Source organism: Pimephales promelas, chromosome 20 (assembly GCF_988280905.1).
Source record: "Pimephales promelas chromosome 20, fPimPro1.hap1.1, whole genome shotgun sequence".
In the NCBI taxonomy this organism is placed as follows: Eukaryota; Metazoa; Chordata; class Actinopteri; order Cypriniformes; family Leuciscidae; genus Pimephales; species Pimephales promelas.
In genome coordinates, this window is record NC_142788.1 from 29672372 (window position 1) to 29744460 (window position 72089).

At 37.3% G+C, this 72089-nt stretch overlaps 3 protein-coding genes across 3 annotated transcripts; 2 read left to right on the top strand and 1 right to left on the bottom strand.

Moving 5' to 3' along the window:
• The first annotated feature begins 6556 nt into the window (after positions 1-6556).
• On the top strand, positions 6557-29942 carry quoa (quattro a). The gene is made up of 25 exons (XM_089124195.1): positions 6557-6910; positions 9018-9215; positions 10692-11796; positions 11967-12131; positions 13334-13457; positions 13635-13728; positions 13804-13890; positions 13986-14102; positions 15050-15148; positions 15298-15449; positions 15608-15746; positions 17364-17486; positions 18475-18666; positions 20454-20754; positions 21488-21908; positions 22467-22716; positions 22803-22886; positions 23072-23296; positions 26017-26187; positions 26825-27002; positions 27153-27272; positions 27378-27554; positions 27640-27839; positions 28679-28737; positions 29252-29942. The coding sequence occupies exons 1-24, from the start codon at positions 6557-6559 to the stop codon at positions 28724-28726; spliced, it is 5124 nt and encodes a 1707-aa protein (XP_088980321.1). The 3' UTR covers positions 28727-28737; positions 29252-29942.
• Positions 29943-31001: 1059 nt separating this feature from the next.
• On the top strand, positions 31002-41025 carry tgm2a (transglutaminase 2, C polypeptide A). Its single transcript, XM_039674412.2, has 13 exons — positions 31002-31011; positions 32051-32230; positions 33912-34139; positions 35858-35976; positions 36155-36283; positions 36573-36750; positions 37334-37463; positions 37751-37854; positions 37936-38178; positions 38511-38786; positions 39384-39544; positions 40021-40157; positions 40608-41025. The coding sequence occupies exons 1-13, from the start codon at positions 31002-31004 to the stop codon at positions 40753-40755; spliced, it is 2043 nt and encodes a 680-aa protein (XP_039530346.2). The 3' UTR covers positions 40756-41025.
• Positions 41026-53114: 12089 nt separating this feature from the next.
• On the bottom strand, positions 53115-63909 carry LOC120480994 (interferon-induced very large GTPase 1). Its single transcript, XM_089124560.1, has 2 exons — positions 60780-63909; positions 53115-57949 (listed from the first exon to the last, which is right to left on the bottom strand). The coding sequence occupies exons 1-2, from the start codon at positions 63204-63206 to the stop codon at positions 53273-53275; spliced, it is 7104 nt and encodes a 2367-aa protein (XP_088980686.1). The 5' UTR covers positions 63207-63909; the 3' UTR covers positions 53115-53272.
• Between the last annotated feature and the right edge of the window lie 8180 nt (positions 63910-72089).

Genomic DNA, 72089 nt, shown 5'->3' on the forward strand with positions numbered 1-72089 from the left:
ATAGGCTTCTATGTTATTGAAACTTGCCAGCCCAGAAAAGTTAGTCAAGACATCGTTAAAATACTCCGGGTGACTACAGTGGCTCAATGTTAAGTTTATCAAGCGAATTCACTCAGAGGTCCAGACAGAAGAAAATTAATAGTTTTTTGTTTTCTTTGCACACAAAAAGTATTCTCGTCGTGGGGTTGTTCACTTTAAAAAAAACAAACATTTGTTGATAATTTACTCACCCCCATGTCATCCAAGATGTCCATGTCTTTCTTTCTTCAGTCGAAAAGAAATTAAGGTTTTTGATGAAAATATTCCAGGATTTTTCTCCATATAATGGACTTCAATGGGAACCAAACAGTTCAGTCTGTTACAGTCTATGTAAATGAGCTTTGATAAGATTGGCTGACCTCTTTGCAACTAACACTTACACAACCATGATGAATTCGAATGAACGGCCCAGTTTACTTTGCGTTGAGAATGCTAAATATATCAAAAACAAAAAAATAAATAGTTAGATGGCAATCTAAAGTCTTTTCTATGATACACGTCATTTACGTAATAATTGTCGAATGTGAACGAACTCAACTTCATGATAGTGACGATTGACTTTCTGGCTGATTGGTCTGGACTCCCCGGTTACAGCCGAACTAACTTTAGCGCTGTTGTCAATTCACTTCAGTTTACATTCTTATGTAATGTGAATTTGTCACGAGGCCAAGGACAGTCAAACCAGCACGACCAGCCGCCTCGGGCCGCATAACTCTCGCTCTCGCCCGCGCGGATCGGGTTTCAGAGATGCGCTGTGGCATTCCCGGTTCCCCGGAGGAGTCCGTGCCGGAGAGAGAGGAAAGAGCATCAGTCAGTGTTTTCTCTGTAGGGTGAACCGATTCCTCGGCTGTCGACAACACCAAAACATCACAATAAAAAGGCCATGAAAAATCATTTAAAAGAACTCTTGTTGCCTGAGGTGAAGGAACCAAAGACTGTTTTTACTAACTGATTCCATCAAATTAATTTTAATTAAATTGCATTTACATTTCATAATATTCACTTCAAGTTGCAATAAAAACATACATTTACTAGCAAATTTAGTAAAAATACCCCTTGAAATGGCCAACAAAAAAAAAATACACAAACTTGCATTTTTTTATACCGTTTAAAATTTAGGGGTCAGTATATATATATATATATATATATGAAGAGTTCAGATGCAAAAGCCTCTAAATGCCATTTGAAATTTTCTTCTTGAATGATGATTCAGTGATTTCACTTAAATGGCAATGATGATTACCTATTAATTGTTATTTAAGTGAAATTACTGAACTTAAATATACAAGTTTGATAAAAAATCATCATTCAAGAAGAAAATTTCAAATGGCATTTAGAGGCTTTTGCATCTGAACTCTTCATATATATATATATATATATATATATATATATAAAGAATAAAAATGATCAGGCAAGGGTGCATTAAATTTACACTAAAATATGTATGAAGACTACACTAATATATATGAAGTCGCAAATCATCATATTAGAGTGATTTCTGAAGGATCATGTGAAGACTGGAGTAGTGATGCTGAAAAATTAAGCTTTGATCACAGAAAAATATAAATTAAACAATATTGTGCATGATGTTTTTCATTCAGATGGGGTTCATTTTGATATGCTTGTCAGTTCAAGATGACGACATCAGTATTTTTGTCGGCTTACCAGGAATAGAAAGACTGTACATTTTAAAGCTATAGTTTGCATTTTTATACATACAGTATCTTATAGCTAAAGACAAACTAATCACCTCACAATGTATGTGTTGTATCTGTTAAAAAGCTATTTGACAACTTCCAAATGTTCAAATATCAGATTTCAGTGTTGAGGTCAAAATACTGCTTGAGATACTTTACCACATTTACAATGACCATGAATTACAGACTGATGATTATGAAATATGGATCAATATGATTATTCCAATGTATTATTCAATATAATGAACGTCTCCCTATTATGCTTTATTGGATATCGCCTTTCATGTAGTCTGTGTCAGTCTGGTTTAGAGAGACTGAATCCTTTATCGAACCGTTTCAGACACTGTGAGAAAAAGGCTGATGCTGCAACGTATATTACGAGTGTTTTTTGACCTTGAACGCAGGGAAACCCAAAACAAAAGTAGGAGTCTATAAAGTAGCATTATAACAGCACTTTCATTCTTATACACATAATATAGACATTAAACACTATCTGATGTCAAGACCCTTCAATAATAATTCCCTGCTTGTGTCTAAACTCTCCGTATCAGTTAAATACACACACACACACACACACACACACACACACACACACACGCATCTGTCTCTCTCATTGAGTGGGTCGGGCCGGTTTAATGGCTGCTATCTTTAACTGCTATTTATCTAATGGATCTCTAGAGAACAGCAATTACTCACTCAGCATGGAGAGAAATTACGAGCTGAGCGTCTACAGTACTCTCTCTCTATGCGACTAACATTTGCATTTCTGTGTGTGTGTGTGTGTGTGTGTGTGGTTTATATGGCAGATTTTTGTTTCTTAAATGACAAATTGTGTTTGCATGTCTTGTGCAAGTAAGCAAAGGATTTCTGTTGGCTGCATGAGTAGCTGTGAGTTACGTAACGCTGTGTCTCTGTGTTCATCTCATGAGGTGTGTGACTGTGGTCAGCTGTTAACCAGCACTTGTTAACCGTTCGGCTGCTTTACGAGGTTATATGTCTCGCCGGATGTACATATGGTAACAACATTAAGTTTACTGCATTGAAACTTTTATAGTATTTATATTAAGGCTAACCTGTTAACTATTAACTTTTACAAAAATAAAGGTCTGTTAATTGTTTTTTGGTTTTTTTAATGGCAGTAAAGAACTCCCTTTTCATCAAGAATATTTTGGCTTTATGATTCATTGGAAATTTATGAGACCTTTTATGTGTTTTCATTTGAAGCTTCATTTGTTTCAAATTTTAATCTGGATCCAGAAAAGCAACTGAAAGTATGAAACAAGCTGCTGATACAACCGACATGATAAATACAAATACGATTTACTTATTTTTGAATGAATTCTATGATTCTATGAATTCTGATTCTATATATGATTCTATGAATTCTATGATTCTATATATGATTCTATGAATTCTATGATTCTATGAATTCTGATTCTATATATGATTCTATGAATTCTATGATTCTATAACACATTTTTTAGGCATTTACCATCGTGTTCTTTTAAAGTATCGTGTATAATCCACCATTTCATTATTGTGGCACGTTACTTTTAAAAGTACAAGGAAATTCCTGATAACAGGGACTCTCTCTCTCTGAACTGTGGACAGCCCCTTTTCAAAGACATAGCAGACAGACCGAGGAATCAGAGTCCTGCAGTGTTCAGTTTAGACAGACACACACAGAATGGATGGATTCGCTCAACAACATAAATCACTTACTTGCTTCAGAGGGACTTCAGAGATAGTTGACATGGAGGTTTAACTGGAGAGGCGCTGTCGTCTGGTCAGAATGGTACGGTAACGTTTTTTTGTTCTGTATTCAAACCTTCTGCACCCGACTTCATGTCATGAACTATGAATGATAATGCAAAGAGATCATTTATAAACTGGCGTTTCATTCTCCAAACCAATATGACACTTTGTGGCATTTTATAGAAAACCTTCATGGCATGTGTGGAAGTTTTAGAAAGACGCGAGAAAAGAGCAGTGAATCATAACGCATGACATTCCTCTGAGGAAAGTCAAGCGTCTCGTTCCCTTATGCATGCATCAGATGCTTGAATGCACTTTGTTGGCCTGGATAAACATGCAAACATTGGTAACACTTTACAATAAGATTCATTAGTTAACATTAGTTAATGTATTTACTAACATGCACTAACCATGAGCAATACATTTGTTACTGCATTTGTTCACCTTTGTTAATGAAAATACAGCTGTTCATTGTTTGTTCATGTTAGTTCATGGTGCATTAACTACTGTTAACAAGATTTTAACCAAGTATTAGTAAATGTTGAAAATAACATTAACAAAGATTAACAAATGCTATTCATTATTAGTTCATATTAACTAATGTAGTTAACTAATGTTAACTAACAAACCTTATTGTTAAGGTAACAACTAACCTAAATGTTTGGGTAACACTTTACAATAAGGTTTGTTAGTTAACATTAGTTAACTACATTAGTTAATATGAACTAATAATGAATAGCACATATACAGCATTTGTTAATAAGTGTTACCCAAACATTTTCTCCAACATGTGATAAAGGAACATAACAGAGTTACTTTTGTTATCTAATTCTCAATTAATAATTGTATCGACAAAATCTATGAAAAAAATAAAACATTTGGTGAAGGTTTTCCTTCGAAACGTATAAACCCTGAAAGTCAGTGCGAAGTTAAAATGGAAATTGTTCTTGTTTTAGTCTGTCACTAAAGCGTTGTTTTATTGTATTCTCCTGTGCTTTAAAAACAAATGTGACTGGATTTATTATAATTGGTGTAGAAACCATTTTTACTTACAAAGTGTTAAGTTTTCTTGTAAAAAAAAAAAAAAATGTCTAGGGTGCTACAGGATATTGTTTATATTTGAGTGTCTCTGCTTATGAGAGAGAAACCGGACACTAGTGTTCAAGAATCACTCCTGCATCCCAACATCAGTCATGTGATTTGATGGATGGCCGCTGAGGTCAGAGGAGATTCGAGGCCGCTGCGAGAATATTTCAGCAAGTCCTCAAACGTGGCGTCGGTTTCTCGCTCGACATAAATGCGGATCAGTCAGAAATATATCAGGCAAGACAGATCCAGTATCGCATACGTGTCCATTCTCACATCAGACACTTACTGACCCACACAAGATAAAACTCAAGAAATCAACCGAGCTGGATCAATCGGATAGAAGCAAGGAGCAATAGTATATTATTAATAATAATAATATTGATGATGAAGTAATCCATTCTCAAAGATATCTCATTTTTGTTAGAAATCATCATACCAATAAATACTGTAAAGTCACTCAAAAGCAACTGTAATTTGCGATCTCGGCAGAAATGTAAAGTTGATTTATTTTATAATGAAAGTTAAAAGTGCATTGTTCTTTTTTAATGGACATTCTGTCTATTCTAAGCAGTTTAGAGTCAGAGAAGTATTCTGATTGGCTGTCGCTGTTTTTATCATTCATCAGCTGGATCAATCCTTCTGAAAGTGATTCCAACAATATTGTTGCTCTGTGTTATATCTTTACAGTTGTGGTTTGAACTTTGCTATTCTCATAAAATTAGAATGATTATTAAAATTTTATAATTATAGATATGAATGGCAATAGAGAGCCTAAGTCCCTCCCCTTCCGGTCGACCACCATGGGACCTTATTTCGGAAAAATATTGTATGGTAGTCAATTATTTTGATCTCATTTGAATTGTGCCCTGAATTACACATATAATGTTTGTCAATTTAAAAGATACATTTTAAAGTAAAGAAAGTCGCAGTTTGATGTGAAACCGTTGAGGTATAAGACTACAAACTGCATAAACTACAAACCCCAAAGGCGCACATTTTCTCTCAATGAATGAAGCTAACTTTACTGAGGCTAACGTCTGTCATTGTTTCTATAGTCTTACGTTACAATCGTAATGTTACGCCGTCATACCTGAGTGTTTTGTACCAGACGAGCAGCGGATCTCGCTCGTTGTTTCGCTTCTGGGAGATGTAGTTCATTGAGCGATTTTCACATACAACTAAATGTTACTCTTTTGTTTTATGACAAACTGCGACGTTTTTGACTTTCAGAATTAGCTTTTAAATTGACAAACATCATATGTGTAATTCAGGGCACAGTTCAGACGGAATAAAAAGATAAGTTGTCTCTTGCCATTGACCACCACACATATTTTTTCCGAAATAAGGTCCCATGAGCCGGAAGCGGAGGGGCGGGACTTAGGCTCTCTATTAAAAATCCCCTATTATACCTTTTTAAATATTACCTTTCATACACTGTAATAAAGCTGTTTGTGAATGAAATTGCTGTTCTACTTTGATCCTTAACACTGTAGTGGTAGCAAAGACTTGAAGAGTTTGGTTGGTGTTGTTCATGTCGAGAAGACATGAACAACTGGTGTGAGAGAAAATTCACTTTGACGCACTTCTAAAGGACGCCATCGTTACGGTCACAAAAGACTGGGATATCTGACCAATCAGAGCAGAGGAAGCTCACAGAAAGGCGGGGTTTAGAAAGACTGAGTCTTTATTGAACCGTTTCGGACCGAAGCTGTAAAATTAAAGTGTTACAATGGATAAACCTATTATAGGAGACTCCAAAACAAAACTATGAACTTTTAAAATAGTATAATAGGGCCAAGTAAAAAATATTACATTTAAAATTCTCTTTTATACAGTAATAATTCATCTAATAATTGATCTGGACAGCAAATTGAGAGGTTGAGAGTTCCCCGTCTCTGGTTTCTCGAACAACTTTGGGCCCTTGCCCTTAAATGTACACCTCTATGGTGCATGCTTGAGCCCACTGGACACTAGGAATGTCCATTAACCCCGTTGAACCAGCAGAGCGTCTAAATCAAGATCCAGAGACTAAAGGGGAGGATTTGGGCCTGAGGATCAGAGAACTCAATCTGAAACTGAAAACTCCCTACAGACCGTCTCACACACCTGTCTGTCTGTCTGTCGGTGATACTCGCTTGATTGAAGTCTTGTGTTTTTTGGTTGTAAGTCGATCTGAAAATTCAGGAGAGAATATTTCTCAGGACAAATCTTCCCCTCCCTTCTGCAATTATCTGGAGGAGCTGAATGTTGTAGTTATCGAAACAGACTCGCCGCTTCATGTGAAGCCTTTTGGGTCGTGTCCCTCCCTGCCCTCACTATATTACGAGCGGGTAAACACTTGGTTAAAGGGTTAGTTCACCCAAAAATGAAAATTCTGTCAGTATTTACTCACCCTCATGTTGTTCAACCCTGTAAGACCTTCGGAACACAAATTAAGATATTTAAGATATTAAGATCACTCCTGCATACAGTCCATAGGCTTCTTGAGGGACTGCCTCTTGCTGGCATCGAAAAGTCATTAAAGACATCGTTAAAATAGTCCAAGTGACTACAGTGGCTCAATTTTAACTTTATCAAACGACGAGACCACTTTTGTGCGCAAAAACAAACAAAAATAACGACTTTATTTCAACTATTCACTTCCTTCTCCATGAGCCTGTAGTCAGTTAACGTAGTGTGATTGCGTAGAGCTACGTCACACGTAGGCTCACTATTGGCCGACGCTGGTCATGTGTGTGTGATGCGTGTAACAATAACAGAAGCTTACGCTATTAAACCAGTAACCTGACTCGCGCAGACGGAGAAATAAACGAATAGTTGAAATAAAGTCGTTATTTTTGTTGTTTTTTGCGCACAAAAAGTGTTCTCGTCGTTTGATAAAGTTAAAATTGAGCCACTGTAGTCACTTGGACTATTTTAACGATGTCTTTAAAGACTTTTCGATGCCAGCAAGAGGCAGTCCCTCAAGAAGCCTATGGACTGTATGCAGGAGCGATCTTAATATCTTAAATATCTTAATTTGTGTTGCGAAGATGAACGAAGGTCTTACGGGGTTGAACAACATGAGGGTGAGTAAATACTGACAGAATTTTCATTTTTGGGTGAACTATCCCTTTAAAGTGTTTGTTCGGGGGCGGTGCATGCACTTCAGTGTGATCTGAAAGTTTCATTCACAAAAATGTCCCTATGTGTAGAAAAACACATGCACTCGGAAGTCAGAAGTTTTAGTTCCGCCTCTGTTGAGTCTCAGCTAGCTCTGATCTCGCGCTTGCTAAGGCTGTGCGTAGATTATGGGTCAACATAAAGAATCTACGGCTCGGATCTCGCGTTTCAGAGACAACCGAAGATTTAGATTAGCGACGATTACACCCCTCCGTGGGAAGACGGTTTCCACCTCATTATACGGTGCCCGTCACCCCTCGGTGCCCTCAGGGGGCCGTTCTGCTAACCCGCCTTCAAGCCGGGGGCACAGAGGCTTCCAGCAAGTTTTTACCCGAGAGTTGCTCGCTCTGTATTGTAAAAAATTGTATATAAATAAAGGTGACTTGACTTGAGGACCAGATTCTAATAGAAGATGCTCGTGTTTGAACTGATTTGGTTTATGGTAATATTTACTAGGGCTGGGTATTGACACAAATTTCACAATTCGATTCGATTTCGATTCACAAACTTGCAATTCGATTCGATTTCGATTCTGATTCGATTCAATATCGATTATTTTGGACATCAGTTACAATAAATGGCAAATTTTCTCAAGGAAATTAAATCTCTTAACTAATGATGTAAACTATGGGAGTCTAGTTCTAGCTTACTAGGCTTCATTAGCCTAATATGAAGGTAATAATGAACATAAATGATAATACATTTACATTTTATTTATTTTTATAATAAGAAGATTATATGAAATATAAACATTTAAATGGTGGCTTGCCAGATTTATTCAAATATGCATTAAATATTGAAAAACATTAAGATTATAATGCATATGTAATATGGTGTGTATATTTAGCAAAATGCTCCTCTCTAGGGTTATTTTTTCTAGCTGACTACCAAGTTTATGTGGGTTTTCTGAGGTAAATATAACGATAACGATCATTTATGTTTTTGAATTTCTAAAGAAAATGGACATAATTTGAAATTTGAGACTTTGTTTCATATCAATAGTAACAAAGCACAAAGATTATTGTGATTTTTTTGGATGCGTGCAGCCGCGATACAATGATCCATTCATTCAAATGAAACAGGATGACTAATCGATTCTTGAGATTTAAGAATCGATATCGGTTCGTAAAAATGAGAATCGATTAATATCGAGAAATCGATATTTATTACCCAGCCCTAATATTTACATATACAGAATATTTTGTGTGTGTGTGTGTAACCAGCATGCACATTACATAAAAAATCGTACATGTGCTATGTATATGTGTCCCACAGAACCCAGAGTCCCTGGACTCGTATATCCAGAGCTGTCTGTCTGTCCTCTACCCACCGTTTGAGGTCACGGCCTCCACTGTCCTCAGCCAGCTCTTCCAGGTCATCGATGCTCGTTACCACGGAGACGCCCTCCAGTGTCTGACCGACTTCCTCATCCCTGCCAGGCATCTTCTGGAGAGAGTGCAGCAGTTGGCCTGTGTGAGTGTGGGGGGAAAATGTATATATATATATATAAGTGACCTTAGAAATTACAGTCGAACTAGTTACATACTAAAAACAGTGGCTAGATACAGGACCTACAGATTTTTTCTTCAAGTATGGGCAATGTAGAAACTTACAAAATAAACTCTTGTGAAGGGATCCTATTGTGTGTGTTTTGTTTTTCTTTTGTGTGTGTAATGTTACAAAGTTATTCTCTATATCAGTGTCAATGTTTCTGAACGTCAGTGTGTCTTGAGTTTTTATCCGGGAACGAACACGTCACAATATTCCTCATTTAAATAATTCATACGCAGAATAAAGGGGCGGGGCCTGGTTGAGTTAGTTAGTAGTGTGTTGAAACTGGCGGTTATGGAAAGGGGCGGGACATTTCCCAAAACACACTAAGTGCTTGACCAATCACAACACACTTATCCACCCGACCAATCAGAGCACAGTGTGCTTTTCAGAAGGAGGGGCTTCATAGAGACAGGAACTAAACAGAAATGTGCTTCTAACAAATGTCTGAAAGTTGTTAGAAGCACATAATCTGATATCATTCAGTCAGAGCTCAGCTAATACGAGAGGCTAATATCACTCCGATATCTTATTGAGATAAGTGACCGCCGTTTCATTCTCTCGAGTGCAGCATCTGGGGTCAATCAATGTCCGTCTGCTCAGATGTTCTCCGGCAGTGATTACAGGACATGTCTTTGATATCAAGAGCGTCGCTCCATGCTGTTCACATAATGCACTGTCCTTCAGTCTGCATCCACAGATATCATCTGAAGCCAGTGCCATGGGCTGCACTGCATAATTTTCAATTCATCATCACTATCTATATTAGTAAAAGAAGAAAGATCTTAATATAATTGGTTGTGATTATTTAATTCTTGGCCGTCAGCATTTAACATTGGAATGTGAACACTTGAAAAGGATTTAAAATGATTAAAGCACTTACATGCGACATGTGGAGGAATATCAGCTGCACTGATAAGTCTTATTGCTTCATTATTTAGAAATCGAATGTTGTTTTCAAAATGCATGGAAATGCAAGCGTTGCATTGGCGCTAAAACTACTGTAGATTTTGGGAGTAAAGAATATCTATCTATCTATCTATCTATCTATCTATCTATCTATCTATCTATCTATCTATCTATCTATCTATCTATCTATCTATCTATCTATCTATCTATCTATCTATCTATCTATCTATCTATCTATCTATCTATCTATCTATCTAAAGTCAGTTTAATGTACCTTAAATTTATTGTACTTAATTTAAGGCCGCAACTTTTTTATTGGTGACAAGGTTTTTATTTAAAAAAAGTTTTATGAGTTTATTTTAAATTCCTTTTAACTGCTTCCTTAGGATGCAGCATTCCAATTCGAATTCGAATTTGAATATGTTTGGCGCCTAATTTCAAATTTAAATTTTAAAATTCCAATTGGAACTCTCTGTGTGTCCCGAACAGGCTCCGTACTCTCAGAGGGTGTTCAGCTGTGCCGGGTGGCCTCTGTGTTTAAAGGATCGCATCGTGATCCAGCTTGCTCCCGTTAACCCTTTGCTGCTCAGACCGGGAGACTTTTACCTGCAGGTTGTGCCGTCCGCGAACCAGGCCGCCCGCATCGTAGTCCAGAGTCTTTTAGAGGTGGAAACCTCAATCCCCGAGACCTCTTACCCCAGCATCTTCACTGAAGCCTGGCTTCGGGAGCTCAACAGCGGGAGACATGGAACGCCTTTGGCTCGCTGCGTCCTCAAAACCGAGCAGGGCATAGTCAAAGTTCCCTGGGAAGAGGTGGCCAACCCTAAATTCAAGGACAATCGGAATATGGCCTCCTCGTCTCCGTCAAACCAACAGGAGTCTTTGAGTTCGTGCCGTCCACACACACCTACCCCTTCCAATTTCTCCGTGGAGACGAGGATTTGTCCTGCACGGGATGGTATTGCAGTGTCCTTGCGTTTGGTAGACAGCAGTAGTAGTTCAAGACACGCTGAAATGGAGCCGTCTGGGATGCGTCCGGTGGGATGGGTGTCTCCAAACACATGGGACAGCCGAAGCAAGAGCAGTGTGGTAAGCAATTGCAACGCTCTAATGGACCTTACCAAAGAAACCCAAGGATATCCACAGACTCCTCTGCTGAGGTCTCGGGACCGAACCGCTTGTGTGCGCACCGTGAGGTTTGCAGAGGAACCCTGTACGCCGTGCATGCAGAGGAAACACGGGCAAGGGACCAAAGCGCAAAAATGTCGGTTCACGGAAGAACCCATTAAACCCAAAGAAAGATCTGAGGAAACTCCAGATCAGGGCAGCTCTTCAAAAACAGATTGGTTAGGACATTGCTCCAGCGGAGGGCGTGAGGAACAAACCCAGAGCAATTCTCAGGACTGTTTTACTCCACCTGTGATTGGGACGTCTGAGAAATGCCACATTGTTGTCCAAGGACAGACAAGTGAGGTGGACAGAAGCAGCTACTTAGAGATGATCCCAAAGCTGCATGTGGTTCCAGGGAAGAAAACCACCACTTTTGGGCTCGTGTCTCCGAAGATGAACAGAAGACGATTCGTTGTGACTCAAGGTTTGGATTATGTCGGTTTCTTCTAGGCAAGAAAAAAGGAGGAAACGATCAAATATGTTCACTATGTTTAATTTAAAGACATGATATTACAGTCCTTATGATCATCATTTTAGAAGCAAAACAATCTCTTTGAACATGTTTTTAATGCATGTTGACTTATTCCTTTGAAGATCTCTCTCAGGACCCCAAAACTCTGAGCCCTCCTGTTACTGGACCGCGGGTAAATCATTCAGACGCCCCAGTGCAAGCTGAAACAGAGAGACCATCCAGATCATCAACTCCTACTTCACTTAAAGCGGATGGCCTTCTTCACTCAGGAACCGTGTGTCTAACTGGTAAAAAACACAAACATATATGCCTTGGATGTGAAACTTTTTTGAAATGTTGAACGATCTGACCGACTGATATACCGTAGATAAGTCGAATGATTTGGTGGTGGAATCATTAAAAATTAGTTCAAAATACTTAACTAATCAGTGATGCTTTGCATTAAATGCCATTATTTTCCAAATATTAGAATAAATCATCTTTGTAGAGAAAACATTTGATAAATATTTTTTATTTATAAATAATTGAAAAATTACTAATGTTTTGTCAATAATATTTTTTATAATAAATTGAGAAATTAATTAGCCTACATTTTAAATTAAAATAAAAAAATGTACATTTTTAAATTATACATTTAAGTGTACAAATAAATCATTTTAAACCAACAAACTGTATATTTTTATTTTTACATTTATAAATACGTAAATAAATAATTATGTGTGTAATAAATAATAGTTTTCAGTAATTATTTGAATGAAACCTAAAAAATGCATTTAAAAAGAAAATAAATATTAAATTATATTTTAATTAAAAAAATGAATAAATAAATGCGTTTATCATATATATATATATATATATATATATATATATATATATATATATATAGGCTGGGCAACGATTAATTGCGATTAATCGCATCCAAAATAAAAGTTTGTGTTTATATAATATATGTGTGTTTTGTGTGTATAACCATTTTGTATATATAAATACATACACATGCATGTATATATTTAAGAAAAATGTGTTATTAATATATCATATATTTATATATAATATTAATTATGTATAAATATATATAAAGTATATACATGCAAATATTTCTTAAATATATACATGCATGTGTGTGTATTTATATATACAAAATAATTATACACACTACACACACATATATTATGTAAACAAAAACTTTTATTTTGGATGCGATTAATCTTTGCCCAGCGCTAATATTCATATATATATATATATATATATATATATATATATATGAACTTTTAAATAAAAAAAATTGTATAATGTTTTATAGATGTTCATATAATGTTTATGTAATGTTCACAATGCAGGTTGTGATTTCTATTGGAATTGAATATTTTATATACTCAATATACAATGCAAATGAAAACCGATGATCTGAGAGTATAAACTGCAGTCATGAAAGCATTTCCACTGTCAGGCCAGCGCTGTCACATCTCACCTCGTCTGCCTCCTTCAGGTGGACTGGACCGCTCCGGTCGAGCAGTTCTGGAGATTTATGGAGATCATCAGGTCTGGACTTCTGCACACATCTCAAGCCAGGAGATCTGCAAACTCCTGCTGTACTTCCACTCCATCACCCGGTACAACAGCATGAAGAACTACATTCAATAGCAATGCAATTTTAAGCATTCAAATATTTCGTGGTACTTTGGAATATTGGGCAAAATAAATGTTTTCAGCATATATTAAAACTATCATTAAATTGCATGTATGCATTATATCAGCCAGCAGTTTGAATGCTACCTTGTGTTTTGTAGGAAAGAGAGGAGCGATGGAGGGATGACGCTGGTGTTTGATGCGCGGAAGAAGTCGCCGCATCCAGAGTTTGCCAAAGCTCTCCTGATGGTCCAGGTGGCTGTGTGTTTTTTAGCTTGAGAACATTTCTAAATAAATATTTCAGCACTAAATCTTGAGCGTTGTCCACAGGAACAGGATCCTCGTGCTGTGCACCGGGTTCTTCTGCTGGTGAAGAAGGACACTCTCCACAGTCATGAGAAAAGGCCCGGCGTTACGGTCAGAAGAGTTACACACACCTGGCTTCAGTGCTTCTCTTTATAATATAGTTGTGATTATTTCTAACAGACTTTGCTCTTCTCAACGCTCTGCAGGTGGAAACACTGACGTCATTTAAGGCTCTATATAAAATAGTGGACGTCAGTCAGATAACTGCGGCTCTACACGGGTCCTTACCGTACAATCACTGCGACTGGATACTAATACATCAGGTATATTATTGTGTAGCCAGTCTGATTCCTACCAGCATAATTGATAATGTATTAATTTAATAATAATATTTATGATTATTGTATTTTATTAGTATTTTATACATATAATATTATAATAGATAATATAAAATATTGAATATAATATTAATATGAAATTATATTTAAATTAATAATATATTAAAATTAATAATAATAATATTGCATTGTATTTACATTATCAGTTATAATTGTATAATAATATATTTAATATAATATTATAATTTAAATTATATTGTATTATTTTAAATTAAATAATATTTTAATATTTATCATATAATATTTAGATTATTTTTATATTTTAATTAATTTAATTTTAATTTATTGTTTTATATTTCAATTTTATAAATGTTTTATTATATCAATTGTAATATTTAAAATAATATTACAATTCATATTATTATATTAAATGATATTTAAAAAGTATATTGTAATATGCATTATATATTATTTTATTAATATCCATTATATATACATATATAATACAATATATTGATACATTATTTAAAAAAAATTAATAATTATTATTATTACAACTACTATTAAATTATATATTTATATTCATTATTATTTGCATATATAACATTATATTATATAATATAATATATTAAAATGATTATTATTATAATGTCAAATATAATAATAATATATTAACATTATTATATTAAAATACATTATATTTAAAAAAATATATGTATTATTTATGGTTATTAGTACGTATGAATTATTATGTAATATTATATTTATAATAGTATTATATTAAATTATGAAATTATTATAATATTATGATTGTATATTTATTAATGATTAACATTATTCTTTTTTTTAATATATATAAATTATCTATTTTACTTTAAAGTTTCTCTAACCTTTCATATCTGTACAAACATGCGCCACTTTTTATCCTACAGAAACTGTATCCATTCGTGTCAGACCTACAAGAGGCGTCCGCTCTGCTATCAGGAGCAATAAAGAAACTAGAAGGTGTTCATAAAATCGACACAGTGCAGGCAAGTGAAACATTTTTATCTGCTCTCGTCCTGTCATAAACTGACTGCATCCAAACAAAACGTGTCCACAAATAAAAGCATGCTGTTCTTACTTAAAGATCCTTACACAGACCTCTGTGAATGTGTACAAATTGTTGTGTGGAAATCAGGATGTGCATCAGTGCATCGAGGAGCAGCGAGCTCTAATGAAGGAAGTGCTGGAAGACACGCGATTGGTCGGCTTGCAGAGGGGAGGCGGAGCCATGCTGGCCAGGCTGAGGCTGGAAACTGATGTGAGGTCGCCACACTGTGAACAGAGCTGGTAAAAACACACACTTCACTCTCAAACGCATGGAAGCTTGTTTCCACCACAGAAGGAAAAACAAAACAAAAAAAAATTATTCAGTGGAAAAACACATTCTACTCATCCTGCCAATAATATTAAAGATCCCTGATGGAGTAAATCATGTTTTGCCACAGCGAGGTGATTGACACCGTCACACACCTGTACAACGCCATGGAGGAGCAGGTGCATGTTCTGGCCAGGAAGTCCAATGTGTCCCTGCAGCGCCTGGACTTCCTGTCACAGCTCCGAGAGATGGAGTCCAGGTTTGCACAGGTACCATCATACAGCTGCTCACAAAACACTAACCAGAAGGTTTTAGCACCACGGTAAGGCCACAATATACAGTACGTTACCGTTCAAAAGTTTGGAGTCGGTACGATTTTTTAAATGTTTTTGAAATAAGTCTCTGATGCTCACTAAAGCATTAATTATTTGATTAAAAAAAACTGTTTTCTATGTGAATATTCTGTAAAATGCAATTTAGCATCATTTCAGCATCATTACTCCAGTCTTCAGTGTCACATGACCCTTCAGAAATCACTCTAATATGATGATTTGATGCTCGAGAAACATTTCTGATTATTATCAATGTTGAAAACAGTTGTGCCGCTTCATATTTTTGTGGATTCTTTGATTAAAGGAGCAATGTGTAACAAAGTTGATTATCTATTAACAGAAATGCAATATGACATCCATAACTATGTTTTCAGTGGTGTATAAAGAACTTACTTAATTAGCCGTAATGTTTTTATTACCTTAGAATGAGACATTAATAGCTCCATAACCGAGGGAATCCCCTTCTATGAAGGTCGCCATGTTGTGACGTCATATTCCTACCGTAGCCGAACGCGAACACACAGTGCTACAGAACGCGTTTCATCACTACCTTGAAAGAGAAGAAGCGGAAAGCTGGAAGCTAGCCTTACACTCCGTGAGTAGTGACTTTTCCCTTGTGAGTTGTGTAAAATATGTAGTTGGGATTGTTTCATGTAACTTAGTTCTCCCTCGCTGTGTTATGGGTTTGTTATGTTGGGGATAGATGTGCTGTTACGTTCGTGAGACAGCTGATGATTAGTATTCATGTCATTGACCGTAAAACAGTACGTTACAGGAATCACTAACCCGTCGATTGAGACTTTTACTAAAGTCTTTTATCACTAAAGTCGATCGCGAAGAATTTTAAAAATCAGAGAAAAAAAGCCTATTGTGTGTAGTAAATAGTATCTATGGGATGCGGAGATGACATGATTGTAACAGCGCGCGCACTTCCGACCTTTGAACTCATGCGGACGCGTCCCAGCTCAGCCACAGTAACAGCTCATATTAGCCAGCTAAACTATTACTACCCTGTTAGAAAAAATATATAGCTGCTCCCTCGCTGTATTATGGGTTTGCTACAGTATGTGGGGAGAAATGTGCTGCTGGTTACGTTTGTGAGACAATCAGCTGATTATTATTTTATTAAATTATATATTAAAACCCTTGATCCTCACCTGACTATGGCTTTGTAAACAGACAGTATTCATGATGTGGTTTATAATGGACTGTGGTACAGAAACAGTGACAATGTTACACACTCTTGGCTTACTCTGGCTATTCTCTGCTGTCTCAGCCGACGAGATGTTTGTCCCGTTTTAGCAACCGTAGCTTCTTCCAAAGGGAGGGGTGAGCAGTGGGCTGAGCCCTTAGTGCAAACCTGGTGCAAACTCGCAACCGAACCACTAGATGTCGCTAAAAGTCACACATTGCTCCTTTAATAGAAATTTTTGTCTTTACTACATTCCTGCTGAATAAAGGTGTTAATAAAACAACTTTTGAACAATAGTGTACATTGGTCTTCTGCATGTGGAGTAGTTCGATGTGTAGTTCAGTAAGTGTGTCTGTGTGTAGATGAAGGAATGGTTGGACACAGATGGAGAAACGCAGCTCCTGCAAGCCGAATCTGTGGACGACTCCAGTGAGCGAATCCAACACACACTGCAGAGTTTCCAAGCTTTTCTCTCCGAAGCAAACGTAAGTGAAAGTCGAGAAACTTAAACCTGAGCTGCTGCTGAAGGGACTTCATTGAGGGATTCAACTCAATCTTTTCTCGGGTTATGCATGTTTTAAAGTCATTAACCCAGCTAACAAACATATGTTAAAGGGTTAGTTCACCCAAAAATGAAAATAAAGTCATTAATTACTCACCCCCATGCTGTACCAACCCCGTAAGACCTTCGTTCATCTCCAGAACACAAATGAAGATATTTTTGATTAGATTTGAGAGCTGGATCACCGCTACCCTAAGCGATCGAAACTTGACGGCCCAGAAAGTCATTGAAGAAAATGTTTAAATACTCTATGTGAGAACAGTGGCTCAACTACAAGTTTATCAAGCGACGAGAATACTTTTTGTGCGAAAAATATGTAACAAAACAAAAAAACGTGCAACAAAAATAACGACTTTATTCGACTATTCGTTTTCTTCCTTGTAGGCCTGAGACGAGAGTTCAAGAGATTTCCACGACGCATGCGCGAGAATTGCGATCTCCTTCAACTACTTCAGTTCAGTTCTCGCGCATGCGTCATGGAAATCTCTTGAATTCTCGTTTAAATAATAATACAATTAATTAAATACAATTAAATTTAATTGATTTTAATTGAATACAATTAAATAATAATTGTGACTAATTTAATTAATAATTTAATTGAATTGCATACAATTAAATAATAATTGCGACTTATCTCACAATTCAGGCTTTCCCCCCTGACAATTCCAAGTTAGAAACTTTTGATGTTATTTTTATGTCAGTTCTCGCGCATGCGTCGTGGAAATCTCTTAAATTCTCGTCTCAGGACTACAAGGAAGAAAACGAATAATTATTTTTGTTTGTTTTTCCGCACTAAAAGTATTCTCGTCGCTTGATAAACTTATAGTTGAGCCGCTGTTGAACCCATGTAGAACCTTTTCTTCTGAGAGTGTGTGAAGCTGTTTAACAGTGTGTATCTGTTGAAATATCAGGAGCGTACGCATCAGGCGATGATGCTGGTGTCCGACGCGGAGAGAGTGCAGGGGCCGAACTATCCCGAGACCGAGGTGTTTCACAGGACGGTGTCCACGTTTAAATCCAGCCTGGCGGAGTTTGTGTCGCGGGCCGAGCGCTGCCGTGAGGAGATGGGGATGATGGTGTACGTCTGCCACTTCTGCGAGAGGGTGCGTCTGACGCTTTCATTCATTTCTTGAAACCAAGAAAACCAAAATATTCATATAGCTTATTAAAATCAATTCCAGTTAGCTTGAACCATGATTCTTTAAAGGCCATATTTTTTGTATGTCCAGATTTTGTTCAGATTGATTTGAGTCAGGACAGCGAAAAAAAAAAAAAAAATTAAATTGGAGGTGAATTAAAATCAGATTTTTACAGATGCGCCTCAGTCTGGATGCTCTGGCTGCTCAAATCAGTTTTCAAATAGTCTTTTGGGTCACTCTTCTTAACATGATACACAATGATAACATCAAAACCAGTGATGGAAACACCACACCCCTCGCTACTAATTCACTATTAGTTTCCCCCTTTATTGAATAAAATGTTTTTAATTTTTTTTAACTGGCCTCTGACGTTCTAAATTAAATCATAGAACAAAATAAATCTTTAAAAATGTTAAGACAGTATATGAAAGTATGGAAGCTTGTTTCCGCCACAGAATGAAATATAAAAAAAGGTAATTGTGACTTTTTATCTCACAATTCTGACTTTATTTCTCAGAATTGTGAGACATAAAGTCAGAATTGCGAGATATAAAGTCAGAATTGCGAGATATAAAGTCAGAATTGCGAGATATAAAGTCAGAATTGCGAGATATAAAGTCGGAATTGTGAGACATAAAGTCAGAATTGTGTGATATAAAGTCAGAATTGTGAGATATAAAGTCAGAATTGTGATATAAAGTCAGAATTGCGAGATATAAAGTCAGAATTGCGAGATATAAAGTCGGAATTGTGAGATATAAAGTCAGAATTGCGAATATAAAGTCGGAATTGTGAGATATAAAGTCAGAATTGCGAGATATAAAGTCGCAATTGCAAGATATAAAGTCAGAATTGTGATATAAAGTCAGAATTGCGAGATATAAAGTCAGAATTGCGAGATATAAAGTCAGAATTGCAAGATATAAAGTCAGAATTGCGAGATATAAAGTCAGAATTGCGAGATATATAGTCAGAATTGTGATATAAAGTCAGAATTGCGAGATATAAAGTCAGAATTGCGAGATATAAAGTCAGAAATGTGAGATATAAAGTCAGAATTGCGAATATAAAGTCGGAATTGTGAGATATAAAGTCAGAATTGCGAGATATAAAGTCAGAATTGTGATATAAAGTCAGAATTGCGAGATATAAAGTCAGAATTGCGAGATATAAAGTCAGAATTGCGAGATATAAAGTCAGAATTGCGAGATATAAAGTCAGAATTGTGATATAAAGTCAGAATTGCGAGATATAAAGCCAGAATTGCGAGATATAAAGTCAGAATTGCGAGATATAAAGTCAGAATTGCGAGATATAAAGTCAGAATTGCGAGATATAAAGTCAGAAATGTGAGATATAAAGTCAGAATTGCGAGATATAAAGTCAGAATTGCAAGATATAAAGTCAGAATTGCGAGATATAAAGTCAGAATTGCGAGATATAAAGTCAGAATTGTGATATAAAGTCAGAATTGCGAGATATAAAGCCAGAATTGCGAGATATAAAGTCAGAATTGCGAGATATAAAGTCAGAATTGCGAGATATAAAGTCAGAATTGCGAGATATAAAGTCAGAATTGCGAGATATAAAGTCAGAAATGTGATATTGTGAAACAAAGATATTTTGGTTACACTATTTTACACTAATGTAACATGCATAAATATAACTAACCCTCAACCAAACCCTAATCCTACCCTAACCCCTAACCCCCCACCTCTAAAAAACATGACCTACTGGGTCTTCTCTCTCAGGCTTCAGCTGTGGCCAGCGACTGCAGGAGGTTTTTGGATCAGGATCAATATTGCGGTTCCCCAGATGAGGAGAGCTGGACCCGTCTTCACGCTCACCTGCAGAGGTTGGACGAGTTTTCTCCCGAGCACTTCCAGGACGTGAGAGCGCAGGCGTGCTCCAGCTCCAGGGCTCTGCGGGTGTGGGACGCCGCCTGGATCCACTGCCAGGACGTCCGGCGCCGGCTGGAGGAGAGACTGGCTCTTCTGGAAGGATCTCCGACACCCGCTGGACGAGGCTCGGACTGGCCGGAGAAGATTCCAGGTGAGGATTCAGGAGCGTCTGTAAGATGATATGGATGCTTTATTATGCCCCGGAATAAAAAAATTAAATAATAATTGCAACTGATTAATAATAATTGCATTGATTATTTGTTGTTGTTTTTTTATGCAACAGAATATTTTGTTTTTGTTGAATTAATTTAAAGTTATTATCCGCCACAGAATCTCACAATTCAATTCAGGTTTTTTTACCCTCGTAATTGTTCATATCTTGCAATTTTGAATTTTTTTCCTTCCACAGAAGATTAAAAGATAATTGCAAATTTATGACTTTTCTTGCAAGACTTTTTCTCAGAATGATGAGTTCATATCACACTATTCTGTTTTTTGTTTTTTTTTTCCGCCACAAAATGCAAATAAAACCATTAAAAAAAATTACAAATTATTTCATAATTATGGCTTTCTTTCCCTCTCAAATTTTTGAATTTATACTTTACAATTCTGATTCTTTGAATTTATACTTTACAATTCTATACATCTCACAATTCTGTTGTTGAGTTGTTTCTGCCACGAAAAAAGTAATTAAAAAAATAAATCTTACAATTCTGAATTTTTCTCTTGCAATTACCTTTTTTATTTTTTATTCCATGGCGGAAGCTTCCATATTTGTATATTTGTTCTATTTTACTTGTCCTAATATTTGTAAATTGCTTTATTGTTCTTATTTTCATTTATTGTTCTTAATTTCTAAGTTTTTGCTCCTATCGCCCACCCAGCACAAGATGAGCAGGAGCTTGTGCCCGATCAGTCAGAGAGCAGGTCGAGTCGATCTAGAGACAGCATGCACACCACCGTCACCTGCTTCAACTTCAGAACCAACCACAAAACCCGGAGAGAGTCCAAAACCGCACAGAGCGCCAAGGAAAACCCGGCAGACAGCGGGCCGAGAGGCAGAAGCGCCGGCAGAAGAGCTTCCCAGGACCAGAAGCCGGTGGCAGGCTCGGGTACGGTGGGCTGTCAGTGGTTCCCTTGGCAGCCGGCAGCGAACAGAAACACCAAGAGATCTGAGCTCCACATCACTGAGCCCATCTTCTCACAGGACCAGGAGTACGGGAACCCTCGTCGCGGCAGCTTCGCCTCTCAGACGGCCCGTGGAGAGACCACTGCATCCAGCCCAGACAGCCCAAACAGAACCATGTGAGTTGTATGTTAAAGACAATATGGAATTAACATTGATACGGTTTACTTGGTAACACTTTAAAATAAGATTTCAGGTCTAATTGAAAAAAAATCATCAGTGTGAGTTGTTCTAAAATGCAGATTTTTATATTCTTTAATTAAAATGTAATTATTTTCTCTGCCTTTGAAAAAACTTTTCTTTTTCTCCAAACTTTTAAACATTAGTGTATAACAGGGGGGGAAAAATCTCAATATTTTTCATTTGCTATGTCTTTCTCTGTCCAAAAGCTTTCACTGATGTCAGAAAGGTAAAGTTACGGACAAATATAGGATTATAAAAGTGACAACACCGAGTTGTTTTAGATTGTACAACTGGAAACCATAATTGTTATTCTAATGGTATACAAGATTTTACCATTATTTACATGCCATGTTTAAATAGTGTCATTGTGATTGTGACCATTCAAAATAGCTATAGTATTACCATGATGAAATGTGCAAAAAATCATGGTAATATAAAGATATTTTTGATTTGTATTATTTTAGAAATCTATCGTTATCTTTATTTCCCGTCAGGAAGCTTCACCGTGTCATGGAGGAGCTCCTGCTGACGGAGGTGGAGTACGTCCGCTCTCTGGGATACATCTTGACTCATTACGTCCCCCTGTTGGCCAGACCCGACGTCCCGCAGGATCTGCGCGGTCAGCGCGGACGAATCTTCGGAAACCTGGAGAAACTGTACGACTTCCACTGCCAGCACTTCCAGCAGGAACTGGAGTCCTGTCAGGCAGAACCACTGCGAGTCGGACGCTGCTTCCTAAACCACGTAAGACAACAGTTTCATCACAGTCTTTCACTTCTTACAGCTTACAGAATATCGTTTTGACCTTCTACAAAAATCTATTTAAACAGACAGAGAGTTTTGGACTTTACGCACTTTACAGCAAGAATAAACCCCAGTCTGATGCGCTCATTCAACATCATAGATACTTCAAGGTGAGGAACCTACAATTGGTTATACATAAATTCAACAATGTATACAAATCTTTTTTTACATTATAAACCTCTTTGCTGTCACTTTTAAAAAATTTAATGCATCCTTGCTGAATAAAAGTATCAATTTCTTTACAAAAAATATCCTGATACTGATATGAAATTAAACTTCTTCCCTTCCCGTCCAGCGTAAGCAGATGGAGTTGGGTGACAGCATGGATCTGTCCTCATACCTGCTGAAGCCCGTCCAGAGGATCAGTAAATACAGCCTCCTGCTGCAGGAGATCCTGGACGAATGTGTGCCGGATCAGAGCGGAGAACAAGAGGAGATCCGGGCGGCTCTAGAAGTGGTGCGGTTCCAGCTGCGGCACGGGAACGACCTGCTCACCATGGACGCCATCAGGGACTGCGATGTTAGTGGTGAAGTTTCAAGTTGAAGTTTAATAACCTGTTAAATATATATATATATATATATATATATATATATATATATATATATATATATATATATATTAAGGTATAGTTCACCAAAGGTTGCACTTTGGTCACCATACATACACTCAAATTTATGTATGGTGGTTGTGTATTTATGTATGGTAGAGAGCTCAACATTCTACAACTGAACACATGCAAATGTAAAAAAAACCCACCAGCAAATAAGGAAACCATCTTCAACAGTTTGACAACACATGCTGCAAATACTCACAACACAACCAAAAACATTATTAGCTGCAAATACTCACAACTCGACCAAATACAGAAACATGCAAAAATACTCACAACTCAACCAAATAGAGAAACGTGCTACAAATACTCACAACTCAACCAAATAGAGAAACGTGCTACAAATACTCACAACTCGACCAAATACAAAAACGTGTAGCAAATACTCACAACACAACCAAATATAGAAACGTGCAAAAATACTCACAACTCAACCAAAAACAGAAAGTACTGCAAATACTCACAACGCAACCAAAAACAGTAACATGCTGCAAATACTCACAACACAACCAAATAGAGAAACGTGCTACAAATACTCACAACGCAACCAAATAGAGAAACGTGCAAAAATACTCACAACTCGACCAAATACAAAAACGTGTAGCAAATACTCACAACACAGCCAAATACAGAAACGTGCAAAAATACTCACAACGCAACCAAATACAATAACATGCTGCAAATACTCACAACGCAACCAAATAGAGAAACGTGCTACAAATACTCACAACTCGACCAAATACAAAAACGTGTAGCAAATACTCACAACACAACCAAATAGAGAAACGTGCAAAAATACTCACAACTCAACCAAAAACAGAAAGTACTGCAAATACTCACAACTCAACCAAAAACAGTAACATGCTGCAAATACTCACAACGCAACCAAATACAGAAACGTGCTACAAATACTCACAACACAACCAAATAGAGAAACGTGCAAAAATACTCACAACTCAACCAAAAACAGAAAGTACTGCAAATACTCACAACTCAACCAAAAACAGAAAGTACTGCAAATACTCACAACTCAACCAAAAACAGTAACATGCTGCAAATACTCACAACGCAACCAAATAGAGAAACGTGCAAAAATACTCACAACTCAACCAAATACAAAAACGTGTAGCAAATACTCACAACACAACCAAATATAGAAACGTGCAAAAATACTCACAACGCAACCAAATACAATAACATGCTGCAAATACTCACAACGCAACCAAATAGAGAAACGTGCTACAAATACTCACAACTCAACCAAATACAAAAACGTGTAGCAAATACTCACAACGCAACCAAATACAATAACATGCTGCAAATACTCACAACGCAACCAAATAGAGAAACGTGCTACAAATACTCACAACTCGACCAAATACAAAAACGTGTAGCAAATACTCACAACACAACCAAAAACAGTAACATGCTGCAAATACTCACAACGCAACCAAATACAGAAACGTGCTACAAATACTCACAACGCAACCAAATAGAGAAACGTGCAAAAATACTCACAACTCAACCAAAAACAGAAAGTACTGCAAATACTCACAACTCAACCAAAAACAGTAACATGCTGCAAATACTCACAACGCAACCAAATACAGAAACATTCTGCAAATACTCACAACGCAACCAAATACAGTAACATGCTGCAAATACTCACAACCCAACCAAATACAGAAACATGCTGCAAATACTCACAACGCAACCAAATACAGTAACGTGCTACAAATACTCACAACGCAACCAAATAGAGAAACGTGCAAAAATACTCACAACTCAACCAAATACAAAAACGTGTAGCAAATACTCACAACACAACCAAATATAGAAACGTGCAAAAATACTCACAACGCAACCAAATACAATAACATGCTGCAAATACTCACAACGCAACCAAATAGAGAAACGTGCTACAAATACTCACAACTCGACCAAATACAAAAACGTGTAGCAAATACTCACAACACAACCAAAAACAGTAACATGCTGCAAATACTCACAACGCAACCAAATACAGAAACGTGCTACAAATACTCACAACGCAACCAAATAGAGAAACGTGCAAAAATACTCACAACTCAACCAAAAACAGAAAGTACTGCAAATACTCACAACACAACCAAATATAGAAACGTGCAAAAATACTCACAACGCAACCAAATACAATAACATGCTGCAAATACTCACAACTCGACCAAATACAAAAACGTGTAGCAAATACTCACAACACAACCAAAAACAGTAACATGCTGCAAATACTCACAACGCAACCAAATACAGAAACGTGCTACAAATACTCACAACGCAACCAAATAGAGAAACGTGCAAAAATACTCACAACTCAACCAAAAACAGAAAGTACTACAAATACTCACAACTCAACCAAATACAGAAACGTGCAAAAATACTCACAACGCAACCAAATACAGAAACAATATTTACAGCACGTGCTGTCAAACTGATTAACGTTTTTTTTTAATTGAGCTCTCTCTGCCACCGTATTTATGACTAAATTAAAAAAAATATTGAACAAAAAATATTGGTCTTTTTTCACACACCTGAAACAGTTTTTCCATAATATGTAAGTCGCAACCATGATTTTGTCATTCTATTTCTCCAGCTGAACCTGAACGAGCAGGGCCAACTGATTCGCCAGGATGAGTTCTGGGTAATTTTCCGCAAGAAACGTTCCCTCCGGCGAGTGTTTCTTTTCCAAGACGTCATTCTCTTCACCAAGACCAAAAAAAATGACCGTGGAGATGATGTGTACGTTTACAAACTGTCTATCAAGGTATGTGTATGGTAATATTCATATTTTATCTGGTCCGTTTTTACCTTTGTGAAACAAACTGAACTCCTAGCATCAATATGCAATGATTTGCTGTGGTCATATTCAGGGTTTTTTTTTTTTCTAGCATGAAACTTACAAAACTTTACCTTCAAGCGTTTTGACAGATGCTTTTATTCAAAGCAACTAACATCTACACTACGGTAATGCTTTTATGTAGCAAAGACACATTAAATTAAGAAATTTATAATGTCACAAAACATTTTTATTTCAAATAAATGCTGTTCTTTTGAACTTTCTAGTCATAAATGAATCCTCAATAAAAATGTGAATATAAAGCAGTTTAAATTTAAGCAATTAAAATGGTTTCTCTAAAAATAAAAATTCTCGAGCAGCAGAAATCATTAAAACAGAATTCAGTTATTTTAAATTGTATTATTTGACAATATTATTATTTTACTGTATTTACTATATAATGTGTATTTCCTGGAAATCAAATCCACTCAGAAAAAATTGCCAAGAGTTAACACTCATTTTCTAATTTCAAATAAAGGTAGTAGTAAATACAATCAGTGTTTGTTTCATTTGCACGATTTGATCCATGTCTCGTATGATTACAATTTAAACCGTTTCTCTGTAGACCTGTGAGATTGGGATGACCCACTCCTGCGGTCTGAGTGGCCGGAGTTTCGAGATCTGGTTCAGGAGGAGACGGTCCCAGGACACCTACATCCTACAGGCCGAGACACAGGACGTCAAGGAGGCCTGGACCAGAGACCTGGAGCACATCCTATGGGAACAAGCGCTGAAGAGCAGAGGTCAGAGCACAGCACAATACAATATATGGTAAATAATGTAAATGAGTCATTTAGAGACAAAGTCTAGCAACTTTAAATGTTTACAGTACAAGTTGTCTGCGCTTGCATGTCCTTGTAGATCCACAGAACTTGTTGATGTTTGTGTTTCAGAGCAGAGACGACAAGAGAGGTTGTTCATGGGAATGAGTTGGAAACCTTTTATAAACTTCCAGCCCAGAAATGCAGCCGTTAACAATCACGCCGTGAACGGTGATGATGTTACAGGAAGAGGTATTGATCAGCCAATCACGAGCTGACAATTGAATATGTATTTATTTGACTTAATAAAGTAAAACATCTATTCACTGATTACCTGAACTTTCTGTGACTTGACAGAAGTTGTAGGAATCCTGAAAACTCCCAATCCGTTGGTGTCCAGCCTTCAAAGGGGCGTGTCTCTGCCACGGCCTGATTCGATTGGCTCTGGCAGCAGCACGTCAACCGCCGGCAGCCACTCATCATCCTCGTCTGGGCGGGGCTCCATGTCCCCAAGCGTTTTCAGAGGAAAATACGGTATCCGAGCAAGAACATCTAGTACTTATAGTGTCTCTGTATTAAGGGAAAGGGCTTAATAATATGAAAATCTCTCTCTTCATAGACTCCTCTGTGGAGAACGCAGGTTTATTTAGCTGTGCGGATCATAATTGCCCCACTGGAAGAAGAGCGTCTGTGTCGTCATTGGTTCACTGCAGACCTTCAGCTCCTCAGTCGTCTCCTGCTCGTGTTCTTCACTACGGCTCACCTACCCTGTCCAGAAAGAAGATCAGTCCACAAACAGATGCTCACGGCACTCTCAAGGTGGAGACATTAATGCAAATCACCTCTTTTCCAAACCTGTCCTAGAAAAGGTCCTCTTGACCGGTGCTAGAAAATTGTAAAAAAAAAAACTGAAATAATTTTTTTTATGCATTGTGAGCAATTTATTTCAGACAAATGGAAAGAAAATATCCCAAATAAAATCGAAAATGTATTTTATATATTTGCATCTGCAGATTTCAGTTGCAGTTAACTGTGTTCATACTTATGTGTACAAAGTTTATTCCCATCTACATGTTGAAGGTTATTACTGAGGGGTTTGTTCATAGATAATTCGCCTGGTTTTATACAAAATTATTTCTAAAAACATTGTTCTTGTTTTTCCTGGCTGTATTTTCGGATTCATCCAAAATCCCCTCTGACTCTAATATAAATTACTTTTATATTACTAATTAAAAAATGTGTTCAGATTTCTGCTCTGGAATTGTGTGGAAAATAGTGTATATTTAATTATATAATGCCTCATTTGCATATTTTAACGTATGACTTTCCTATGGCCGAAACAGTACACCATATTGCTTGCAACACCAAAGTCAAGGGTTCGATTCCCAGAGAATGCATGAAGCAATAAAATGTGTACCTTTAATGCAATGCAAGTACCTTTGGATAAAAGTGTTGCCAAATGCATAAATGTAAATGTTAAAATCAATTGTGAGCGCTCATTTGCTGCCTTTGTAGAGAGTCACATGGTTTTATTTGATTAGGGTGGTGATTAGATCGTACACAGCAAAAACTAGGATTTGGAGAGTTTAACACTGATATTTCAAGAGGAAAATTAGTTCATATTTCATGTTAATGATGTTATTCTGTGATTCCCTCAGTGTCAGTTTCAAGAGCCGATTCGTTCCAAAGCATCAACAGAAGTTTAGCTGTGATTGAGGTAAGTTTTAATACAGAGACAAATAATATAAAGTACTTAGATAAAGCGATATATTTCAAATCTTAAATCTTCTATCATCGCAAAATGTAAAGTATATTATCGCACAGCTCTAATCGGTTAATGTGACTAATACTATATAGAAATTTAGAAATTAAGATATTATCAAAATCATGCAATTTATAAATGATATCACTCACTCTTAGAAGAAATGGTTCTATTTAGAACCAGAAATGTTTCCATCCCCCGCTTCATATATGGAACTCCAAAATGGTTCTATATAGAACCTTTTTTTTTTTGGTAAAAGGTTCTATTGGCCAAGTACGGAACCCCAGGGTTCTATATAGAACCCAGAGGAACTCTTTTTTTAAGAGTGTATAGAACCTTTTAGGGGTTCTAAATACGTAGCACTGATAGAACCTTTTAAGGTTCTATATAGAACCTTTTCAGGTTCTATATAGAACCTTTTCTTCTAAGAGTGTACTAATGATGTAAATTGTCTGCTTGTATCTTGTAGTTCACTGATGCCAGATCAGGTCATGTGACACTCTAACCAGTGAAGTCAACAAGTCAGATGTTACAGTTTGGAAACACCTGATGCTGAACAGACCAGGAGAGACATCAGTTCATATTTTGAAAGAATTGCAGTACGAAAGAAGAAAAAGCAAGATGACAGTGACCAGACCTTTTTGGAGGACCAGTTGTTTACTTCATCATCATCATCATCATCATTAGAAAAGGCACATTATGAGGAACCACATGGACATTTTCCTGTTGCATTTCTGGAAAAAGAACAGAAACATTCTGTTTAAGCTTGGACATTATTTAGCATGAGACAATTTCTTGATGAACTGTAAATAAAAATCATATTGCACAAGAAAATGCAATGTTTAATATTAAATCAACCAGAATATGAATTTATAGCCAAATATTCTATGTGTCATGATCGTCCTGCTATACCACTGAAATGCTGTGATTTGTACATGTAACCAGCTCAAAACCCCTGTGAAGTTTGTGGGATTCGGGGAATTTGGAAAATACATACATAATGAAAACAGTAATGCTTGAAAATTTGTTTTGAAAATTCATTTGGATTGTCTAAGGGTTTTATGTTCATGTTGTGTACTGTAATATGCAGGATGTCAGCACCTCACTGGAGAGAGAAAACTGTGTTTTATTATTTAAAAGATTTATAATAAATAAAAGAAGGTCATTATATTTTTCTGTATTGTGTCTTGCTTTCGATAGACAGTCATATAAACAGACAGACAGTAGACATACAATCCAATGTTATTTCCAGTGACTTCCAGTACTAAACACTAAATGGATTGCTTTGAACACAGTAGTGAATGAATAAATTAATATATGTAAATAAAGTTCTAGTAAACATCCACTTATCCAACAACATAATGAAAAGAATTGAAAGACATTCTACATTCTAAATTACAAAGAATATGAACTAATCAACCTAATGCAGATCTGATGCAAATGTGCCTTCGTGCCTAAATAATTCATATGCAGAATAAAGGGGCGGGGCCTGGTTGAGTTAGTAGTGTATTGAAACTGGCAGTTATGGAAAGGGGCGGGACATTTACCAAACACACTCGAAGCACTTAACAAATCACAACACACTGATCCAGCCAACCAATCAGAGCACAGTATACTTTTCAGAAGGAGGGGCTTCATAGAGACAGAAACTAAGCAGAGTGAAACTGACAGACTGGGAAGAGAGGAGCCGCAATAGTGGAAAATATGGAGGAAATCAACATTCAAGCATGAAAACCTATTCTAGTAGAGACCAAAATCAACTTTAAGACTTTGTAAAGGGCATAATATGTGATCTTTAGTACACCTACTGTAACACAGACACAACACACCTTGAGGGAAACTTGTCAGATCTAAAACAAACCACATCTTCAAATGAATGAAAGTGACTCTCTGATTTACAGCTTTAAAGTTGAAAGCAGACATGTACAAGAGTGAACATAGATAGATCATAATTAATGTGGCTCTAAGTCCCCACAGAGACTGTTCGTCAGAAATAGACTCGTAACATGACATGCTGTAATGTGATTTAATACCATCAGTCTTTTGTAGAAGACACGGACTGTGATAAATAAGAGCAGGGGTTCAATGTCTACGTCCTCTGACACCGCCGTAACATTAGGACACAACGCCCAAAATATCTCTCCAGTGACCCCAACACCAGCTGAAGTCACCCAACACGGAGTCACACGCCGCGCAGGCCAAGCATTACCGCTGGGACCATGGATAAAGGTAGGATCAACTACATGGCAGCATTTGAAGCAAATACAGCACGCTTTTGTGGTACATTTGTGACCCTGGACCACAAAACCAGTCACATGTCGCTCGGGTATATTTGTGGCATTAACCAATAATTTGATTATATTTGATAATATTGATTTTTCTTTTATGCCAAAAATCGTAGAATATTAAGTAAAGATCATGTTCCATGAAGACATTTTGTAAATTTCCTACTGTAAATTTACAAAACATTTATTATTTGAATGAATGCAGCACAATCGCAAACATAAATGGACGACTTTAAAAGAGATTTTCTCAATGAATATTTAGTTGTTTGTTTTTTTGCATCCTCAGATTCCAGATTTTCAAATAGTTCAAATGTTGTCCTATCATAACAAACCTTAAAATAAATGGAAAAGCTTACTTATTCAGCTTTCAGATGATGTATAAACCTAAATTCAAAAATATTGACCCATGTGACTGGTTTTGTAGTCCATGGTCACATTTGGATACTTATTGGGAAAATGCATGAGAAATAATTTGCAAAATGTGTCTTAACGGGAACTGCGAAAGCATGGTTAGTGTACGTTTGGTTGCAATGTAAAGATCAGCCACAGCGGTTATCTGAAGATTTATTCAATTCACTTGCATTGCAATTGAATAATTGTATTGCAATACCTTAAAAATGTTTGTCTCAGTTTGAAATATACTTAATCCTTTATACTTTTCTTCTACAACAATCCGTATTTGTGACCTTGTGCGTTATTTGTTTAAAATATCTACATATCTTCATGTCTCGGAATGCTTTAGCATCAGTTTCTAGCTGTGCTAGTCTTCCTGTCCATTGCAAAGCATGCAGACCCATTTATTCTGATTCCTCAAATGCTAGTCAAGAATCTATGGGTCATGTGCTAAAAATAGAAATGCTCAAATGGCAGCATGTTGTGCATGTGCTTCGTGACAAACCCTAATGAATATTATAAATATTTGCACGAAGGCATTTTTTTTAAAGATTCAATGACTGCATGTTCTCTATTTCTTCCCTTCACAGTCGTGGAGATTGAACGCATTGATCTGGCGTGTGAGGAGAACAACACGGATCACCACACGCTTCTGAACGGTGTGGACAGACTGATCGTGAGGAGAGGACAGCCGTTCACCATCACTCTACACCTGAGACCGGGAACTCACTTTCAAAATGGGGCCGATATCAATTTCATCGCCCAAACAGGTTCCTCGATCACTTCCATCCTATTCAGACTTTACAACAAACATACAACTGAACCATTAGGCACCAAAGCAAGCATCATCCATTGGGGATATGTGAAAGCAACCACTGCCAATGCAACAAAGTTGAGCAGACTTTAAATTTTAGGCAAATGAGTGCAGCAGCAACCAATGAGTAGGGTTGGGAATCGAGAATCGAGTATCGATTGGAACTGAGACTAACTTTTCGTTTTTCCCGGAATCGTTCAAAAGTTAAAATTTCGATTCCTAGTTTCGATATTCACAGTCCGCCGAGCGGAAGAAGAAACCGCTGAACAACACCAACGAAGAAGCGTCTACCGGAAGTGTTGGCATAACCACGCGAGTCGAACATGAGTACCTTACGTCGGCGATCCAAAGTGTGGCTTCACTTTTCTAAAAATAACGAAATCTCGGCAAAATGCAAAATTTGTGACAAAAGGAGTATTTTTACAGAAGGAGTATTTCCTTCAGAAAGGCCATTGGTTAGCAAGGTTAGCTAAACTTTTTTGACCCTGCCTCTTAAAAGAATCGGAATCGAGAATCGTTTGGAACCGGAATCGAAACAAGGAATCGGAATCAGAATCAGAATCGTTCAAATTCAAACGATACCCAACCCTACCAATGAGAGAGCAGAAAGTGAAGCTCAAGTGAAAGTGAAGCCTGGAAACTGTAGTTGACAAGGGTCAGAGTTTAACTGGCAGATGCTGTAATTAAATATATAAACACACACACACAATATATATATATATGAAGAGTTCAGATGCAAAAGCCTCTAAATGCCATTTGAAATGTTCTTCTTTAATGATGATTTTTGTCAAACTTGTATATTTAAGTTCAGTAATTTCACTTAAATAACAATTAATAGGTAATTATCATTGCCATTTAAGTGAAATTACTGAACTTAAATATACAAGCTTGATAAAAATGATCATTCTAGAAGAAAATTTCAAATGGCACTTAGAGGCTTTTGCATCTGAACTCTTCATATACACGACATTTACATCTACTAAAATATAATTAAATTAAAATAAATTAAATATTTGTGATTTTAAATGACGTTTATATAATTAGTATTATTATTATTTTCAAAATTCACATATTTTTGAATGGCTCTCAAATGACATCTACGAGCAAACTGTATTTCCTTGGTAGTCTAACACCAACTAGCAACAATAACTTGGTGACCAAACACAATTAAAATGCTGTCAGTGTGAATGCACAGTAATGTGTAAAAAAAGTAGATATTAGTATAAAATAAAAAAACACTTCTAGATAGATCATCACAATAAGCATCTACAACTGAGGTCTAGCTTGGAGACATCGGCTGAAAAAGCAAATAATTATTTGATTATTTTTTCCCTACGCACTAATAAATCATTCACAATTAAACCAGGAAAGTCATGGCTTGTTTCACTTTCGCTGCTAATGATTTTATTAAAACACTTACAATAAATCAGGGCTGGTTTTATTACGGGGCGTCCCATGACAGTGAAGTTAACTCCTGTATTTAGAGGATTTACAGTGCTGAAAGGCATGACAGTTATGCTGCACAAGCACACAGTCATCAGATCATACGTTATAATTAGAAACACGAGGTAAAGGCTTCAAAACATGCATGTCATGTTTAAAAGTGCTTGCGTTTATCCATTCATGCTTGATTTCAGGTCCGAGACCCTCAGTGGAAGCACAAACCAAAGCCAAATTCAGCCTCGGTCATTTCTCCTCCAGATCATGCTGGAGTGCCACTGCAGAGACAGCGTCCGACAGCACAGTCTCTCTGACCGTGTGCTCACACCCAAACGCCCCTATTGGAGTCTACAAGCTGATCCTGGATCAGGGAGAAGGAGTTGGACTGGGAGATTTTGTCCTGCTCTTTAACCCCTGGTGCAAAAGTAAGCTGTTTTATCATGAGTGATCAATCCTGATGAGCACATAATTAAGCAGGGGCATAGGGGAGAGCGGGGCACAACCTAACGCATTTTGGTATTTTTTTCCACAAGCAACATACACATCTCTGCTACAAATGAACACTTAAAGTTTTTTTCTAGGACCTACCATTTTCATACAGTTGCACTGAAAGTGACAGAAGTGCAAATGTTACAACTTAGGTTAATTGTAACAGACAGAGGGGTTAGTTGTAACACTTGTGTGTAACACACATAATTCAGTACTATTTTATGTGTATAGTTTGATATCGTTTGTGCATCTGTATAGACAGATATCCATACATCCATCCCGCATCCTATCATCCTTTTGTTATGGATCAATATCATGGATAGAGACATAGAAAAGGGATGCACAGTTTTGCAATAAATAATAATAAATAAAATATTGTAATTGCAATTAAATTAGATTTGTGTGTGGCAGCTGCATGTATAATTATTATTATTAATAATAGTAACAGTAATAATAATACAAATGAGCTTAAAATAAAAATGTAAAGGGTTTGTTGCATTAAAAACATGCCATATTTTTAATAAATAAACAAGTTATCATTCATAGTACACTAAATTTTAAACATTTTAAATTCCAACATTGTTTGTGAAAGTCCAACAAAGTTAAATATATACTCAAACCTGAAAAGTTGTGTGGCTCCATTTTTATTTGATTATCGCTGTACACTTGGCGGCTTGTTTGTAACACTGTGTTACAACTAACCCCGCTGTGTATTACATATTTTAAACCTAGCTAACAGTCGCTAGGAATTGCTGACATGTTTCAAAACGGTGCTATGTTTGAGCCAACAAGACTGATTAAGGCAATATAAAGTTAGATTTGGAAGCGTATACACCCAACTCAGAAACCGAAAAAAAAATCTATGATGAAAAAATTTACTTTCATGGTTTCAAAACACTCTTTGTCCAGTATCTTAATGAAATATAATCAAAACTTTCCACAAATTCGCGGGAGACCGTCTTCTGGCAGCAAGAGAAAAAGAGCGGAAAGACGGCCGGCTTGATCCTGACGAACTATGTAAAAAGTCTGTGTTACATTTAACCCCGCGTTAGGTTGTGCCCCGCGCTCCCCTGCACTGAAAATGACTAATCTTTGGCTTTGTGCATAAATCGTTAAATTAAATTTTGTTTTTTTTTTCGTTGTCTAAACAGCGCATATATCTTCAATGAAGCAAGGGTTAAAACAGGATAGATCTTGTATTTTCCATCAATCAGCAGAAAACTGCTATAAAAGACACGATTCCTTTCTTCCTGTGAGCCAGATTACAGCTATTTGTTCAATCCTCAGCCCATTTTCACATTTATGAATGATCCTGAAGACATTGTTTGATGGCTAATCCTGATAAGATAAATTACTTAAGTAAAAAATAACTTTTATTTTTATACATGCATTAAAGCGAATAAATATAGGCTATATAAAAATCTTCATTTTTATTTTGTAATAAATAAATAAATAAATAAATAAAAAACTTACGTGATGGAAAGAATTACTTGATTTTTTTTAACTCATCTTCCTTAAAAATATATATAATTTAAGTCAAATCGTAATGTCGTTGCTTGCGCTCACATTTTCAATTAGTTTTAAGTCACTTTGGATAAAATCTGACAATAAACAAGTTCAAATTAATATTCTCAATCTGTGTCGGCTGTTTCAGAGGACTCAGTCTATCTGGCGAGTGAAGCAGAGAGGGAGGAATACGTCCTCTCTCAGGACGGGCTGATCTACCGTGGGTTACCCAAGCGTATCACGACCCTACCGTGGTTTTTTGGACAGGTTCTGCTTTTCCCAATATCTCAATGACTGATTCACTGTTCATCAGCAGCTACCCTTACCTCAGCTTCCTTTAATACAATCATTTTTTAGTGGCAGAAGCAGCCAATAAAGCATTGGGATGGTATTAGTGCACAAATAATTTACAACTCACTGACATGTCTGGCGTCTGTTTCCATAGTTCGAGTCTGGCATACTGGATATCTGTCTGCAGATTTTGAATGAAAGTCCAAATTACGAAAGTGATGCAGCGCTGGATTGTTCTGAGAGAAGGAACCCTGTGTACGTGACTCGAGTCCTCAGTGCCATGGTTGGTAACGGCCCTCAAACATTACTGAAGTTACTCTACTAACTGTACTATAGTTTAAAAGTGTTATCACCAGCTCAACTGCTATCCAGTTACAATCTAAAACTTGACGTTTAGCTTTTAATCTAAATTCCTATTAAGCAAAACAATCAAATTCTGCTTATTTTAAGACACAAACAACAATGTAGTCTATAGTAGTATATTTAATTGTATTCTTGCAAGCATTGAAGAAAATGTTTAAGGTGCTTTCAAGCGCAAACCTCCCTGCCATGTGTTGTCTTGTATTGTTCAGATCAACAGTCGAGGAGATAAAGGAGTTTTGGAGGGAAGGTGGTCAGGTGACTATGAGGACGGGGTAAAGCCCACCGTCTGGAAGGACAGCTGCTCCATCCTCCGGCAGTGGAGTAACAACGGCTGCGAAGCGGTGCGTTACGGACAGTGCTGGGTGTTCTCAGCTGTTGCCTGCACAGGTGATTCATTAACTTCTGCAAAAATTATCACAAGTCTATTAACAATCATTTAACCAATTAGCAAGCAGATGCGTCATTGTACTGTTTTTTTTTTTTCAACGGTATGAAAAAGGTTTGTTTGTGTTCATTTTATATGTATGCGTGGCATAGCTGCCAACTTTTGAGTTTAGCTTGGAGTGAGACTTCATTGGGGTTGAGGGGGTGATATTCACCAATGGGTGGGGGGGAGGGGGGTCATTGCACGCCATTCACCAATCGTGTTGACACTTGGCATGTGTGAAACCAAGCAAATGACTGTGTCTCACAGCCAATGCGTGAGAGTTGGCAGCTATGGCGTGGTTATGAATATGTGACAAAAGGAAAAATTATAATCATGGTTGGGGGCATTTCTAGATTCATAAATGTTATGTTTGTACCATTTCAATGTTTTTAATAACCCTGGTTCAGAACCTCCACTTTCCAGTATTCAAGTGTACTTTTTAAAGGTCTATGTCTGTCCCAATTATTATCCTACCTGTTAGGTGACAACAACTATTTACAATCGCAGTTATGATCGCCGTTTTATGCTTTATTTGTGTCTCAGTGTCCAGAGCTCTGGGAATCCCATGCAGAATCGTCACTAACTTTGGATCAGCACGTGACAGCAATGGAGACTTAAAAATGGAGCGTTTCTACAACGAATTTGACGAGAACATTGCTGACGACACCATATGGTATGTATAGTGAAGTCAATATTAATCCAGATAAAGTTAAATCGTACATTCTTAAAATTGCAATATATTGTTCCATTTAACATCCATAGACCCTTTCCATTGCACAAAAGGTAGTGGAAAATGGTTCTTCAGATTATTAAAAAGTTTTTTCAAGAACTGTTCACTGAAATGTACTTGGGGGAACCTAAAATTTGTATTTTATGATGTCGCTGTGAAAACCCCATTTTGGGACCTTTATTTTAAAGAGTGTAAAGCAATTATGAAAAAGGTACCTTGTCCTTGCTCAGGAACTTCCACGTTTGGGTGGAGAACTGGATGACACGTTCAGACCTGGCACTCGGGTATGAAGGTTGGCAAGCGAGCGACCCAACACCCCAGCATATGAGTGATGGTGAGCCAATAATCAATGACTGATTGAAGGGAAAATTCATTGTCAATGACAACTTCAATTCTGTTGTCCTCTTTCGGTCAGACGTCTTCTGTTGTGGTCCGGCCTCTGTCAGAGCAATCAAAGAGGGCGAGCTCACTTTCCCTTACGACATCCCGTTCTTGTACGCCGAGGTAAATGCAGACGTGGTGGAGTACATCAAACTGAGAGATGGAAGAGTCTTTAAGATGGAAGGATCTACTGTGGAGGTTGGGAAATCCATCAGCACTAAAGCATTGGGCAGAGATGAGAGAGAGGACATTACACACAACTACAAGTATCCAGAGGGTAAGGCAACATTCAGCTTTTTTAATTCTTTCATTGTTAAAGGATTAGTTCACCTCAAAATGAAAATTTCTTGAAAATGTACTCACCCCAATGCCTTTGCTCAACTTTCTTTCTTCAGTGGAAAAGATTTTTCAACATTTCAGGATTTTTCTCCACATAATGGACTTCAAGCGAGTCCAAATCAATGCAGTTTCAAAGGAATAGGGTCTTATCTAGCGAAACCATCGTTCATTTTCAAAAAAAAAAAAAAAATTTTGTAACCAAAATTGTTCATTCTGTTCATTAACAAATTTCCCTGGCCCTCGTCATGATATAGACTGTATTCTGTTCAGGTTCTGAAGAGGAGAGAAAGGTTTATGAGAAGGCGAAGCATCACAACAGACTGGCACAGGCCGGAGAGGAACCGGGTTTACACATCAAGATCAGAGTGACCCCCGATATGCAGATCGGCTCTGACTTTGACGTTTACGCAGAGCTCAAAAACAACACCATGGTCACAAAGTGCTGTCGGGTCATGTTTTACGCTCAGGCGGTGTCCTACAATGGCAAACTTGGAGAAACCTGTGGACTGGGCGAGTTTACAGAGATGAATTTAGCTTCTACCGAGGGTAAGACTGGTTCGTTAATGCCGCTTTTCCACTACACAGTACCAGCTCGACTTGACTCGGCTCGCCTTTGTTTGGTTTTCCACTGTGTAAAAGTTGTACCTGTACCTGTTTTCGGGTAAAGTTTTGTATCACCTCCGGCGAGGTTCTGAGCGAGCTGAGGCGATACTAAAACGTGACGTGAAAAAAATGCCGACTGCTGATTGGTCCGAGAGAATAGTCACCATTTACTGCGTCATCATTGCACGCGCCAGATGGAGTATCCAGAATAACCCCGCCATTTTTAAATAGTTTGGCCAGAGATAGTTGCTAAACTTACTACTATTAACTCGGAAGAATACGCCGTGGTCAAACGAGGTGGTGCAGACTTTCCTTTGTTTGGTTGCCGAAGAGAGGATCCAGCGAGCGAGAGCTTGATAAGGCAACGAGGAACGAAAGGTGTCGCTATGACGACCAGGTACTATTTGTGGCGGTACTGTCGGCAATGGAAAACGGAGCAAAAAGCAAGCCGAGCTGGTACTGGTAATGGAAAAGCGCTATAAGTTGTAACTTGTACCTTGTATATTAACATGTATTTAAAAACCCCATTTTATGTTTCAGGGGGAAAGGTAACTCTTCGACTGGAGTACGCGGATTACAGTAAAGCCATTACTCAAGACAGGATGATCAAACTGATGGCTTTACTCATCGATGCAGAGACACGGGATTTCTACAGAGCAAAGAAGACCATCCTGCTGGACAGCCCCGAAATAATCATCAACGTAAATCTAATCTTTTGGTTTTGTTATTCTGATCTTACCAATTTACATATAAAGTATATGGGCTTTACATTAGCATAGTACTAGGCAGAATTTTCTTTGTCAATTAAATCTCAAATAAACACCAAAATAACATGCAGTATTCAACTCGTGGAGTTGAGCAAGATCCACCAAACATGGCACAGACCTACAGCCTGTTTTGATCCAATCTTTTTTATTTATTTATTGCATTTATGGACTTGTGATCAAACATCCCCAAATCTAAATAGAAATGTCCATCTAACAACTTTTTCTATTAGATTAATTAAACAACTACAAATGTCTCAAACATTCAGGGGCTAATTAGATTATGCTCATTTAAATTAATTGCCTAATTAGGGCTGGACTGCCTGCTGAATTGAGACAGCCAGTACATATTTCTTTTGAATAACGTATGCATGACTCACAGATTTCATAAGGTGTGATTCGTTCCCCCGCAGATTCTGGGCGTGCCGAAAGTGGGCCAGATCCTGGTGGCAGATTTAGCGCTGCAGAATCCACTGCCGGAGCCTCTGGAGAACTGTGTGTTCACTATACATGGTGCCAACCTGACCGACGGGAAACCCATCACTCATGAGTAAGTCATCTGATCATCTTAGGACTGAGGTGTGAAACTACATACCCTCGCTCTGCCAGCAGACATACCTGGTATCAGTTTAACTCATCACTTGACCAGTTTGGTCAATGCGTCATTTATTCAGTGGTAATGCATTAGTACAACACATACACATATACACTGTACTAGGAATCTTACTTTGAAACTCTAGAAGCTACCAAATGTAGTTAAAACTACAACTACCGGTATGCATGACCAACAAGGAAAGTAAGTTGCAATTAAATTGTCCTACATCTATATATCTATCTGTATATTCATCTATCCGACTATGTTGCAACCATTCAGAACATCATAGCAATTGCATAGACCCATCCTAATTTTGTAGCATGTTCTGTATACTACACTGTTATTAATACAAATTATAAAATGAAATAAATGCATTATTGTAACAGTTTGTTTTTTTCCTTGCAGGGTTGGAACAGTCAATGCTAAAGAGTTTGCAACCGCCAAAGTGGAGTTCACACCAAAGCTGCCAGGACAAAGAAAAATAATGATATATTTTACCAGTGATAAACTTCACAACATTGAGACCTACGAGAATCTAGTCATCTATGAATAAAGGAGCTGTTTTTACTCACGCTTGTGATATCTTATTCTGTACTGGTATCTAACTTGTACTTGGGCCGGTGTGTAGAAGCCATGTTTAGGGCCAGATATATTTTTGATGCTGGCACTTTTGAATTTTCTGAAACATGACTTGAACTTCCCAATGCCACTAGTGCACAAATTGTTTCTGAATGTTTCACTGTCGCAACTATACTGTTGATTTATTATATTTAATGTGAACACAGAACAAATTATCCCACTTTACAAATAAAAGTGTGGTTGGAATAAATTGCCTTTCATTTGCATGTTTGATGTGCATTTCTCATGTTAGAAAAAAATATTTGAATATTGCATCCATGCAAAACTGCTCAAAAAAGTCTCGAACTCACCAATAAGTCACTGTAATGCAGTTCTTCTGCACTTAAAACAAAATCCCATTCAGTCCCATCTTCAATCGTCTGGAGTCAAACTAACATCCACCATCTCAAGAGCTTCTTGTGAGGAAACATTCTTTATACTTTTTTTAATGCTTACATGTTGTTAAATCCTCTCCACTTTTAACTTTGCTTTCTTATAGATTAAAAAGAAAACACAAAAATGGTGACTTGGGATGCAACCAACACTTCAATATGCAAACAATCGATTTTCTCAGCGAATTCCAGCTTGTGCTACGCTATACCCTCCTATATTGTCGCCGTCTCTCTCGGAATCAACCTTGTTCTTGGTCTTCCAGCAAACTGTTTCATACTATGGCTGAGCATGAAGGACATGATTAAAGGACAGTCCACCGAAATCTTCATCTTCAATGCAGCACTTGTTGAGGTCTTCTACTGCTCTTCCTATGTTTTTGTCATAAAGCAGTATTTCTTTAATTGTCCTGATTGTAAGTTTGGCTTATACTTCCCTACACTGGTGCTGTTGGTCGGTCGTCCTCTGTTTCTGAGCTGTACTTGTATGGAGCGTTACATAGGCGTTCTCCATCCTGTGACCTTCCTGAAGCTCAAACCCATGAAATACAGGATTGCCGTATCTGTCATTGGATGGATTCTGATCTTTAGCTCAAGCTTAATAGTTTCAGTGAGCATCATTGAACTTCATAGCTTACTCTTGCCAGAGCTCCTTGTTTTTTTCAGTATCAAAGTGTTCAGCTGCTTGATGGTCCTGAAGGCTCTGAAGCATCCTGGACCTAGTGACGACTTCAAGAAGAAAGATGGAGGGAATCAAGACAAACTCAAGGCTTTTCGCATCATTCGGATCGTGTTGGCGTCTGCAGTGCTCATGTACGGTCCTTTGATTATCTCTCTTGTGCTTTATTACATTATGGATTTAAAGACGTTTCTTTTGTCCTGGTCTGGGGCCGCATGCATTGGGATCATGTCAGGGTTTGTGCAGCCTTTCCTCTATCTCAAAAGAGTTGGAAAACTACCATTTTGCTAGAGGCAATTACCATATAGTGTATAGGTGGGTAATATGACCAAATTCTTATTTTACATTAATGATATATTTCACAATATAATTTTTGTGTGGTATTTAATCTCATTATTGTTAGTCAAGCCTATATATTAATAGGCTTTTTTCCATTAAAAATAAATCTACTGACAAATGCCGTTTTCGCCATAGCTCAAGCCGATATAGATTTGAAATTATGTCTATCAATCCCTCTTGACATTATTTGTATATGTCTATCATCTTGCAATTCAATTTTGACAAATGTAAAACAAAAAAAAGTGTAATATCTTAGAATAGCCCATCATTGTAAGTATATTTTGTGTGTCAGTTTCTCTGCAGAAGATGAGATTCTGTCAGATAACCGCATCTGAAATAGACAAATAGACAGTTACAATGTGTCTCTTCCATTTGTTCATGTAAAAGTATAATTATAATATATATATTAAGTGTTGAAAAAAAATCTAAGAATATGGATTCAATTCAATATCTTTGTCATTTAGTTGAGAAATGTAGAAGTATCCTCATTTGAACAGAGTTGGATCTGATAAACTGAAAAGAGAAAATAACATCATTAGGAAAACAGTTGCAATTTGAAAGTGAAATTTATAGACATTTTAAGAAAGAAATCATTTACCTGTTGAGAGTGTGTTGATAGTCTATGCAGTGAGCCAGTGGAGTCCTACGTGAACCATCAGGGCAGTGTCAGATCCAGAAACCTCTGCGATCTAACAGAACGCGTCCTTGTTTGGTCTAGTGTGTACCAGTGTATATGCTTATACAGACTGGCTGCGCCCACTTATCTGGGTCCCCCGGAAAACCCTGAGAAAACCTCTCATAAGAGAAAGTATCAGTTACCTAACGTAACCTCAGTTCTCTCTAGAAGAGGGAATGAGCATTGTGTAAACTACCGTGCTCGCGCCACGAGCGACTTTCACTTCAGTCGATTAAAACCATGAAACAGCCTCTGAGCCCTTCACACACTGATGATCAATGCAGGATAATGCTTGTGTGTATAGTTCATGTCTCAAATCTAGCTTTTTTTTTACTGAGCCCTTTCCACTACAAAGTAGATCAAAGGACTGTACACTTAAAACCCAGACTGATCTCATGAAGTAGCGCGTGTATGACACGGCAATTCGTATTTCCATTTTTGGCGTGCTATCAAGACGCATAATCGCTTTTCAGCGTGTTTATGAACGCCGTTGACTTAACGTTATTACTGTATATATAAATATATGACTTACCTCAACCCCGTCCCTAAACCTACCCGTCACTGGGGTTAGTGGCATTTATGACTGTTCCCTTACCATCCTAGGAAAAAAAAAAAGATCGCTCCCCAGATGTAGATCTACATTTTGCTTTGTTTCGCGCTGACATTTGACGGCGTGTACAGACACACGGAATCACTCGGACGTTAATGGCGTAGACATACACGCATACACGCGGATACACGCGGATAGCTCAAAATGCGTAGAGATAACACGCCACTTGACTCGAAAGTGGCGGGTATGTTTACGCAAAAGTCATGATGTCATGTTGCAAAACCAGTCTACAGATAAAGGCAAGCAAATCATAATAAAACAGAACACAAGACAACAGTCAATGACTGATAACAAAAAGCAACGAGGAAAAGACCCAACATACACATAATAAAACAAAATACAACTGCCAAGATTTCAAAAATTAAAAGCCACAGAAAACAAATGTGTTTTCAACCGAGACTTAAAAATATCAAATGAAGGTGCAGACCTGAGGTCCGGTGAAGGGTATTCCACAGCCTTGGGCTGGCAACAGAAAGAGCCACATGATGCGACGCAGCCATATTGTGCCAGAACGCCCACCACACACCAGATTACTGGTGGAGAGGAGACAGAGTGATGAAGCCAATTGGTATATATGGGGATATTTAGGAGGCCATTGGGCAAATTACACCCCTACTCTTTCGAAAGACATCTTTCGTGGGATCTTTTGTGACCACAGAGAGTCAGGACCTCGGTTTAACGTCTCATCTGAAGGACGGTGCTCTTTGACAGTATAGTGTCCCCATCACTATACTGGGGCATTAGGACCCACACAGACCACAGGGTGAGCGCCCCCTGCTGGCCTCACTAACACCTCTTCCAGCAGCAACCTGGCTTTCTCAGAAGGTCTCCCATCCAGGTACTAAACAGGCTCAGTCCTGCTTAGCTTCAGTGGGCAACCAGTCTTGGGCTACAGGGTGATATGGCTGCTGGATAGAGAACCATGACTTAAACTTACCAAATACCAGTTTTGAAGCAAAAAATGCTTCTGAATATTTTGCACTCTCTCAACTATACTGTTGATATATTATAATTACTGTGAACACAGGCAAAATTATTACACTTCACAAATAGAAGTGGTTGGAAAAAAATATTACCTTTTGTTTGCATGCCTGGAGTGCATTTTGTCATGTTAGAAAAACAGAATTTGAATATTGCATCAATGCAAAACTCCTCAAAAACTCTCAAAATATCCAAAGAGTCACTGTAATGCAGTTCTTCTGCATTTAAAACAAATCACATTCAGTCCCACCTTTAATCGTCTGGAGTACAACTAACATTAACCGTATCAAGAGCTTCTTGTGAGGAAACATTCTTTATACTTAATTTCAAAAAAGTTACCGTTATTGTTTTCTGCAATTATTTATCTCTTTTTCCTTTGCTTATAGATTAAAAGGAAAAGGAAAAATGGTGACGCTGGATGAAACTAACGCTTCAACATGCAAACAATTGATTTTCTCAGCAAACTTCAGCTCGTGCTACGCTATATCCTCCTATTTCATTACCGCTTCTCTCGGAATCCACCTGGTTCTTGGTCTTCCAGCAAACTGTTTCATACTATGGCTGAGCGTGAAGGAGATGATTAAAGGACAGTCCACCGAAATCTTCATCTTCAATGCAGCACTTGTTGAGGTCTTCTACTGCTCTATCTATGTTTTTGTCATAAAGCAGTATTTCTTTAATTGTACTGATTGCATGTTTGGCATATACTTCCCTACACTGGTGCTGTTGGTCGGTCGTCCTCTGTTTCAGAGCTGTACTTGTGTGGAGCGTTACATAGGCGTTCTCCATCCTGTGACCTTCCTGAAGCTCAAACCCATGAAATACAGGATTGCCGTATCTGTCATTGGATGGATTCTGATCTTCAGCTCAAGCTTGATAGTTTTAGTGCAAATCATTGAAATTCAAAGCTTACTCTTGCCAGAGCTCCTTATCTTTCTCAGTATCAAAGTGTTCAGCTGCTTGATGGTCCTGAAGGCTCTGAAGCATCCTGGACCTAGTGACGACTTCAAGAAGAAAGATGGAGGGAATCAAGACAAACTCAAGGCTTTTCGCATCATTCTGATCGTGTTGGCGTCTGCAGTGCTTATGTACGGTCCTATGATTATCTCTCTTGTGCTTTATTACATTATGGATTTAAAGACGTTTCTTTTGTCCTGGTCTTGGGCCATATGCATTGGGATCATGTCAGGGTTTGTGCAGCCTTTCCTCTATCTCAAAAGAGTTGGAAAACTGCCATTTTGCTAGAGGCAATTACCATATAGTGTAGGAGTGGGTAATATGACCAAATGCTTATACTATAACAATATATATATCACAAAATAGTTATTTTGTAGAGGAAATTTTCATATAGGGTATATTTTGTTGTCTCGTTAAGGCATATAAAAAAATGGGTTTTTAACGAAATTAAAAAATATTTCCCCCAACTTCAAAATGTTGATATTACATTTGCTTTATGCTTTTCCAGTCTCTTAGAACAGTAAAACTTACACGCACTCAGCATATACACAATATATACGAGTCGAAATCTGTTAAGGGGTAATTAATGGTTTTGGTTATTTATAACAGGATCTACATTTTTATGAGATTTTTGTTATGAGACAATAAAACAACTTTTAAACTACATTTAAACTTCTCATTCCTGGTAAACCTTGATTTTCATGTCAACTAATTGTGACAGCTGAATGTAACATTTTTGACAAGCCAAAAATGTCAGTTTCTGAGTAACATGCAATTTATATAAACCATATATATATATATATATATCAGTCCCTCCAGGATTTCGAGGGCCTTTTTTGTGATTGTTGCGGCCTAAAATGCCTGATGTTGTGGCCGCTTTTTTAAAAAGTTGCGATAAAAGTTGCGATGTTCTTCTGCATGTTTTTATAGGTTAAAACGGCAAAGATAGATAGATTTTTACTTAAAATGCCCATATTATGCTTTTTGGCTTTTCCCCTTTCCTTTATTGTGTTGTTATATTTTTTTGTGCATGTTATAGGTTTACTAAGAGAGAAAAGTCCAAAGTCCACCCCAAAGGGACTTATTATGTCCCACAGAAAACACAGTTCATCATCTGCATCTGCTCTATTGTAGTCCAGAATTGACTTAAGAGACAAAGTCACACACTTTGTAACACACGAACAAACTAACTAACCATTAGTAACCATAAGGCAAAACAAACGATTTAAAGACACAGCAAAACCTAACAAACTAAGCTTCTTCTTTTTTTTTTTTAAACAAGATCTGCACCTGCAAAAAAGTCAATGTACAGAACCTCACAAACATTAAGCAGCATTTATGTTGAAAGATGCCAATACTAATAAAGTGCAAAATACAGTTTTAGGAATAGCCACTAAAGTTAAATGGTGGAAAAACCAAATGTTTTATAATGTATTTTAATATAGCTAATATAATATAATATAGCCGCATATTCAATAAAGCTGTTCTCATTTGCTTAATTTATTTTTTTTGTCAGACAATAGAACGAGTCGGCTAGCTATTTTTTATGTGTAAAATTTTCTGAATTGAGAGAGTTCGGGAACTGGGTGAACTAATGCACTGTGATAGTGAGTAGCCTATACAAGTGATAAACACAAGAAAAGACAGGAAAATAAAATGGTCAAACTCAATTCTTTAAATATAAAACAAAAGAGAAGCAGATAAGTGATAAGTCCGTGGAAACAACACTGCTCATTCGCGTCTGTCAGCTGCCGTGCTGCTCCTCTACTGCAGCCGTTCACTGAACAGGGACGCAGAGAGAGGTGTGACGGCAGGGAGAAAGCAAACCTCACGCTCACAGGATTGTGCTGGCAACATTTGGTTACTGAGGTTTGTCCAAAAAGCCGCTAGATTTGTCTCTAGTCGCTTTTTTTATATCACTAAATATAGCGACAAAGACTAAGTTGGCAACATTGGCCTTTTCTGTTATTTAGGTAGCCTAAATGTGAGACGTTGGCAGTCCACATCTGCTGCGTCTTCTGAACAAAACAAGTGAGTTTGGTGATGTATGACGACGCTTTGCAGGAGACCGCGGGGCGACGATTCGTCAGAGTTGCAGAAAAGTTGCGGTGATTTTTCAAAATTGCAAGGGCGCACTGAATTCACGTGGATTTGTTGAAGTTGCGTTAATAGTTGCGATCGCGACATCGCGAAATCCTGGAGGGACTGATATTACAGTGTTAACGCATACGATTAATTTTCAGTTTAATGCATTAAAAAAATTTAACACAATTAACGCAGCATTCGTTTTTCCCCGTCATTACATTATATGATCTCGCTCTTTTTTATGCATGTTTTTAAACCATTCAAGCGAGACAAGAAAGAACAGAAGGCACTGTCTGTGAATGTCCTGACACACACAGTGTGCACAGAAAGATGTGAACCAGAATCAAGTTCTCTTTCACGCTTGACGCTGGTAGCTTTGCAACAGAGTGGTCATTTGAAGTCCTGGGGCCTCATGTATAAACGTTGCGTACGCACAAAATAGGCATAGAAATATGCGTACGTATTTTTCCACACGCACATCGGGATTTATAAAAAATAAACTTGGCGTAAATAAGTGCGCACCGTAAGGATGCTCTTCAGCGTGCGTACGCACTCTTTTAGAAGAGTATGGGTTTTGGCGACACCGATGGTGAGCTGGAGTCAAATGTCTTTTTGCTTACTATTAGACAGAGAATCTAAAGAAAATTATACATCTACAGAAATATAATTCAAATATAATTTCACAAACCTATCTCAAACATCCACTCCTTCTTAAATGACCGCGTCAGCACGCACGTTGGGCCGTTTAGTGAAACTGACGACGCACATATAGCCTATATAATCTAACGGCAGATGGAGTAAAACAGTAAATCTTCATTATGAGTCCAAATCATAAATAGATTGCATGTTCTCAATAACAGTTTAAATAAATAAAAGAATGATTTAAACAATGTTTTACTTCTGATATTTAACATTTAGATTAAATATGCCATTAATGGAGTTAAACACTTAAACTACTTGAAATCATTACTTAGAAGTTACAAAAAAAGTATATTCAATGAATAGAAATAGACCTATTTGTTGTGGATGCAATGCTTTTGAACACTTTTCTTCTGGCATGCTCTATTTTAATGTTTTAACTAGAGATAATTGCTAATCATAATAATAGCAGATTGTCTGAGAAGATTGTTTCGTGCAAATAATGCACAACCATCTATCTGTTTCCATTAAAATATAAACCAATTAAAAATACTATTTGGCCAATGGAAAAGATTGAGAAACTTTCTCTGAAATGTATTTAACACTATTTGATTTATTCATTCAAAAAAAGGCAAGGATATAGGCTAAAAAATATATATATGTTTGTAATAATGTGACGGCACATCCGCATTTCATATTTTCCTAACGTCTTGTACCGTTAAACTTGGTATCACGTGGATGAAAAATCATATGCAAATGATATGCAGATGAGGATATGCATAGTAAAACTAGGCGTTGTAATCTCCATATATGGTTATTTCGGGGAGGAGACGCACGTGCGCACAATCTCCCGCTGACTGGGATTTATAAAGTGAATTTTGAGCAGGTTCTGGCATACGAACGGTTTTATAAATCTGAAAACTTTTGTGCGTACGCAAATTCTGCCTTATGTGCGTACGCACACTTTAAGGATGAAATCTACGCAAGGTTTTATACATGAGGACCCAGGACTTTTCTCCCCCACCTTCACCTGAAGTGGAGGAGGGTGAATTGTCTGTGGACACCGGGCGATATCAATTGCAGCCGCTGACTCAAACTGCAGTCTTAACTCCCGCATCGTGATCAGCATTTAATAAGTTTTGTCGAGTTGATGTCAATAGCTCTCTGTAGGCATATATTCATATTGATATTTTGCCGCTATGTGAAAAAATCCATCAAAATGCGCCGGCACGTTTGTCGACCCCAGAGGATTAACTTTAGCCTAAGTACCATAAATTGTGATTAAAATATACATGATCACTCACATCAAGACGCCGCTGCGCTGTGAAGTATTTATTCATAGACATCAGTAACAGTGAACTGGCAAAAAGTTGTTTATATATATGTTTATCATATAATGTAATGACGGGGAAAAACGAATGCTGCGTTAATTGTGTTAAATTTTTTTAATGCATTAAACTGAAAATTAATCGTATGCGTTAACACTGTAATATATATATATATATATATATATATGAGAGAGAGAGATTTTTAAATGTACTTAAGTATATCAGAAATGTACAATTTCCTTTGCTTTCACATCAACCAAATGCCAAAAAAAAACACCCTGCATTTTTGTTTTGATTTTGATTGACTTGAGTTTATGATATAAATGCACCACATGAAGGCAGACCTCTTTAAACAACCAGCATGACCAACAACCAAACCAAATGAAGATCAACCAAACCAAATAAAGATAAGGTTTCTACACAATTTACATAGTTTCCTGTCATTTAGTCTGGTGCACTTGTATGGTTTATAGATTGTGGTCTATACCATGGCAGCTGTGTCAATAATAAGTGTGTTTAGCCTGGAAAGTCATTCTAACATCACAACACATGCCTCTCAACTTTGAACATTTACCATCTAATTTATAAAACAGCAATCTGCATTGAAACAAGAATCACATGATAAGTGCAGTCAAGCTCACCTGCTATCTGCAACTAATCTCAAATCTCACTTGCCATATTATGATCAATCACAAGAACCAATTTGACATTGAAGTCAAATATGTTATGGGATCTTGGCTATTCTTCTCTTTTTGCAATAGTTTGACACATGCCATGCACAGTTAGAGATAATGAAATGAAGGAAATAAAAGACACATCAGCTTTTCTTGTAATTATCTTGGGAAATAATGGATTGATGTACAAACTTTGGCATCGTGTAAAACAAATTGTCCAACAACAACAAACGCATGCAGTCAGTATTTCGCTAATATAGACCTATCTGCACACTATGTAAAAAGTAGCCTACTTGTACTTGAACTGTCTGGAAGTAGCTCAGCTTCAACAAACGTAAACAAAAAAAACTATTCTATTAGCCTAAGGCTACTTGTCTAAAGAACGAAATTCTGGAATAAGCTACAATTTGCGGCATTTAATGCGCAAGATTACGTCTTATTCATTGATTTTCGATGTGGCAAAAATTACCTCACATGAAAACTTTGTGAAAAACATTTGAGAGGTCATAATTTTAAAACCAGTTGGCCCACTAGCACCGCCCATGTCTTTCAACAGGCTATCGTTTATCCTTTGGCGGGTCTCTTGCGTTTTAATTAGGCTAATAAAAGGCTACTTACAAACCAACGATAAAATCCCGTCTCGATCTAGACATCCAAGACGCAAATAATCCTTCAAGCTTCAATGAGGTAGTAGGCTACTGCTGAAAAACTGCTCCCATATCACGTCACTTTTTTTTTTTTTTGTCACGTCACTTCTTCGCGCACTTTTTTTCTTCGTCTGGTCCCGCACTCCCGCCCCTTCTGTTAATCAGCTATCCAGTTAGTTATCATTCAAATATAAAAACAGTTGAAACAGAGTAGAAAGTTTTTTTTTTAAGAAATAGCTCAACACACGCAGCATCATAAAAACTAAGCTAACAAATGCTTCTACATTATTAACATTATTGTTAGAAGAAAAAGGAAAATAACTAACCCATTACCATTAATTGATGTAAAAAAAAGTTAATCACGTAGGCCTACATCTGTCTGTCGTTCGGTTAGTTTCTTAAACAAGTTTCTTGTTTATGAGTTTTACTCTCATGTGAAAACAATAAAGCTGGGAGTTTTTTGAGAGTCACTGCCATCTTCTGGTGGGACCAATGTAAGTGAATTAGGTGTTCATCCTGCTCAGTGTAGCTGCAGGCAGTGTCGAGCATATTTCTTTGCACGCTAATTATAAAATCAAAGGAAATATTGTCAATGTTCAATGGTGCTACAAATAGCCGTTGCAGTTAATTTTAGCCATTATTGGACTTCTTATCCTTTGGCTCCCTCTAGTGAGCAACCTAGTAATTGAACACCTAATAATAATAGTAATAATTCTTAAATATGTTAGAAATGACAAAATGGATACCCTATCCTAAATGGGTCTGGTGGAGGTATACACACATTTCATTTAATAAACAAACACCCACATGAAACAATAAAGTACTATCATGTCAGTGGAACTGATGCAAAAGTATTAAGCAATGACGTACATCCAAGTGAACAAGACGGAGGGGAGTTAGCGAGTGAAGGGCATGACAATTTTGGACTGGAACGCAGCCCTGGTTGAGGGAATGTGATGCTCTGGACAATGTTCTGCTGGGAAACCCCTTCATTTCAATGGTGTTCCCTGCTGGAAGTGAGCAGGATATATTGTTTATATGTACATATTGTTCATCAATGGATTGAGGAACACGATGAAGAGTTCAAGCCAGGTGTTGCCCTAACATCCAAATTCCCCAGATCTCAATCCAATTGAGCATTTGAGTTTTTAAGAAACACTCTGGTAAATGTCTTCGTTCAGAACAGTCTTACAAATATTGATAGTCTTTAGTAAAACTTTATATATATATTTCACTTAAATGACAATTAATAGGTAACCTTCATTGCCATTTAAGTGAAATTACTGAACTTAAATATACAAGCTTGATAAAAATGATAATTTTAGAAGAAAATTTCAAATGTCACATAGAGGCTTTTGCATCTGAACTCTTCATATATAATTATGCTAAAACAAGAAGGTCTAAAGGTGCCACGCTTGTCACAAACCTGGTTTAGTTAAACAGATAATATATATTATCTATTTGATATTATTGTAATATAATCTATAATTTACCATAAGCGGAAGAAGATGGGTGGATGGATGGATGGATATAATAAATAAATAAATATATTTGCTCCATTCTCATTTTCTTTCATTATTTTATCAAAGTATTTCCTCTTCAGTCAGGAATGCACAGGCATGGGAAGGAACAGACACAGTGTCCATGTTTAAGCTTTTTCAGAGATTTATTGTTCAGATATGAGTATATATCAACACCAAGAATACATTAGTATAAAGAAAATCATGAGCTAACAGGTAAAGAATTGTAATAATAATAATTGTATAGAAAGTGGAATGCACAGCCATTGCTTTTCTTCTTAATTGAGAACGGAGAGCAAGTTTTACTCTCACGGTGATGTATAATTTTCAACTCTGCATGCTTCTGGTTACTTTAATATAGTGAGAAGCATTTAGTCATAGCTTGTGTCTGAATAAATGGCATTTGTAGAGCAGAAAATCTGGCAATACACCCACAGCAGACAAACTAGTGTAAAAGTAAAATAATAAAATAAAATGTACATTTTTGGTATATTCTTAAAACATCTACTGTATTTAAGTAAAGATCAGTTACTGTGTTGAACAGAACAATGTGATTATATAGGCCTATTTCTTTTAAATCTTGAATATATTCTGTGAACTACTTCTCTGAGCAGTTTTAGTTTGCTATATATTTAGTTTAGTATATGCAACATCAGCCCATTCTCACCCCCAAGGCTTCACCTAACTGACGCCTTGGGAAGCATTTTGACCATGCTTCAATATCTGACACTTTAGGCGCCCTTTAGCGTCAGTTAGATGACACCGTAGGATCGCGTCATGTAAGTGACGCTAAAGGGCGCCTAAAGCGTCAAATATTGAAGCATGGTCGAAGGTGACGCCTTGTGGTGAGAATGCGTTGGCAACATTAACTGAAGTGTGGGACATAATCTCATTTCAGATGTGTATTGTGTATCAGAGTCCTTGTTCATTAAATGTATTTATTCAGACTCTCAATAGCTTCCTCTTGAGAGTATTTTCTCCATTCAGCTGGAATCTTGCCACTTCCCTGATAGGTTTTTCCATAGTGCTTTTCCAGATCTTTCTGGAATTCACACACAAACCACTTCCAGTACGGCAGCTCAGAGAGATCAGCAGTGATACTCCATGATGCATATTCAGGACCTCCTTTTCTGTATTCCTTCCAGAGGACTCTATCATCTGAGCTATTTGGACGGAAAGATCGATCACTGGCTACTGATGATGTGCAGATCTCGATACATAGGTTTGTTGTTCCTCTGTAACGCCATCCATTCAGTCCAATATTACGATGGAAAGGAACACTGTGATCTCCAGTATGTCCTTCTATTGTGTTCGTGCAGATCGCTGCACAGAAAGGACACTGAACCCAACAGCAGTCACAGAAGTGATCGATCAGAAGCTCATCTGGTCTGTCTGTGTGTTGAAGCTTTACTGGGAACGTTTCTGTGCAGAATTTACTGCGTATATCAGATATTATAGAAGGAAGTTCTTTCGATATCACTTCTTCTAAGAAACTGACTTTAACATCATCAAGATTCACTCCAGTGAGGTCATTTACAGAGAATACCAGTTCATCAGAGAGCTGTTGTGTGAAATGACACAACCACAGATCAGCTTCTCCATTAGTCTCTTTAACATGTTTGTTGGATTGATGTGCTGCGTTTGTGATCTTCTGCTGCAGCTGTTTAATGCTGTTTTCCATCTTGGGTCGAACACTATCTTCAAATCTTTCAGTGATGTACTGACTGACCTCATCTCTGATGAAATTCTTAAAGTGTTCTCTGGGATAGTTAATGTACGTCATGTAAGCTTTGAAATCACGTTTTTCTGCCAGTCTCCTCAAGATGTGTTTCTCCAGGTTTGATCGGTTCCCATTTAGTGATTCACAGTTTGTCCTCATTTCATCTGCTAAATCTCTGGCAGTTTGTTTGTAGACCGTCTGCTTAATGGGCTCCTTAAGTTTATTACAAACAAATTCTCCAAAAACAGCAGCTGATGTTGCTCCTTGACAATATTTCTGGAAGATCCTGTAATACTCTTGACTCTTCCTCTCAAAATAGAGAACAGGATCATTGGCTTCCCTGAACATTTTGTATTGATCAGTGAATGTCTTGTTTGCTCTGTGACATATGAAAAGTACCAGATCCATGAAGAATTCACTCTTGAAGACATATTTCGCTTTTGGCCCTTCCTCATGCTGTGTTATTCTTGCCTTTATGTAATCTACGAGTTGTTGAATGCAGCTGTTGTTGTAGCCCGTCTTTGAAATGTTAAATGACTGAATCATTTCATCTGTGTGTTCAGCAATGTCTGTGATTAAAGATCTTATCTGGACTTCATCCTCTTCAGATAAAGCAAGACCAAACTTCTCTTTAGCTCGTTTGAACACATTTTTTAAAGTTGCTGTATATCCACTGGATATCTTCAACTGTACATATTCTGAATAGCTTGGCAAAGAGATCATATCTTTCTGCTCACTGCTCTCTTTCATGCGGTCTAAAGGGAGACTTTTATGGTTCTGAATGAGGATCTTTTTCACATCCATTAATATGTCAATATCTTTGACTAAAGGAGTGTCTCTGATGATCTCAGCTGTCTGTTGTCTCCAAAAGATATCGAATTGTGTTTTCATGAAATTTTCATCATTTGCTCGTTCTTTGAATTGTAAAGCAAGTTCTTTGCTCTTTTCAAAGAGTGTGTTTTCATGTTTTGTCTTCTCAGCATCCAAATTTTTCTTCATGTGACGCTGTTGAAGAACCCCATTTAATTTCCTCTTAGTTTCTCTCACAATGTTTTCTTGAAGCTGTTTGATTTTTATCTCAAAGAAACCTTTCCACTGATTCAGTACAGCTGCGTCTCCGTCTTTCTTAAAGAAATCAGACATCGTCTTTTTCACTTCTTCACTTTTGGCATTTAGTTCTGTTTGAAGTTCAGCTTCCTCAACATCATGAATTACATCATTTTCTATTTTGTTGTGAAGCTTGTTTTCGATGTCCAGCATGGCACTCCGAAGGCTCCAGGTCCACTTGCTGTATTCAGTCTCTAGTTTCTTGTATGTTGTGATTTCCAGAGTATTTTTGAAGCTGAACACAAATTGTTCACTAAGTAAAGCCTCCCACAGATCTTCAATACGGTATCTTAGATGCGTCAGCATTATGCCGTCTGATTTTGAAGCGTTTGTAAGAATAGTTTGCTTCAGATCTTGAATGTTCTCACAGTAGTCTGGGTTTGGTGGTGCCATGGGTGGGCTGCCCTCCCAGAGCTGAGCAAAATACTTCACATCATTCTGTACATCAAACGCAATCACATCACTGAATCTTTCAGCATCACAGACTTCCTCTTTAGCAGCGAGTTTTGTCATTTCATCCAGTTTCTCCTGCAGTCGTCTCCTTCCCTCTGTGTTTTTCTCTCCAGCTGTGATATCAGAGACATTCTGATGCACAAATATACAGCTGGGGTTCAGTCTGACGTTCTTCATCCTCATGAAGGCCTGAACAACAATCTGAAGGATGTCCTGCATATCAGATGGGTTTTCTCCAAAGATGTTGATCAGGGTCATATTTCCAAGACCAACAACAAATGTGGCCATTTCATTGTCACGATGTGTTGTTGACCTTCCAGCCAGTTCTGGTGCACGAAGTCCTTCAGTATCAACAACCAGAATATAGTCAAACCTCAGCTCAGTTTTCATCTCCTCTGATATTTTGATCAGCTGCATGAAAGCTCCTTTAGTGCATCTTCCAGCACTGACGGCAAACTGCAGTCCAAACATGGCATTCAGCATGGTGGATTTCCCAGAGCTCTGAACCCCCAGAATTGACAGTACAAAGACTTTCTGATCTCCCAGTTTCTTAACAAGTTCCTCTAGAACAGCAGTGACCCAGGTCAGAGGAATATGAGCAGCATCTCCATCCATCATCTCCACTGGGAATCCAGAGATCATTATCTCAGCTGCAAGACTCGGGAGAGAACAGAAGTCAAACTGCAGATTGCCTTTCTTGTTATTCATCACAGATGACCACGATTCATAGATCTGACCGAACTCTCTCAGGATGTGCTCCAAGCCAAAACCTGTTCTATTGATTTGCTCTGATTTATTTTCCAGGTTTGCTTGTTCAGTCATTATTAGTTTGTTAGAAGTCTTTTTCAATGCTAAGACTTCTTGCCATTTTTTGTCATACTCTTTATGAAGATCAAAGATCTTCTCAGAAGTGAAGTCATCTAACAGGTTCATCATCCATCTGAGGAAATAGGTTTTTTCATTCTTACTCTGTGATTTGATTCTTTCAATAAATGTTTTCATGAACTCACCCAGTCCTTGGGCCACTTGCTCTTCTCTTATTTCTCTCATGTTCTTGAGTTTGGTACTTTTATCTTCCTCTAGATTTCCTTCTAGATGATACAGCTCTTTGTTGATTTTACACCAGTCATGCCACAGTTTCCCCTGACAGGGCAGGTTTGTTTCTTTCACTGTTGATGGATCCTTTCCTCTCAGTAATCCCATGATCTGAACCGCTGCCTCTTTCCCACTCCGGCACTCTGGATCCTCCTCATCTACTCTGATTCCTGTGTGTTTGGCCACATCTTCAAGTTTGAAGGTCTTTTTCTGCTCAGTCAAACCCACTCTGATCATCTCCTTTATCTGATTAGATACATCAGCTTGGTTTTTGTCCAAAAGCCCAATTGTGAATTTTCCATTCCCCAGTTCAGTTTCATCACAGTCACTGTCAGTGAGCAGACAAATGAGAGGCTGAGGAGATTTGAAGAGTGATGTCACCAAATCCTTGTAATGGTTCTTCTGTCCAAAATCAGGTAAGAAGAGCACGTTTACTGACGCCATGCTGGTCAGAATCTCATATTGTTTCTCACTGGTTCCTGCATCACCATGAAGATTACAGAAAGCAACACAGTCATCAAATGCATCATTTTTCCCAGAAGGGCAGTACCAGGCGATCTCCACCACTCCGTCCATCAGTAATCTGGTTCTGCTGCTGCCTGAGCAGTTCCTGTGGAAGAACGTGTTGTGTTTCTCATTGATGAGGCCGTTTATCAGCTCAGACTTTGATGAAGACACTGAACCAAACCTGAAGAAAGCCACCATTGGAGTCTCAGCCTTGTAGACCGGTTGAGTTTGACTGATGATTTTGTTACTTGAGTTTTTCTTCTTCCAGCTCTTGTTGATTTGTCTGAATGTCCAGAGAGGAAACTCAATTTGCTGTGTGAATGGATCAGGAACAAGCAGAGGCAGTGAATACTGACACTGAGAGAGTTTAGTCACCATCAGCTGCTTCAGGAAACCATCGGCACAATGAAACACAGCCATCTGAACATCCATTGGATGAATATCAGGGTTTGCACTGCCTTTGATACCTTTTCTCTTTCTGTGTTTTATGGATGTGTATCTTGCTCTGTAGTCCATGTTGATCAGCTTGTGTAGGAATGAGTTTACCAGTTCATTCTCTTCCTGTGGCTCCTGAGACTGAAATGAAGATTTGATGATTTGAAGAATATCTGCCGTTTTCATTTTATCTTGATATCGTTCTGTCAGATCTAGTCTATCATAGAGTTCTTCAAGCGGTTCATTGGTTTTTGCTCCAAGCTTTTGGTTTTGACCAGTTTCATCTTTCTGTAAATACATGAACAGATTCACATAAAACATATAAATGTAATTTGTTATTGTCACTTTAGCAGAGATACTATCCTGATAGACTGATAATATATATATATATATATATATATATATATATATATATATATATATATATGAAGAATTCAGATGCAAAAGCCTTTAAGTGCCATTTGAAATTTTCTTCTAGAATGGTCATTTTTATCAAGCTTGTATATTTAAGTTCAATAATTTCACTTAAATGACAATAGGTCATCTTCATTGCCATTTAAGTGAAATTAATATTTATTAACTTAATTAACTTAAATATACAAGCTTGATAAAAATGATAATTTTAGAAGAAAATTTCAATTGGCACTTAAAGGCTTTTGCATCTGAATTCTTCATATATATATATATATATATATATATATATATATATATATATTGATGTTTTAGGCGCCCTTTAGCGTCACTTACATGATGCGATCCTACTGCGTCATCTAACTGACGCTAAAGGAAAGCGTCAGTTAGAGGACGCGGGTAGGTTTAGGTATGGGGTGGGGGTAGGGTACACGCGATCCTAGGGCGTCATCTAACTGACGCTAATGCCTAGTTCACACAACATGATTTTAAAACGTCGGGCTGAACTGTGCAGTTCACACTATATGACTTGCTCTCAGTGAAATCTGGAGTGTTCAAGTTGTTTAGCTGTTCACACCACACAACACAACGTGATTGATCCACAACAGGAGGTAACTCACTACACGAGTTAACAACGCACTACATAGAGATACAACCACGATCGGATGATAAGAGCATATCATTTCAGCCCATTCTCACTCCCAAGGCGTCACCTAACTGACGCCTTGGGAAGCATTTGGACATGCTTCAATATCTGACGCTTTAGGCGCCCTTTAGCGTCAGTTAGATGACGCCCTAGGATCGCGTGTACCCTACCCCCACCCCACACCTAAACCTAACCGCGTCCTCTAACTGACGCTTTCCTTTAGCGTCAGTTAGATGACGCCGTAGGATCGCGTCATGTAAGTGACGCTAAAGGGCGCCTAAAACGTCAAATATTGAAGCATGGTCAAAGGTGACGCCTTGGGGTGAGAATGCGTTGATCATTTGTGACTCAATGAGAGCTGTTTCAGTACTATAGTACGGTCTAAATCCTGAAAATAATCAAATAAATAACGAGTTGACAACAACACGATTCTATCTGGTCTAGAAACCATGTTTTCATAGCTGTTAACCCTCCCGTTTTTTCTGGGTTTCTCACGTATTTTAGCTCTTTTCCCGCTGTCTTCCCGTTTGAGTATTTTCCCGTAAAATATACCGTATTTTTACTCTCTGATTGTGTGAGACGTACGGGCTCGGACAGATTCGGCTTGAAGTCGTTTATCCTCGGATGCGGTGCCGCGCGCGCTGGCCGGAGACACACTGGCTGCGTGGCGTGTCCGTTTTTATTGCACGCTGCCTGCGTGACACACGCGCGTCTCCAGAAAACGCGTGCATGCTAGAAATAGAACTAACGCCTATTTTTCACGCGACAGGCAAGCGTGTTTCTTTGCCTGGAATTTCTTTGCGTTTCCAGGCAAAAAAATAAATAAAAAATAGGAAACGATGTTTAGGCTAGCTGAATGTAATTTTGTACTCGAATACATAGGCTATTAATACATTACATTATGATGTTTGAAAGTCTAGGTTTTTACATAAATTCAGATATCAATGTAATTTAAACAAATAATAATTATTATAAATAGATTTTGAAATATATGAATAAAATATATTTTCTTTTTTTCCATTTGTTTCTTAAGCTCTTAACAATGTGATTACATGAAGAAGAAAAAAAAACTTGAAAAAAAAAAAACGTTCTGGGCCTATAGGAGGATATAAAGATAGTGTGTCTTCTGAGTGATGGTCCACCATCAGGCTAAATAGGCTCTTTAAAGCTACACAAAATGTGTAAATGTAATTAAAATAAACAGACAGCCCACTTCCCTATTTTGCGGATTTTGGAAGATGTGTGATAGGCTAAATGTTGAAATTGTTGTCCAAATGCTAGAGCAACAGACGCTAATCCAAATGTAGATTTTTTTCCCTTTAAATGACACTGTCTCTTTCTCTCTCACACATAGGCTAGTTATGAACACCTTAGACTTTTAAGGATTGTGCTTTATTTTTAAAGTTTGTGGGTGAGAATCGTGCAAAAAAAAAAAATCCCTTATTTTGGGGATGGATTCCGGGAAAACTCCCTTATTTTCAATGTTCAATCTTGACAGCTATGTGTTTTGTCACGAAAAACCACGCAATAAAACGAACCAGAAATGACGCGAAAATGCAGAGAAGAACACAACACGCGAATATGGACGTCAGACAGAAACTAGTGCTGCACACTGTTTGCTCGACGATCTGCTCTGAGAAAAAAAATGCAAAAAAGAAAAGAAAAAGTAAGATTTGCAAATCGGGCTTAAATCGGGCTTAAAATCACGTAGTGTGAACTAGGCTTAAAGGGCGCCAAAAGCGTCAGATATTGAAGCATGGTCAAATGCTTCCCAAGGCGTCACTCAGTTAGGTGACGCCTTGGGAGTGAGAATGGGCTGGCATTTTGGAGGTTACAGACAAAATGAATTAAACTTAGTTCCCTGTCCTTTGAATGGGATGAAAATGTAATTCTCTGTGGTGTTATATTCGCAGGTCCAGTGTAGATTATGTTTGTAGGTTGTAAATATGTAGTGTTGTCCATGCAGAAAAAAAAAACGTGCATGAGGGAATCTGAACTCAACTCTTGATGGTTGTAAAACCTGTAAATGCTCCTGACTCTTGATTTACATTGATCACTCACCTGTAGAGTTGAGCCTGTTTGAGAGCAGATCATCATGTTCTCCATGTCTTTTTTTCTGTCTTCTTCATAGTTTGCAGATTTTTCTCTCTGTAGTTCATCTTGCTTCTGTTGTTCTATTAACTTAATTTTGTCTTCCCAAATCTTATGTTGTTCTTCCTCCCGCTTCCTCCACTCATCTTGCATCGGTTTTACCATTTCCTCCAGATGTTTCTGCATTTGTTCCTCTTTTTCTTTGATATCTTTTCTGTATTGTTCTTCTTTTTGATTAAATTCTTCTTCTCTTCTCCTCTTCTCTGTGTCATGATTCTGTCTTTCTTCCTCCATCTTTGTTTTCATGTTTTCTATTTCTATTTCATGTTTGGCCTGAAGATCATCTTTCTCTCTTTCTATCCTCTCCTTTTCTCTTTTTACTTTCTCATCACATTGATCTCTTATATTTTGTTCTTTCTCCTTCCTCTTCTCCTCTTCCTCTTCCTTCTTATGTTTTTCATCTTGTAACTTTGTCTCCAATTTCTCTAGTTGTATTTTGTATTTTTCTTCATTCTCTCTGATTTCTTCTTCTCTTCTCCTCTTCTCTGTGTCATGATTCTGTCTTTCTTCCTCCATCATCTTCTTCATCTTTTCTATTCCTATTTCATGTTTGGCCTGAAGATCTTCTTTCTCTCTTTCTATCCTCTCCTTTTCTCTTCTTATTTTCTCATCAAATTGATCTCTTATATTTTGTCCTTTCTCCTTCCTCTTCTCATCTTCCTCTTCCCTCTTCTGTTTTTCATCTTGTAACTTTGTCTCCAATTTCTCTAGTTGTGTTTTGTATTTTTCTTCTTTCTCTCTGATTTCTTCTTCTCTTCTCCTCTTCTCTGTGTCATGATTCTGTCTTTCTTCCTCCATCATCTTCTTCATCTTTTCTATTCCTATTTCATGTTTGGCCTGAAGATCATCTTTCTCTCTTTCTATCCTCTCCTTTTCTCTTCTTATTTTCTCATCAAATTGATCTCTTATATTTTGTTCTTTCTCCTTCCTCTTCTCATCTTCCTCTTCCTTCTTATGTTTTTCATCTTGTAACTTTGTCTCCAATTTCTCTAGTTGTGTTTTGTATTTTTCTTCATTTTCTCTGATTTCTTCTTCTCTTCTCCTCTTCTCTGTGTCATGATTCTGTCTTTCTTCCTCCATCATCTTCTTCATCTTTTCTATTCCTATTTCATGTTTGGCCTGAAGATCTTCTTTCTCTCTTTCTATCCTCTCCTTTTCTCTTTTTATTTCCTCTCTCTCTCTCTTTATTTTCTCATCAAATTGATCTCTTATATTTTGTTCTTTCTCCTTCCTCTTCTCATCTTCCTCTTCCTTCTTATGTTTTTCATCTTGTAACTTTGTCTCCAATTTCTCTAGTTGTGTTTTGTATTTTTCTTCATTCTCTCTGATTTCTTCTTCTCTTCTCCTCTTCTCTGTGTCATGATTCTGTCTTTCTTCCTCCATCATCTTCTTCATCTTTTCTATTTCTTCTTCATGTTTGACCTGAAGACATTCTTTCTCTCTTTTGATCTCATCTCTCTCTTCTTTAAGTCTCTGATAAGATTCATCCCACATCTTCTGTTCTTTCTCCCTCTTTTTCTCAAATTCTTCTTCTCCTCTCTGTTTTTCCTCTTGTAACTTATTTTCCCATTTCTCTTGTTCTATTTTAATTTCTCTTTTGTTTTGCTCTTCATTCTCTCTGATTTCTTCTTCTCTTCTCCTCCTCTCTGTGTCATGATTCTGTCTTTCTTCCTCCATCTTAGTTTTCATGTTTTCTATTTTTTCCTGAAGACATTCTTTCTCTCTTTTGCTTTCATCTCTCTCTTCTTTAAGTCTCTGATAAGATTCATCCCACATCTTTTGTTCTTTCTCCATCTTTTTCTCAAATTCCTCTTCTCGTCTCTTCTTCTCTGCATCATAATTATTTCTTTCTTCCTCACTCTTCATCTTTATTTTCTCTTTCTCTTCTTCATGTTTGGCCAGCAGTTCTTCTCTCTCTCTCTTCAGTTCCTCCACTTCGTCCATTAGTATCTTCATCTGTGCTTCTTGTTTCTCTCTTTCCATCTGTCTGAACCTCTTACATGAGTAGTAACTTCCTTCATTTGCTGTCACCATGTCATTGATTTTCTGCAGTAATGTATACACCTGCCCACGGTCTCCAGTCTCATTATTATTGAACACATGATATCTGTTTCCACACTGTCCAATGAGCTTCATCAAAACAGATCCAGGCCTATCCAGATACTCTTCAATGGTCGTCTTCTTCAGATTATCTCCTCCGGTGAAGAGCACAATGGTGTACATTAGGGAGTTCACACCAAAAGTTTCTTGAATGATCTTGACAGCATTTTCCTCCTCCTCAGTGAATCGTCCCAGTGGTACCAGTAACAGAAACACATGTGGTCCTGGCAGAATCATGGAGATGCAGTTGGTGATTTCTCTCTGGATCTCTTCATGACTAACTTTAGTATCGAACAGTCCTGGAGTGTCAATCACAGTAATGAGTCTGCCATCAATCTCTGCCGTCTCTCTCTGACACTCTTTAGTAACTGACTCATGAGACACGGTGGCTTGAAACACTTCTCTCCCTAAGATGGTGTTTCCTGTTGCACTCTTTCCAACTCCAGTTTTTCCCAGCAGGACAATCCTCACATCATCTGAATCCTCTCTTGAATCTGAAAAATAGAAAAATGCTTGAGTTATTCTGCTAGTCTTTTGCTAGTTTCAGCTGCTAGTGATTCAACTACATGAGTTACATAAAATTGCCATGTGATTTATACAGTTTATGGATTCAAATTTAATGATCACCTCTACAATAACTATGAATAAATCTTCAACAGTCATTTCATGATGTGCAACAACAAGGGCTGTCACTTTTGTGAAAAAATCCTGTTCGATTTTTGAGACATAAGTGTTCATTGCATCGATTGTAAAATCGATTTTCCATGTGTCACGGCTGTATACTTTGTCTTGTGGTCTTTGCCTTGTCTTTGTTTGTTTTGCTCCTCCTACAGGTGCGCTGCGGAGCTGAAGTAATGAGGTGGATTGGGTTCACCGGTGCACAGGTGTGCCCGTCAATAAAAGCTTCCTGTTTGGCATCTTCATTGAGCGTTCCATTCTGTCACATCGATCCCTGGCCAGGACCGAGATGCTGATCGGCGTTGCAGCGTACTTGCGAGACAGACTTTGTTATGAAGAATGTGTCAATAAAGAGAGTATTGTAACCGCCATAATCGTTTGTTCCCTCCTTCATTGTTGCTCCCGACTAAGGGCGTAACACCATGTCTAAAGACGTTTCCATTTTCAATGCCAAATATAGGCAAATCCACAGACAACTAACAGGCGTTAGGACAAACGTAAATAGAGAGCTTGAGACGCGCACATGTCAGCAATATTTCTGATGATTTATTGGCGTGATGTTTCATGCACAATGACAAACAGGAGTAGCCTGGATGCCAGCCGAACTTAGCCCCGCCCACAACATTTGAGGATGGGAAGTTCGGTTTTGACGTGATCCATTGTGAAGCAAGTATGCTCAAACCAAAGCAAAGGTTCAGACCATTCAAATTGTCAGGGCGCACAATTGAGTGTTCTCGTGTAAACAGGGCTTAAATGGTCTCTCAGTCCAGTTCTGTAGGCTACACAATCATGGGGAAGACTGCTGAAAAAAGTAGAAAAAAGTGTACAAGCAAGCAATAGGGATAAATGCACCCTGGAGAGGATTGTGAAACAATACCCATTCAAAAATGTGGGGGAGATTCACAAAGAGTGGACTGGAGTCAGCGCTTCCAGAGCCACCACGACTGGTGGTCACCACGGCACGTTAATATCCACAGACTGACCAACTCCATGACAAGCCACATTGCTGCAGTAACTCAGGCAAAAGGAGCCGCAAATAAGTATTGAGTACTGTACGTGCTCATACTTTTCATGTTCGTACTTTTCAGTTAGGGTGACCACCCGTCCCGTGTAGCGCGTGCGCGCACAGCGTTTGAAGCCCAATTCATGCGTCCCGCAAATTGAGACCGTGTCACGCATAATCAATGCTTGCTCAAAAAAAAAAAAAAAAAAAAAGGCGGTCAGTCTATATCTTTGAGACCCAGGCAGCCATACTTTGTAGATGAACTCGTTCATATTGTGGGTGAACTGAACGTATTGTTTTACTGCCTGTCCTGATTAACGTGTGAACTCGTTCATTCTGGTGTCTGTGAATGCACGCTCTCTCAGTTTAACGTCGTTCAATGGGGTGCCAGATTTCAGGCGAAAGCCCGGCTAAAACTCAACGTAAACAGGGCTTAATATGTAGCGAAAAAAAAACACCCATTGAACTGAACTAGTTCATTTTAAAATGTGTGAACTAAACTTTGAACTACCCCAAGACTGGTTGCCACTCCAACGTGACCTGCTGACTAGGTTGATGTCAACTTTTTCATTGTTGTCATGACAGCGCACCTTGTCGTTCCGTGAACCTCTGGAGTTGTGAGTTTAGACTTTTTTTCCACTTTTTTAAAAACTGTTCCTGTGGTGTTGAGCAACTATAATTCCTGTTAATGCTATAATTTTATATTTTTATTTATTTAAAGTGAATTAATTGTAATGAAAAATAAATAAAATTAAATAGCTAAAGTAAATCGTAAGTGAAAGTGCTGTCAATTCATTGAATGTTCAAAATATTCATTTTATTTAGAAAAAAAATACACATTGGTTGGCCTATTCATGAGAATATATCAGCAATTACACATGTTTAGGGAATAGGACATTATTAATGCATGTGCTAAGGTATGTGCTTTTTTTTTAACAATTATTCATGTACAAACAGTAAGGCAATAGTAACAATTCTAGATATGGGTAAACCACTATCAGAGTCTGCCCGTGGGATGGGGGCACCGCCGCGCCAAGCAGTGTCCCACATTGTCCCTCAGAAAAATACCTCTTGTCCCCCCTTGGGCTTATTAGCAGGTGGTCACCCTATTTTCAGTAGGCCAACATTTCTAAAAATCCTTTTTGTGTATCGGTCTATTTTTGGTCTATTAAGTAATATTCTAATTTTTCAGATACTGAATTTGGGATTTTCATTAGTTTTCAGTTTTGATCATCACAATTGAATGAAAACAATTAACAATGATAACAATTAATAGGTAATTATCATTGCCATTTAAGTGAAATCACTGAACTTAAATATACAAGATAAAAATGATCATTCTAGAAGAAAATTTCAAATGGCACTTAGAGGCTTTTGCATCTGAACTCTTCATATATATATATATATATATATATATATATATATAGGACAGTGTGTGTGTGTGTGTGTGTGTTTTTTGAATATTGCTGGAGCAACAAATTTTGTGTGAAAATAAATCATAAAAGGGGTTTGTTTGTTTTAAAATCTTTTAAATGTATGAGGTGAGGTGAGCCTTTTACACCACACATGGGGTAAAAGACACATTATTGATACACCTATTAGTTAAGATAATGTTTTTAATAATGTCTAAGTTAATACTTGTTCAAACCAATCCCTTTAGCAAAGTTTGTACCATTTTCAATTTATTTTGATAAATAACAATATTTTTTTTCAATAAATATACTGTCAGTAAAATGCTAATTTTAAAATACAGTAAGAAAAAAGTAAAGATTGTGAAAGCATTGAATGAGATCCCATAATAATTTAATATAGCTTATAATATGTATAATATAATATGATCAATCCAGCGTCATATTTTTAAATATGGTTATTATCTCTAAAGGGACACCTAACTTAATATATGATATTTACCATCTGAATCGGACCATGTCATGTCAACAAACGGAAAAGTCAGTCAGCTGTTTACCATCATGTTAATTACTGTGCCTTTTACCACAAATACCATACTTTTTCTTCCGTTATTGAAAAACTGTTGCTTTATTTGCCTTGAACAAAACTGAAAAATTATTAAAGCTGCAGTTGGCACAAGTCTGGTAGATTGAGGGGACTTGAGCACCCTCCCAGATTTTCTGTGAACACGCCCATCTCTTCAGCATCAAAGCATCATTTTCTTGTCCTTGGTTATTTTGTTCCTCCAAGCTCTGGTTGTTAACCAAGGAATTGACCTATGGCTAAGCCACGCCCCCAAACGCGATGAGCCAATCACAGTGCTAACCCAATAGCTAACCCAATACACTCGGACATTCTCTGCTTCCACATCCATGTTAGTCAGTTTTCATTCATTTTACAAGTTTAAAATGGTCAAGCGGTGTGCATGGGGTACATGCAACTCTGACACTAGGTATCCCGAGAGGCTGGGTGACGGTGCGTATTTTTTTACTCTTTCCCAACCACATCTCAACCGAGATAAGTGTCAGCTCTGGATTAAGTTATGCGGTAGACCACAACACCAACTAAATGTAGATAAATTTAACAAGAATTAAATAGATGTCTACATCTGTTCTAAGTCAACAACTTATTTGAACGTTCTCTTTAACATTTCTAACGTAACTTTAGGCTAGCATTCGCCTAACATTAGAAAACGCTGACGTTAGCTTCTAGCTGCGTTGTACATCATGTCACTTAGCTTCATTAAAACATCTTTAAATAACAGATAACAAATGTTAGCAATGTTGTGCTGATTGATTCATGTAAATAGTGCAGTGCATGAACAATGCTGATCCTCTATCTTGTTGTCTGAGATGGTGATGGCAACGAGATGAGGTTTATCATGTTTACACTGTGACCTTTACATTTTTGCCTGGAGCTAAAGCTTTTCATCAACCTTCTCAACAATACAATTATTAATATAACCCTCCAATGCATAGTTGAGGCCCTTTAGGTGACTTCCAGATGATATATAATCTTTCTGTCTCCAAAAATCACGAATTGCCTCCTGTGAAATGTCTCCTACTGTGACAGCTGCCATAGCGCCTGTGCCCGAATGTTGACTGTGTGTCCGAGTGAGTGGAGGGGGCGTGGCTAGTAGATTTTCTTTTTTTTTTTTTTGTTAGTAGATTTTCTCTCCGCCATCGCACTTCATACAATCCAACACTCCTGTCAACTTCAGGTGTGTGCATGTGATATTGTAACGTTCACGAGTGGTGAGGGGGGAACTATGGCGTGTGCACGAACTGTGATTGACAGTCAGATCTCACACAACCCTGTGCTGACTGGACCAGAAGAACCGGGAGCGGTGGATTTTTGCAAAATAAATAACAGGCTCCAGGTGGAAGTAGAAGCACAGGTTTTTTCCTAAAATTGATTTATGTTGTTCTGTCGTAGAATAGTTTCTAGCTTAGTTTTAGCTTGCTGGTGTAACTGGTGTTCAAGCGCACATCGATTACATCACTTGCCCACCAAGGCATCGTTTTTTTTTATATAGTAGTAAAATAACTTATGGTTAGAGATCAGACAAAATAATTAAAAATTGAACGAATTTCTGCTCAATACAGCGTGCTGACCAAGAGTCGCAGCACAGATCAGCATCAGTCACATTTCATTTCAGCATGGGAAGCATTTTGACCATGCTTCAATATCTGACGCTTTAGGCATGCTTTAGCGTCAGTTAGATGACGTAGGATTGCGTGTAACCACGTTTTTAACCACAAAAACAGACAAAACAGACATAAAAACAAACACAAAACAAACACAAAACAGACGCAAAAAAATAAGCATTCTGCTTATGCTTCTTTTTAAAATTATATTAAATAAACATAACTATATATAAAATTACATCTTAACATATAAGTTTCAATTCAAAGACAGGAGGACAGTAAATTTTGAAGACGCTTTAATCTCCACAACCGGAAACTGACGAGCATCCTTGCGTCGAATGCGGATAAGTGGTCCTATTTGTTTTGTTTGTTTTTTGGAATAGTCTGCCCAATGAGTTAAGGGAGTGAAATAAAAAACCTCTCCTCTTTTAAAAAACAGCTTAAATCTTGGATTAGGGACAATTACAATTGTAACCATACACCAAATACTTATTTATTTTTATGCTTATATTGTTTTGAAATTCCTGCTGTATTTATTACATTGCTACTGTATTTATTAAATGTATGTTATAGTGCATTTTTATTGACTTTTGTATTTTAGGGTGCCTGTTAAGACTTGTCTAGGGACAACAGATGGAAACTAGCACTTGTAGCTAACCCTGGCTTGTTTAAAGCAATTAACTTGTTTGTTGATCAATGAGCATTATCCCTATCAAATAAAACGAAATGAATGAATAATAAAAGTTGTTTGTTTACTTACTATAAGCAAGTTTGTCACTGTACTGTTTTGTTGTTGTGTTTTTCATTAAGAACAATGTATAATTTTAAAAAGAAGCATAAGCAGAATGCTTATTTTTTGCGTCTGTTTTGTGTTTGTTTTGCTCATGAATGCCTGTGTGACAGTGGAATTATCAGCAATTCAGGTGCGGCATTAGCTGGATTTTTTAGAGTGCATGTTTCACTCTGTTTCTATCATCCTCACTGAAGTCGTTCTGCTGCAGGACAAGTATGATGACATGAGGTCCAGGAGCAGACAGATCCACACACTCTTTCACTCCCTGTGTGATCTGAGAGACTGACAGATGTGGTTGCAGCAGTTGAGGAGAATTGATGACTCTGACGTCTCTGTCCTTTAGTTTTCCTCTGTGTTTCTCAATGTGTACAGTTTTAGTAGTTTTACATCAGCAGGAGTTTCACTCTCAAACGCTGCTCTTCCTTATAAGATGAAGTTTCCCACTCTGCTAAATATTTACAGCAGCCTCCGATCAGGAGTAACGGTTGGACTGAAATAGCAGGCAGCCTAAACTGCATCAATAATCTCTTCTTTTACCTCACAGACTTCAATTCTTTAGACATATATGATAATGCTGACATTCACACTCACTTACATTTTAATAGGGAGAACATTATGTGAAAAGACTTTCTTAGCAGCTCATCAACACAAACCTGTCCTAATCATCACTGCTGTGTGCATCGGTCCCATCGCTCCATGCTGTGCATCATGTCAAATATCAGTCATAATCAATAGACGTAATTTCTTGTTTTTTGTATCAATATTTAGTTATTTATTTAACCTTATTTCATTTAAAATAGTTTCTAAATGTTATTTACATATAAAAACACTTATTATGTTACAGGCTTGTGCACAATTCAGAATTGAATTGAGAATGACTACTAAATTCCAATTCAATTCTTGAATTTAAATTGATGCCAAAAACAGGATCTAGAATTACAATTCGAATGTGAATTAAAGGAAGCGGAATTGCAATTCAATAAAAATTCTAAGAAATTCATATAGCCTAGATATTTTAAGTGAAGTGTTTAACAATGAAGCTTTACGCCAGATATGATTGCATTACATATTATATTACATTAGTTTTAACTACCTGCAATGATTTCCCCCAGTAGTGAATGTTAAATGCGCTAGTCACAAAACAACTATTGTAATTGTAATTATGTGGAACTCCATTTCCCAGAATTTCTTTAGTGAATCTTTACATTTATATATTTATATATATATATATATATATATATATATATATATACATATGTATATATATAGTGACTGGTAATGAAATGATGTTATTGAATTACAAAATGAATGTAATTGTATTTAGTTATATTACTGAGTTAAACTGTGTAATTAAATTAGTTACTAATCAAAATAAAAGGAAATTGCTTTACATTGATAAAGTAATCCAAATAATCTAAACCACATTTATAATGGGCAACTTATAACAGTGAACAATTACATTTCCAAAATAACCTTCCTAAAATTGAATGTAGGGGAGCGCGGGACACAACGTAATGCAGGGCTAGTTGTAACACACTTGTTTTAAATACTTCCACACATGCCAGCATGACGAAATTTGGTCTATGTACTAGTTGTCATTTCAACATTATAGAGAAAAAATTGTGCCAAAATTAAGAAATCCTTGTAAAATATCACTGAACATTTATTTAACCATAGCAAAAGTAAAGTTTTTTTAAGTTTTAAATGTTTTTATTATTTTTTTATTTTTATGTTTATTTACAATTAGACAAATCTCATATTATTTTAATCTCCAATCTCTTGTTTAACAGTTGATATAGTTTTTTAATGCTTCACTAACTAGCAGAAGACACTAGCATGGTTTAAGCCCCAGTTGTGCAGTTGGGGCATGTTGAAACACTGCGTTACAATGTGCCCCTATTAGAAATATGCTATTATATTCTATAATTTTATGAATTGTATTGAGAAAACTCAAGAAACATGTTGATAAAGACTGAGAGTCAATGTTCAGAAATTATTAATTATTATTTAGTTTTGAAGTATGCTGTATGTGTTTCCCATGTGTTTGTTGTCAAACTCAAAAAATAGTTCATTTTTAATTATTAAAGAATGCCATTATTTAAGTTAATAATTGTATTTTATTAAGAAAATATTTTGGTTTGACTTGTATATATATATATATATATATATATATATATTTTTTTTTTTTTGTTATATCATATCATATTTTAAAGGGTTAGTTCACCCAAAAATGAAAATTAAGTCATTAATTACTCACCCCCACGCTGTACCAACCCCGTAAGACCTTCGTTCATCTTCGGAACACAAATGAAGATATTTTTGATTAAATTTGAGAGCTGTATAACTACCACATTGGCTCCTAAGGGACTGGCTCTTGACGGCCCAGAAAGTCAATGAAGAAAATGTTTAAATATCCCAAGTGACTACCGTGGCTTTTCCACGACGCATGCGCGAGAATTGCGATCTGCTTACACTACTTCAGATCGCAATTCTCGCGCATGCGTCGTGGAAATCTAAGGAAATCTTGTTTCTGGCCAACAAGGAAGAAAAGAAATAGTCGAATAAACTCGTTATTTTTGTTTGTTTTTTCGCACAAAAAGTATTCGCGTCGCTTGATATGACTCATTAGATACTGCTTGATGCTGCAATATTTTTTTTTACCTACAAGAGTGTCCTATAGGATAGAAGGAATGGATGGATGTTCCGGAGCACCTTGGCATGTCTGACTGGCCATTGGCCATCATGGTTTGGAGGGGGAAAAAAATCAAAGCTCAATGGCTTATAACTTTGTTGCAATGCATAGGATGATGCACCAGGGTCCACTGAAGAGATTGATGTGCAACTTTCCCATAAAAACCCTTGCAAATTCAAGAAAATGCTTTTTAAATAGCTGTCCACTGTAGTGACCACTATGCATGAAAGGGTTAAAATGTAATGTGCCCCTCACATGTTACAATGTACCCCACCTATGGGCATGTTGTCACATTTTAACATTTCTTTCAGGGTAAATCAAGACAAAAAGTATACGAAGAGTTCAGATGCAAAAGCCT

Coding starts and splice junctions, on each gene's coding strand:
- tgm2a (XM_039674412.2), top strand. Junction 38,787..39,383: donor GAATTTAGCTTCTACCGAGG/GTAAGACTGGTT, acceptor TTTATGTTTCAG/GGGGAAAGGTAACTCTTCGA. Junction 39,545..40,020: donor GCCCCGAAATAATCATCAAC/GTAAATCTAATC, acceptor GTTCCCCCGCAG/ATTCTGGGCGTGCCGAAAGT.
- quoa (XM_089124195.1), top strand. CDS start 6,557: ATGTCCATTAACCCCGTTGAACCAGCAGAGCGTCTAAATCAAGATCCA. Junction 11,797..11,966: donor ACGATTCGTTGTGACTCAAG/GTTTGGATTATG, acceptor ATTCCTTTGAAG/ATCTCTCTCAGGACCCCAAA. Junction 27,840..28,678: donor ATGCTCACGGCACTCTCAAG/GTGGAGACATTA, acceptor TGATTCCCTCAG/TGTCAGTTTCAAGAGCCGAT.
- LOC120480994 (XM_089124560.1), bottom strand. CDS start 63,206: ATGATTCTGCCAGGACCACATGTGTTTCTGTTACTGGTACCACTGGGA. Junction 57,950..60,779: donor AAACAGGCTCAACTCTACAG/GTGAGTGATCAA, acceptor ATGTATTTACAG/AAAGATGAAACTGGTCAAAA.